The sequence below is a fragment of the Prunus mume genome, linkage group LG8, assembly GCF_029339155.1.
Source record: "Prunus mume cultivar Tortuosa linkage group LG8, ASM2933915v1, whole genome shotgun sequence".
Classification (NCBI taxonomy): Eukaryota; Viridiplantae; Streptophyta; class Magnoliopsida; order Rosales; family Rosaceae; genus Prunus; species Prunus mume.
In genome coordinates this window covers 23144087-23215378 of record NC_142705.1, presented here as the reverse complement: position 1 = coordinate 23215378, position 71292 = coordinate 23144087, and the positions used below count along the sequence as shown (strand labels likewise).

Below are 71292 nucleotides of genomic sequence, written 5' to 3'. Positions count from 1 at the left end.
CAGAAGATAAATGTATGTGGTTCACCCGAATAACGAGCTACGTCCACAGAGAAGTATGTTCTCATTATGATAAAAAGTGTATACATTGCACATAGGGTTAGACTCAAGGAGAGGAGGAAGAATGCCGGAGGCTGATGGTCGAAGGATGATGGTCGAAGGCGGAGGGTCGAAGGCGAAGGGCCGAAGGCTGAGGATCTAGCTGAAGGCAAATGATCCGTGAGCTTGTAAATGGGCTTAGGAGTAAGCCCATGAGGCCCTTATGAGCCATATGGTGCCCTAGTAGCCTGTCTAACTCTCCCTTTCTTGAAGGAGATGAGTCTCCTTTTATAAGTGAGGGAGAGTCCACTCTTTTTGTGTTTTGTCGATGTGAGACTCTCCTCCCTTTGTGTTGGATTAGCTTAGGAGTGTTTGGCCAGATATTGTAGTAACAAAACATATAAAGAATGACATTAGATGTCAAATTATTGGATTTTGAATTTTGAGAAGAAAAAAAAGTTAAGTGGGCCAGACTTGGGCCGTCCTTGAAGCAGTGCATGGGCTCATGTTGTGCTTGATGTGGGCTCGGGCCAAGCCACGCCCATGTCGCCATGGGCCCGGTCCATTGGACGGCCCGATCCATTGGACCTATTTTTCGATCCCGGCCAGGCCCAAGTTTTACGTGCCGTGTCGAGCACGGCCCATTAATGTTCTTTCTCGTGTCGTGCCGTGCCTCATTTAAACGGGATGGGCTCGTGCAAGATCTTGGTGGCCCGTCCCGTTTGACACCTCTACCTCCAAACCAATGTCTCACAATATGAGAAACTCAGTCCTATCCACCCTTATTCTTACAATCCGATCTATTTCAACCCTTCTCTATACCTTCTTCGGACTCAACTTTTTGAAAACCTCAAGCACGTTTAAGCTTGACAACAACGACTCAGGAAGAATCTTTAAGAATCATGCATTAAAAGCTTTTGCATTTTTAGTGAAAATTAAAAGTTCCATCTCGAACTTGACATCTCCAACTGTAGACCTCTATCGAGTCTCGCCACCACCATTTCGCCTCCATCTCCAACTTCAGACCTCTCTCGAGTGTCGCCACCACCATTTCGCCTCCATCTCCTACTTCGGACCTCTCTCGAGTCTCGCCACCACCATTTCACGGAAATGCAGGGCTTGAAGGCTCGGATCCTCGCCTCCGTCGCCGTGCTCACATCTCTTGTCGATGTGGCTTGATGACGCTATCCACCATTCTTTCTTTAGAACGGGTTTATCCACCGAGTCACCGAGTACAGATCGAGCAGCTCCAAGTAGTGGTGTCAAACGGGCAGTGCCGGGCCAGCCCGTCCCATTTAAACTTTTGCTTTTAACATTTACATGTCGTGTCGTGCTGCCCATTTAATTTATTGGACCGTGCGGTGCTAGCCCATTTAGTAAAATCATTGATCCCGGCCCGGCCCAAAGCCCATGTCCATATTGAAACGGCCCGGGCCAGACTTATGCCATTGCACGCCGAATGATGGAAGGGTGCCGATTCCGAGAGGCACTTGTTGTAGGGTGCTGAGGGCACTGGAGAAGGAGAACGACATAGACCTTTGTGTCGTTTCCCACAGATGGCGCCAATGTGTTGGAGGTAAAAACTAGACAATAGTAATTAGACCAAATTAAAGATGAGGAGGAGGATGATGAAGGTGAGGACCCTCGGTATGTGAGAGCATTCGGTAAGTACATAGGCATGCATACATAAGATAAATGTATGTGGTTCACCCGAATAATGGGCTACGTCCACAGAGAAGTATGTTCTCATTATGATAAAAAGTGTATACATTGCACATAGGGTTAGACTCAAGGAGAGGAGGAAGAATGCCGGAGGCTGATGGCCGAAGGCGGAGGGCCAAAGGCAGAGGGCCGAAGGCTAAGGATCTGGCTGAAGGCAAATGATCCGTGGGCTTGTAAATGGGCTTAGGAGTAAGCCCATGAGGCCCTTATGAGCCATATGGTGCCCTAGTAGCCTATCTAACTCTCTTTTCTTGAAGGAGATGGGTTTCCTTTTATAAGTGAGGGAGAGTCCCCTCTTTTTGTGTTTTGTCAATGTGGGACTCTCCTCCCTTTGTGTTGGATCAGCCTAGGAGTGTTTGGCTAGATATTGTACTAACAAAACATATAAAGAATGACATTAGATGTCAAATTATTGCATTTTGAAGTTTGAGAAGAAAAAAAAGTTAAGTGGGCCAGACTTGGGCCGTGCAAGCGAGCTTGGGCTCATGTCGTGCTTGATGCGGGCTCGGGCCAAGCCCGCCATGTCGGGCCATGGGCGGCCCGGTCCATTGGACCTATTTTTGATCCCGCGCGGCCCAAGTTTTCGTCCCGTGTCGAGCACGGCCCCTTAATGTTCTTTCTCGTGTTGTGCCGTGCCTCATTTAAACGGGATGGGTTCGTGCAGTGCTGAGTCGGCACATCTCGTTTGAAACCTCTACCTCCAAACCAATGTCTCACAGTATGAGAAACTCATTCCTATCCACCCTTATTCTTACGATCTCATCTATTTCAACCCTTCTCTATACCTTATTTGGACTCAACTTTTTTGAAAACCTCAAGCACGTTTAAGCTTGGCAACAACGACTCAGGAAGAATCTTTAAGACACATCATGCATTAATCTTTTGCATTTTTAGTGAAAATTAAAAGTTCCATCTCGAACTTGACATCTCCAACTGTAGACCTCTATCGAGTCTCGCCACCACCATTTCGCCTCCATCTCCAACTTCAGACCTCTCTCGAGTGTCGCCACCACCATCTCGCCTCTATCTCCTACTTCAAACCTCTCTCGAGTCTCGCCACCACTATTTCGCGGAAATGCAAGGCTTGAAGGCTCGGATCTTGGCCTCTGTCGCCATGTTGCTGTCTCTTGTCGACTGTGGCTTGACGATGCTGTCCACCTTTCTTTTTTTAGAACGAGTTTATCCGCCCAATCACCGAGTACAGATCGAGCAGCTCTAAGTAGTGGTGTCAAACGGGCCGTGTCGGGCCAACCCATCCCATTTAAACTTGTGCTTTTAACATTTCTGTGCCGTTTCGTGCCGGCCAATTTAATTTATTGGGCCGTGCCGTGCTAGCCCACTTAGTAAAATCATTTATCCCGGCCCGGCCCAAAGCCCATGTCCATATTGAAACGGACTGGGCCAGACTTGTGCCATGCCTATGCTCGTGCTCGTGCCATCTCCAACTTCAGACCTATTTTTTGATCCCGGCCCGACCCAAGTTTTCGTGCCGTGTCGAGCATGGCCCATTAATATTCATTCTCGTGCCGTGCCGTGCCTCATTTAAACGGGATGGGTTCGTGCAGTGTTGGGCCGGCCCGTCCCGTTGGACACCTCTACATCCAAACCAATGTCTCACAGTATAAGAAACTCATTCCTATCCACCCTTATTCTTAGGATCCTATCTATTTCAACCCTTCTCTATACCTTCTTCAGAGTCAACTTTTTTGAAAACCTCAAGCACGTGTAAACTTGGCAACAATGACTCAGGAAGAATCTCTAAAACACATCATGCATTAAAAGCTTTTGCATTTTTAGGTAAAATTAAAAGTTCCATCTCGAACTCCACATCTCCAACTTTAGACCTCTCTCAAGTCTCGCCACCACCGTTTCGCCTCCATCTCTAACTTCAAACCTCAACATCTCCAACTTTAGACCTCTCTCGAGTTTCGCCACCACCATTTCGCGAAATGCAGGGCTTGAAGGCTCGGATCCTGGCCTCCGTCGTCGTACTAATGTCTCTTGTCGACTGTGGCTTGACGATGCCGTCCACCTTTCTTTCTTTAGAACGGGTTTATCCGCCGAGTTACCAAGTACATATCGAGCAGCTCCAATTAGTGGTGTCAAACGGGCCGTGTCGGGCCAGCCCGTCCCATTTAAACTTATGCTTTTAACATTTCTTTGTTGTGTCGGGCCGGCCCATTTAATTTATTGGGCCGTGCCGTGCTAGCCCATTTAGTAAAATCATTGATCCCGGCCCGACCCAAAGCCCATGTCCATATTGAAACGAGCCGTGCCTATGCTCGTGCTCGTGTCATAATCGGGCCCAAGAACTAACCTATTCAATTTGAATTTTTTTTCACTTGACTTTTTTTGCCCACTGGATAATTCAAATTATAAACATTAAAAATATAATGAGAGGCAAGAAATGATGAACTACTTGAAAACATAAATCAATCAAACATCCAAACAATATAAAGGGGAGGAGGGCAAAAAGTGTCCAACTCCACAAAGTCCACTTCAACTTTTCATCTTTAAATAGCTTATTATTTTATATGTGAAGAAATGTCTTGCTTTGAATATAAGAGGAGTGTATGTGTCATATGTATTAATTAGATATCAAGTCCAATGTTGTTTAATTAATTTGTAGTTGATATGTTAAATTAATTAAGGACACAAGTGCTTTTCCTAAAATGAAAGACATCAAATATATGTTTATGATTAAAAATAAACATATAAAGAATGACACTAGATGTCAAATTATTGCATTTTGAATGTTGAGAAGAAAAAAAAGTTAAGTGGGCCAGGCTTGGGCCATGCTTGAAGCAGGCTTGGGCTCGTGTCGTGCTTGATGCGGGCTCAGGCCAAGCCCTGCCCATGTCGGGCCATGGGCCGGCCTGGTCCATTGGACCTCTTTTTTGACCTCGGCACGGCCCAAGTTTTCGTGCCGTGTCGAGCACGGCCCATTAATATTTGTTCTCGTGCCGTGCCGTGCCTCTTTTAAACGGGATGGGTTCGTGCAGTGCTTGGCTGGCCCGTCCCGTTTGACACCTCCACCTCCAAACCAATGTCTCACAGTATGAGAAACTCATTCCTATCCACCCTTATTCTTACGATCCCATCTATTTCAACCCTTCTCTATACCTTCTTCGGACTCAACTTTTTTGAAAACCTCAAGCACGTGTAAGCTTGGCAACAATGACTCAGGAAGAATGTTTAGGACACATCATGCATTAAAAGCTTTTGCATTTTTAGTGAAAACTAAAAGTTCCATCTCGAACTCAACATCTCCAACTTTAAGACCTCTCTCGAGTCTCGCCACCACCATTTCGCCTCCATCTCCAATTTCAGACCTCTCTCGAGTCTTGCCACCACCATTTCGCCTCCATCTCCAACTTCAGACATCTCTCGAGTGTCGCCACCACCATTTCGCCTTCGTCTCCTACTTCAGACCTCTCTCGAGTCTCGCCACCCTCATTTCGCGGAAATGCATGGCTTGAAGGCTCGGATCTTGGCCTCCGTTGCCGTGCTGCTGTCTCTTGTTGACTGTGGCTTGACGACGCTATCCTCCTTTCTTTCTTTAGAACGGGTTTATCCGCCGAGTCACCGAGTACAGATTGAGCAGCTCTAAGTAGGGGTGTCAAACAGGCCGTCGGGCCAGCCCATCCCATTTAAACTTGTGCTTTTAACATTTCCGTGTCGTGTCGTGCCGGCCCATTTAGTTTATTGGGCCGTGCCATGCTGGTCTATTTAGTAAAATCATTGATCTCGGCCCGGCCCAAAGCCCATGTCCATATTGAAACGGGCCGGGCTAGAGTCGTGCCATGCCTATGCTCGTGCTCGTGACATAATCAGACCCAAGAACTAACCTATTCAACTTGAATTTTTTTTCACTTGACTTTTTTTGCCTACTAGACAATTCAAATTATAAACATTAAAAATATAATTAGAGGCAAGAAATGATGAACTACTTGAAAACATTAATCAATTAAACATCCAAACAATATAAAGGGGCGGAGGGCAAAAAGTGTCCAACTCCACAAAGTCCACTTCAACTTTTCATCTTTAAATAGCTTATTATTTTATATGTGAAGAAATGTCTTGCTTTGATTATAAGAGAAGCGTATGTGTCATATGTATTAATTAGATATCAAGTCCAATGTTGTTTAATTAATTTGTAGTTGATATGTTTAATTAATTAAAGACCCAAGTAATTTTCCTAAAATGAAAGACATCAAATACATGTTTATGATTAAAAAAAAAACATATAAAGAATGACATTAGATGTCAAATTATTACATTTTGAATTTTGAGAAGAAAAAAAAGTTAAGTGGGCCGGACTTGGGCCGTGCCTGAAGCAGGCTTGGGCCCATGTCGTGCTTGATGCGGGCTCGGGCCAAGCCCTGCCCATGTCGGGCCATAGGCCGGCCCGGTCCATTGGACCTATTTTTGATCCCGTCCCGGCCCAAGTTTTCATGCCGTGTCAAGCACAGCCCATTAATGTGCTTTCTCGTGTTGTCTTTGTGCCTCATTTAAACGGGATGAGTTCGTGCAGTCTTGAGCTGGCCCGTCCCGTTTGACACCTCTACCTCCAAACCAATGTCTCACAGTATGAGAAACTCATTCCTATCCACCCTTATTCTTACGATCCCATCTATTTCAACCCCTCTCTATACCTTCTTCGGACTCAACTTTTTTAAAAACCTCAAGCACGTGCAAGTTTGGCAACAACAACTCAAGAAGAATCTTTAAGACACATCATGCATTAAAAGCTTTTGCATTTTTAGTGAAAATTAAAAGTTCCATCTCTAACTCAACATCTCCAACTTTAGACCTTTCTCGAGTCTCGCCACCATCATTTCGCCTCCATCTCCAACTTCAAACCTCAACATCTCCAACTTTAGACCTCTCTCGAGTTTCGCCACCACCATCTCGCGGAAATGCAGGGCTTGAAGGCTCGGATCCTGGCCTCCGTCGCCGTGCTGCTGTCTCTTGTTGACTGTGGCTTGACAACGCCGTCCATATTTCTTTCTTTAGAACGGGTTTATCTGCCGAGTCACCGAGTACAGATCGAGCAGCTCCAAGTAGTGGTGTCAAATGGGTGGTGCCAGGGTGGCCCGTCCCATTTAAAATTGTGCTTTTAACATTTCCGTGTCGTGTCGTGCCGGCCCGTTTAATTTATTGGGCCGTGCTGTGCTAGCCCATTTAGGAAAATCATTGATCCCCACCCAGCCCAAAGCCCATGTCCGTATTGAAACGAGTCGGGCCAGACTCATGCCGTGCCTATGCTCGTGCTCGTGCCATAATCAGGCCCAAGAACTAACCTATTCAATTTGAATTTTTTTTCACTTGACTTTTTTTGCCCACTAGATAATTCAAATTATAAACATTAAAAATATAATTAGAGGCAAGAAATGATGAACTACTTGAAAACATAAATCAATCAAACATCCAAACAATATAAAGGGGCGGATGGCAAAAAGTGTCCAACTCCACAAAGTCCACTTCAACTTTTCATCTTTAAATAGCTTATTATTTTGTATGTGAAGAAATGTCTTGCTTTGATTATAAGATAAGCGTATGTGTCATATGTATTAATTAGATATCAAGTCCAATGTTGTTTAATTAATTTGTAGTTGATATGTTAAATTAATTAAGGACACAAGTAATTTTCCTAAAATGAAAGACATCAAATATATGTTTATGATTAAAAAAAACATATAAAGAATGACATTAGATGTCAAATTATTGCATTTTAAAATTTGAGAAGAAAAAAAAGTTAAGTGGGCCGGGCTTAGGCCGTACTTGAAAAAGGCTTGGCCTTGTGTCGTGCTTGATGCGGGCTCGGGCCAAGCCCTGCCCATGTCGGGCCATGGGCCGGCCCGATCCATTGGACCTATTATTGGATCCCGGCCCGGCCCAAGTTTTCATCCCATGTCGAGCATGGCCCATTAGTATTCGTTCTCGTGCCGTGCCGTGCCTCATTTAAACGGGATGGGTTCGTCCAGTGCTAGGCCGGCCCGTCCCGTATGACACCTCTTCCTCCAAACCAATGTCTCACAGTATGAGAAACTCATTCCTATTCACCCTTATTCTTACGATCCTATCTATTTCAAACGTTCTCTATACCTTCTTCGGACTCAACTTTTTTGAAAACCTCAAGCATGTGTAAGCTTGGCAACAACGACTCAGGAAGAATCTTTAAGACACATCATCCATTAAAAGCTTTTGCATTTTTAGTGAAAATTATAAGTTCCATCTCGAACTCCACATCTCCAACTTTAGACCTCTCTCGAGTCTCGCCACCACCATTTCGCCTCCATCTCCAACTTCAAACCTCAACATCTCCAACTTTAGACCTCTCTCGGGTTTCGCCACCACCATTTCGCGGAAATGCAGGGCTTGAAGGCTCGGATTCTGGCCTCCGTCGCATCTGTCTCTTGTCAATCTGTGGCTTGACGACGCCGTCCACATTTCTTTCTTTAGAACGGGTTTATCCGCCGAGTCACCGAGTACAGATCAAGTAGCTCCAATACTGGTGTCAAACTGGCCGTGTTAGGCCAGCCCGTCCCATTTAAACTTGTGCTTTTAACATTTCTGTGCCATGTCGTGCCGGCCCATTTAATTTATTGGGCCATGCCGTGCTAGCCCATTTAGTAAAATCATTGATCCCGGCCTGACCCAAAGTCCATGTCCATATTGAAACCGGCCAGGCCAGACTCGTGTCGTGCCTATGCTCGTGCTCGTGCCATAATCGGGCCCAAGAACTAACCTATTCAATTTGAATTTTTTTTCACTTGACTTTTTTTGCCCACTAGATAATTCAAATTATAAACATTAAAAATATAATTAGAGGCAAGAAATGATGAACTACTTGAAAACATAAATCAATCAAACATCCAAACAATACAAAGGGGCGGAGGGCAAAAAGTGTCCAACTCCACAAAGTCCACTTCAACTTTTCATCTTTAAATAGCTTATTATTTTATATGTGAAGAAATGTCTTGCTTTGATTATAAGAGAAGCTTATGTGTCATATGTATTAATTAGATATCAAGTCCAATGTTGTTTAATTAATTTGTAGTTGATATGTTTAATTAATTAAGGACGCAAGTACTTTTCTTAAAATGAAAGACATCAAATATATGTTTATGATTATAAAAAAAACATATAAAGAATGACATTAGATGTCAAATTATTGCATTTTGAATTTTGAGAAGAAAAAAAAGTTAAGTGGGCCGGGCTTAGGCCGTGCTTGAAGTTGGCTTGGGCTCGTGTCGTGCTTGATGCGGGCTCGGGCCAAGCCCTGCCCATGTCGGGCCATGAGCCGGCCCGGTCCATTGGACCTATTTTTGATCCCGGCCCGGCCCAAGTTTTCGTCCCGTGTCAAGCACGGCCCATTAATATTCGCTCGTGCCGTGCCGTGCCTCATTTAAACGGGATGGGTTCGTGCAGTGCTGGGTCGGCCCGTCCCGTTTGACACCTCCACCTCCAAACCAATGTCTCACAGTATGAGAAACTCATTCCTATCCACCCTTATTCTTACGATCCCATCTATTTCAACCCTTCTCTATACCTTCTTCGGACTCAACTTTTTTGAAAACCTCAAGCATGTGTAAGCTTGGCGACAACAACTCATGAAGAATCTTTAAGACACATCATGCATTAAAAGCTTTTGCATTTTTAGTGAAAACTAAAAGTTCCATCTCGAACTCAACATCTCCAACTTTAGACTTCTCTCGAGTCTCGCCACCACCATTTCGCCTTCATCTCCAACTTCAAACCTCAACATCTCCAATTTTAGTCCTCTCTCGAGTTTCGCCACCACCATTTCACGAAAATGTAGGGCTTGAAGGCTCGGATATGCTGTCTCTTGTCGATGTGGCTTGACGACGCCGTCCACTTTTCTTTCTTTAGAACGGGTTTATCCGCGAGTCTCCGAGTACAGATCGAGCCCATGTAGTGGTATCAACGAAGGCCGTCCCATTTAAACTTGTGCTTTTAACATTTCTGTGTCGTGACGTGCCAGCCCATTTAATTTATTGGGCCATGCTTAGCTAGCCCATTTAGTAAAATCATTGATCCCGGCGAGGCCCAAAGCCCATGTCCATATTTAAACGGGCCGGGCCAGACTCGTGTCGTGCCTATGCTTGTGCTTGTGCCATAATCGGGCCCAAGAACTAACGTATTCAATTTGAATTTTTTTTCCCTGGACTTTTTTTGCCCACTACATAATTCAAATTATAAACATTAAAAATATAATTAGAGGCAAGAATGATGAACTACTTGAAAACATAAATCAATTCAAACATCCAAACAATACAAAGGGGCGGAGGGCAAAAAGTGTCCAACTCCACAAAGTCCACTTCAACTTTTCATCTTTAAATAGCTTATTATTTTATATGTGAAGAAATGTCTTGCTTTGATTATAAGAGAAGCTTATGTGTCATATGTATTAATTAGATATCAAGTCCAATGTTGTTTAATTAATTTGTAGTTGATATGTTTAATTAATTAAGGACGCAAGTACTTTTCTTAAAATGAAAGACATCAAATATATGTTTATGATTATAAAAAAAACATATAAAGAATGACATTAGATGTCAAATTATTGCATTTTGAATTTTGAGAAGAAAAAAAAGTTAAGTGGGCCGGGCTTAGGCCGTGCTTGAAGTTGGCTTGGGCTCGTGTCGTGCTTGATGCGGGCTCAGGCCAAGCCCTGCCCATGTCGGGCCATGAGCCGGCCCGGTCCATTGGACCTATTTTTTGATCCCGGCCCGGCCCAAGTTTTCGTCCCGTGTCAAGCATGGCCCATTAATATTCGTTCTCGTGCCGTGCCGTGCCTCATTTAAACGGGATGGGTTCGTGCAGTGCTGGGTCGGCCCGTCCCGTTTGACACCTCCACCTCCAAACCAATGTCTCACAGTATGAGAAACTCATTCCTATCCACCCTTATTCTTACGATCCCATCTATTTCAACCCTTCTCTATACCTTCTTCGGACTCAACTTTTTTGAAAACCTCAAGCATGTGTAAGCTTGGCGACAACAACTCATGAAGAATCTTTAAGACACATCATGCATTAAAAGCTTTTGCATTTTTAGTGAAAACTAAAAGTTCCATCTCGAACTCAACATCTCCAACTTTAGACTTCTCTCGAGTCTCGCCACCACCATTTCGCCTTCATCTCCAACTTCAAACCTCAACATCTCCAATTTTAGTCCTCTCTCGAGTTTCGCCACCACCATTTCACGAAAATGTAGGGCTTGAAGGCTCGGATCCTGGCCTTCATCACCGTACTGCTGTCTCTTGTCGATTGTGGCTTGACGACGCCGTCCACTTTTCTTTCTTTAGAACGGGTTTATCCGCTGAGTCTCCGAGTATAGATCGAGCAGTTCCATGTAGTGGTATCAAACGAGCCGTGTCGGGCTAGGCCGTCCCATTTAAACTTGTGCTTTTAACATTTCTGTGTCGTGACGTGCCAGCCCATTTAATTTATTGGGCCATGCTTAGCTAGCCCATTTAGTAAAATCATTGATCCCGGCGAGGCCCAAAGCCCATGTCCATATTTAAACGGGCCGGGCCAGACTCGTGTCGTGCCTATGCTTGTGCTTGTGCCATAATCGGGCCCAAGAACTAATGTATTCAATTTGAATTTTTTTTCCCTGGACTTTTTTTGCCCACTACATAATTCAAATTATAAACATTAAAAATATAATTAGAGGCAAGAAATGATGAACTACTTGAAAACATTAATCAATCAAACATCCAAACAATATAAAGGAGCGGATGGCAAAAAGTGTCTAACTCCACAAAGTCCACTTCAACTTTTCATCTTTAAATAGCTTATTATTTTATATGTGAAGAATTGTTTTGCTTTGATGGTATGTGTCATATGTATTAATTAGATATCAAGTCCAATGTTGTTTAATTAATTTGTAGTTCATATGTTTAATTAATTAAGGACCCAAGTAATTTTCCTAAAATGAAAGACATCAAATATATGTTTATGATTAAAAGAAACATATAAAGAATGACATTAGATGTCAAATTATTGCATTTTGAATTTGAGAAGAAAACAAAAGTTAAGTGGGCCAAGCTTGGGCCGTGCTTGGAGCGGGCTTGGGCTCGTGCCGTGCTTGAAGCGAGCTCGGACCATGGCTGTGCCGTGCCTCATTTAAGGGATCGTGCCATGCTGGGCCGCCAGTCCCGCTTGACACCTCTACTCATGATCAAAACCCTTTTTTTAGGTCAACATTCAAAGATCGCTCTGACAAAAAATTAGGCAAATTTGTCCTTAACCAATGAAAATATTCACAATAATAATCAAATGATGAACCGATTTCCAATTGCCTAATTTTTTGAGGGCAGTCCTTGCATGTTGACCTAATAACTAAACAGATGACGTTGTCAAGTGAGTCCAAACAAATGGTTAGCGCCGTATTAATTTAACTTAATTATTTTTTAAATAATGATGAGCAACTTTTGAAACACCGGAAAGATAAGGCTCTCAAATTTACCTTGTGTGAGATTGTTGCCGCTTAAACCCCGCCACTCCATAGTCCACCCTCCACTCCAGCTACAAGTATTTTTGAGGCCTTCTTGGGAAGGGGTAGCAATGGCTTGTCAGCTGATTCACCATTCTTGAGCAGCACCAGTGATTTACTCACAGCTTCCCTAGCCAATTCTCTATGTTCCTGTGAAATTATCAGTAACAGAAGGGATAAGATTAATCAGTTTCCAGCATGAATTAATATTGCTTGCAGAATTGTGTCAAGTTTATCAAGAGCTACCTGACTGCCAAGCTGGTTGACCAGGCTGAGATCAGCCAACGGTTCCTCAAATAGTCCCATGACAAACTTAACTCACAAAATTCTCTTTACAGCATCATCAATTCTGCTGATGGGAATGATTTTATTTTTTACCAGGAAGGTTAAACCGTCGATGAATTCTGTATAGTTGTATGGAAGCATGACCTGTAACATGCAGAGAATTAGGTGTTCTTCAATTCAAGAAAGAAAGAAGAAAGGAAAAAAAAAACAGGTCAACAAACAGAGATGTTGATTATTACCATGTCAATGTCAGCATTGATTCCTACCTGAATTGAATAAGAGTAGTTGGCATGAGGTGGAGAGGTGATTCTGTCAATACCCTCCCAGTCTGAGATGACAAACCCCTGAAACAATCCACCAAGTTTTAGTGAAATGGATAAAGGCTGAAATTGAAACTCAGAAACGCGTATTTACCCTAAAACGGAGAGTGTTCTTAAGGAAGCTGGTGACAAGATCACGGTTAGCATTCATCTTTACTCCATTCGAGCTTGAGTAAGATACCATAATGGTTGCCACACCTTTGATAATTGAGTCATAGTGGGGTGGCATGTGAATGCTGAGCAACCCATGTTTGTTTATCAGTGTGTTATTCTCATTGATGCCGTTGTTTGTTCCACCATCTGCCATATAATGCTTTGCCCAAGCTGCAACCTTTTTACTGCCATAACATACCACCAACAGAAAATCATGGAACATTAAGTATTAACTATGAAACAAGTTTGTTGTTTCGAATCTCAAACTGATTAACTTCTCAGTAAGATCAATGTGTTACGAGAACCGAAACCGTAAACATATGTTGATTCTTTTCTGTGATATGAATTCTAATTACTAAAATTAACAAAGTCCCTTTTAGGCACAAATCAGATTGCAACAACACTAAATTATCTAGTACCCCAAAGTTTGGTTGGGCTAGGACTTGTCTATTTTTTCATACAGTACCTACTGATGTTTCTCTGAAAGAGCTTAATGCATTTTCTTTTTTAATTTTAAAAATAATTGAAGATTCGAATTTGGAACTTCTTTCAATGTGAGGAATAGAAATACGACTAAATTATCTACCACCATTACTTTATGTCTTACACCAGCCATCATTATGTTCTAACCCATTATTATTAACATTAAATAATTATATTTGACTCCATTATGGGATGGAAATCCTATCCCAACATATAGTCGGTTTCTGTTTCTTCATTTTCAAATTTAGTGGAACACATGGCTCATTCCTATAAGTCTTCACAAGACCATTCCTATAAGGCAAAAGTATCAATCTCAAATCCCTGCAAATGGATAAAAGAAGAAGACCTTTCAAACTCCAATCAAGCATCATTGATAGCAATGTTGGACCATTCCAAATAACAAAAGGGATGCACAAACTTTGACAGAAATTACTGAATAATAAAAACTTTGCACAACCCTAACTTATATTTAGGCCAAAAGCTCTATGCACCAAGCCTTGAATGTTAAGGTATCTAATTATCTATTTAGAATTACCTTATCTGATGAAAGGTGAAAGCTTAGCACTATCTAATGTTTTTACTATGAAGCAAACCAATGAAATTCTTACTTTCCTGCTATGAAGGGAACGCCCTTTGTAGAGTTAGCCGGTATCTCCCCTTGCAAGCCAGGAATGATCTCGGTCATTGCTTGAACAATCTTGGGATCTTCACTGTAGCTTTCATAACATCGACCCCATCTTGGATCTCTGCAAACCTGCACACACAGACAGAAGAGAGGAATTAGAGCTCAGCTTAAATTAAAGTGACCTATGTGGATACTAATTATTTATTTACCGCTAGACATGGTGCAAAGACATGTGGAATGCCTGTAGCTCTAACTTCAAGTGCCGTTGCACCTCCGATCCTCTTAACAAGTTGAGGGTCTCTGCTTGATTTCAGTTTGAGGAAATTGACATTAGTACAAATTTACTTTTTCTTTAATTCTGTATAGTTTCAACTCCTAAGAAGACTAAAGAAACAAATTTCTCAATTGAATGGCATCAGATGTGTACTATGGTAGTTTGGATTTTGAGAAATATATTGATACTTGGCGCTGATTTTTGCCTCTCTCCAAACTAAATGCTAGGACAACACTTTTTTATTTTCTAAACTTAATCAATATTCAAGACTTTGAGACTAGGATTAGAAAAGAAAAGGGAAATGTTAGTATGGTTGAAGGCATATCTACTTGCCTGGTAGCTCCAAGGCCAACATTGTGGAGAAAGATTGTTGCCTTGTAGACATTGTTGTGGCCATGAACAGCATCAATACCATAAATCAATGGAATTCCAAGCCGAGTTGATAAAGAAGCCTTTTGAAAATCATTCACCAGTTTAACCCAAGTTTCTGCAGAAGCCTTTTGTACTCTAACATTCACAGCCCCACTTAATATACTCCCTGCCCAAAACAAATTTCTTCTTCCCCTAAACAAAACTTACCTACATAAAATTAGACTTTTGATTCCAGTGATAGAGAAAAGAAAAGAAAAATGGAAGTCATGTTTTACCAATGAAGTACTTCTTCATCACCTCAGCTGACGCAACACGGCGATCTATCTGCACCATTTGGCCAATCTTTTCCTCCAAAGTCATCCGGCTTATCAGATCCTTGATTCTAGTATTTAATGGTTGTTTGGGGTCCTTATATTTAATGTATTCTGCTTCTGCTATCGCTATGCTGCAGAAACATAAGAGAAGAAGCCCCGCCAAGAATACGGGAAGTCTAGCCATTTCCTGTCCCAAAATATTTACACATGAATGCAATACCCAAGTAGAAAAGCCACTTTAAGGTAGGAAGAGGAATGATCAACCAAAATTATGAAAAAGTAGAAACTCTACAGCCAGAAATGAAACAGTAAAAGGTAAACCTTTTTTAAAAAAGAAAAAGAAAAGAAAAGTATTAAGTAACCATCTTACTATGGTTAAAGAGAGAAATCAAAAGGACCCTTATATTGAAATAGAGAATTAAAGAGCACCCAGTTTTTAAGCAACTAAAAGACAATAAAAAAGTTACATTTCTTCAAGTCAGAAACAGAACACATGCATAGTAGCTGTTTGGTTTCTAAGAAAACAAAGGAAAATTTAAAGAGAATTGTGACTATGAATTTATATACGGTTTGTTGCCATTTCCTGATTAAACCCAACTGAGAGCTCTGTAATTGAATCACCACTAGGCTCAGTTGAATGGAGGACTTCATTCTGGAAACTAAAAGTTTCTTGTTTCTCAGCAAACAAACATGGCATTAAAGAACTTGCATGTGGAACAAGAAACACTAGAAAGTGAGAAAGAACTCAGAACTTACAGAGAAGTAAAAGAGACCCAAGAGGCAATGACCTCTGCTCGGTTGAAGGAAGAGAGTGAGAGGCAGAGAGAGTTGCATGAAAAATGTAAAATTGGAACTTGAAAAAAAGCAGCTTTTTCTTGATTTACCAAAGACCGTTTCATTCAGAATTTTTAAAATAAGCTGCTTATTTTAAAAGCACAGCAAGCCTTCAAAGGAAGTTGGGTGTCAAGTCAATTGATTGAAAGCTTTGATATGATACTTTTATCTTAGCGGGTGCAGAAAACTGACTTCTAGGAACGTAAATTTGTTTGCTTCTTCATTCATGTACTCATAAATGATCTGCTACTCTCTATTGTTCCAATTACCATAAGCAGTAATACTAAAGAGAGCAAGAAACGCCTTTAATTCAGAAAATGCTAAACAGAGCAACATCTAATATAACCTTGACTCGTATAGGAACCCCATGACACGTTGGAAGTGTGTGTAAGAAACACCCTCCCTTTCTAGTTTAGACTAACGATTGTATTAAAAAATATAATAATCATAAATTACTGAATTAAATAGTTAAACAACAACCAATCACTCCAAGTTGAAGGCTATATGAGCGTCTGTCAGAAGGGGCTAGTAATAATATGACATGACAACAACTTATTTTATACTGTACTAGAAAAATATAAGACCAAATGCACGGATGATCATGTACATGGCCAAGACCTGTGAAATTATCTGCAACCATATTTTCTTCTCTGAAGATATGTCGAACGCAAAAAGTGAAGATTTGGTTCATCATCTGCCAAATATTCTGGATGACAGAACGAATATTCCACTGTAGTCGGATATCTTTATTGACAATTTGCAAAACCTTTTAATCTCTCTCAATCTCTATATTGGAGAGTCGTAATCTAAGCGCACACTGACGAGCATGACGAAGAGCCAACGCTTTTAATGTAAGTGTATCCATGACTTGTATCTCACAACATATGAACTAGTCATGTTAAACATTGCTAAAGCATTACCATAATTTCTCGTGCAATACGAATACTTATGAATGAATGTTAGTTCACTAGAATGCATGTCTGAAAAAAATACCAATTGGATTCATTGAGAAACTTTACTTACGAATTTAAATTAAAGGCTCATAAATGAATAAGCCTCTAATTAATAATTTTATTATTCAGATAAATAACCATCCATTTTGAAGAGTACTACATGAATACCTAGTTGAAATGGGTGGGGGTTGTAGTGAGGCCAAATCCAAATGGGAAGAGAGGGTCATAATGTGCATCTCCAACATTCATAGGTAGCTGATCGACTGTTTTGAACCAAGTGCGAGAAAGCTTTCCAGTGAAACCATAGTCACCAAATAAAACATCAGCTACTCCTTGGCCTTCGGTTCCTGGAAGCCAAGCTGCGACAAGGGCATCAATCGAAACAACATAAGGTTGGATCACAACAGGACGGCCGGAGATGACAATAACAACACATTTCACAGCTCCGCAAACATTAGTGATGGACGTCGGGCCAGGGTCGGGGATAGTCAAATTTAAGCTGTCACCAAATGTCTCGGCATATGGATGTTCTCCAACTATAACAATGGCATACGAGAAATTATTTGACTTCACAAAGTCAGCGTCAGGATTCTCTTTGTAGACTACTTGTGCTTTTGGATCCACTGTGTCCTTTATGGCAGTAAGAATTGTGGTACCTGTTGAAAAAAAAAAAAATCAGTTTCATGTAAGATTTTATTAGTCCCTGTCAGGCCTCAGACAAACATGTCTCCAGTCCTTTATTTTTCAAAATAGGTTTTGATCATAGTATAAAAGCTCTTCTCTGCAGTACCATTAGGTTAACATTATCTTTTACTATAATGAGGAGCAATTTTTCGAGCAACAGAAAGATAAGGCACTCAAAAACACCTTCTATGAGATTGTTTCTTGTTGAAGAAAAGTTTCATATAAGATTTTAGTAATCCCGCCAGGCCTCATAGGCAAACATTCAGTCCTCTTCTATTGAGCTAGAAATTTTATTTTGACAATCCGAACCGTCTAGTTTTCAAATCTTCATTCATAGATCATCCTTGCAAAAAAAAAAATTAGACAAATTGAAAACATGTAATTTTTTCCAATGACCATTATCCTTTTATCTTTTAAAATAGGTTTTGATCATGGTATAAAAGCTCTTCTCTGCAGTACCATTAGGTCAACTCCAAATAATGATGACTTTCACACACCCGAAAGATGAGGCTCTCAATTTACCTTCTGTGAGATTGTTGCCACTTAATCCCTGCCACTCAATAGTCCACCCACCACACTGATAGCCAAGATTATCTGCATGACTGCCAGCTACAAGTATTTTTGATGTCTTCTTGGGAAGGGGTAGCAATGGCTTTTCAGCAGATTCACCATTCTTTAGCAGCACCAGCGATCTCCTCACAGCTTCCCTAGCCAGTTCTCTATGTTCCTGTGAAATTAGTAATACAAAACACTAGATTAAGTTTTCCACATTAGGATTGCTTGTAGAATGGTGTCAAGTTTATCAATAACTACCTGACTGCCAAGCTGGTGGACCAGGCTCATATCAGCGAATGGTTCCTCAAATAGGCCCATGACAAACTTAACTCGCAAAATTCTCTTTACTGCATCATCAATTCTGCTTATGGGAATGATATTATTCTTCACCAGGAAGGTTAAACCGTCAATGAATTCCGTATAGTTGTATGGAACCATGACCTTTAAGATGCAGAGAAATAGGTGTGTTAGAAGTCAACTAACTAACATCATCAAGTTATTCAATTTAATTTAAGAAAGAAAGAAAGAATGAAAAAAAAAATGCCAACAAAAAGAGATGCAGATTATTACCATGTCAATGCCAGCATTGATTCCTGCCTGAATTGAATAAGAGTAGTTGGCATGAGGTGGAGAGGTGATCCTATCAATACCCTCCCAATCTGAAATGACAAAACCCTGAAACAATCCACAAGGTTGTACAATAATGCTTTAGTTTTTAAATTGATATTAGTGAAACGGACCAAGAACGGAAATAAAAACAGAAATATGATTTTACCCTGAAACGTAGCGTATTCTTAAGGAAGGCAGTGACAAGATCATGATTAGCATGCATCTTTACTCCATTCCAGCTTGAGTAGGATACCATAATGGTTGCCACACCCTTGATAATTGAGTTATAGTAGCCTGGCATGTGAATGCTGAGCAAGCCGTGTCTGTTAATCACAGTGTTATTCTCATTGATGCCTTTGGTTGTTCCACCGTCACCCACAAAATGCTTTGCACAAGCTGCAACCTTTTTACTTCCAAAAGAAATAACAGAATATTATAAACAAAATAGCTTGTAAAATTAATAACAAACTTATTGTTTGGAATCAAAAAATTATTAATGATTTTTTAGATAATGTGTAACGAGAACTGGAATTGTAAATACGCTTGGTGATTGATAATTCTAATTACTAATATTAACAGTCCTTTTATGCACAAATCAGAGTGCAACAATATGGGGAGAACAGTGGCCTTTGCAACCACAGTAAATTAGCTTTGCAGTTCCTAGAGTACCTACTGATATTTCTCTGAAGGAGCTTAAATGCACTCTTCATCTCTTACTTTATTCAATAACCAACACCACCCTCCTCCAAAGATAAGGATAAAAAGAAAGATAAAGAAAAAGGAAAGGGAAGGGAAGGAATTCCTATAGGAACCAAGGATGCCGTACTGGATTTATGTGGGCCAAAAAAGCAAACTAGGACCAAATCAAACTTCATACTACAGGATAAATCTCTCTCTCTCTCTCTCTCTCTCTCTCTCTCTCTCTTCAATTTTTGTTTGCTATTTTAGTGCTCGACTTTTACTTTTGATTTACACAGTTAGTGGAACATGGTCCATTCATATAAGTCCACAAACAGATACATGAATACAAAAATGTTACTTTCATAGGACCATTATGACCAATGTACCAAGCACACTGAAATGGATGGAACTGAGGTTACAAATAAGAGATGACAAAAACGATGCAAACTATAAAAAAAATTAAGCACTAACCTATAACATCAGATGATCAATTTTGAGATGGACAAAACTCAGGGTTACAAATATTTTTCACAAACCTACGACATAATTAGGCCAAAACAGCCTTGCATGTTAAGGCTCCAGAGTCCTTCTGGTTTCGAGAAATAATCTCTTTCTACATTTTTCATAGAATGAAATTGCAATACAGATACCATGAAAGTTTAAGTCTAATTATGTACAATTAATTACCTTAACCAAAATAGTTTATTAAACAAACATAGACAACTTAAGTCAAAAACCAAGGAATTAAAATTCTTACTTTCCTGCTACGAAGGGAACACCCTTTCTAGAGTTAGCTGGTATCTCCCCTTGTAAGCCAGGAATGATCTCAGTCATTGCTTGAACAATCTTAGGATCTTCACTGTAGCTTTCATAACAGCGACCCCATCTTGGATCTCTGCAAACCTGCACAGATAGAATTAAGAGGAATCACAGCTCAGCTTAAAGTGACTTATGTTGATACTTGTCAGATTAATGATATAATTCTAGTTACCGCTATACAAGGGGCAAAGACATATGGAATGCCTGTAGCTCTAGCTTCAAGTGCAGTTGCAGCTCCGATCCTCTTAACAAGTTCCGGATCCCTGGTTGATTTAAAGTTTGAGGAAGTTTATATTAGTACAAATTTTCTCTTTGTTGAATTTTCTATAGTTTGAACTCTTAAGAAGACTAAAGGCTAGCAGTTGAAGAAACAAATTTCTCAAATTTCTCATATATGGAATTGGCTCATCTCCATCTTTACACAACTTTACTTCTATCAGGCTTTGAATATTACAGCACCAGAGACAGGAAAAGAAAACATTAACATGGCATCTTGAGACTAGGATTACAAAACAACTAACCAAAATTTGAATATTGAGGGCATACTACTTGCCTGGTGGCTCCGAGCCCAATATTGTGAGGAAAGATTGTTGCCTTGTAGACGTTGTTGTGGCCATGAACAGCATCAATACCATAAATCAATGGAATTCCCAGCCGAGTTGATAAAGAACCCTTTTGAAAATCATTGACCATGTTAATCCAAGTTTCTGCAGAAGCCTTTTGTGCTGGAACGCTCCCACCCCCGCTTAATATGCTCCCTGCCCAAAACAGATTTCTGCTTCCATTAAATCCAACTTACATACAAATGAAGAAGTGACACTTTTCTTTTTTAATCTACATAGGTTTTGTTCACAGAGAAAAGAAAAATGATGGTGATATTTACCAATGAAGTACTTCTTCATCACCTCAGCTGAAGCAACACTGCGATCTATCTGCACCATTTGGCCAATCTTTTCCTCCAAAGTCATCCGGCTTACTAAATCCTTGATTCTAGAATTTAATGGCTGTTTGGGGTCTCTATAATTAATGTATTGTGCTTCAGCCATGGCTATGTAGAAACATAAGAAAAGAAGTCCCATCAAGAAGATGGGAATTCTAGCCATTTCCTGTTCAAATATTGTTACAGATGAATGTAATCCTCAATTAGAAAGGCACTCAGGTAGGAGGTACAGACACATGAAGAAGAATTCTCAACCAAAATTCTGAAAAAGAAAAGAGTTCTAAAACTAGAACATGAAACAGTGTAAAGATGAAGAAAATTTCAAGAAAAGTATAAAGCGCATCTTATGTATCTCATGAATTCAAGCACCAATGGAAAAGTTGCAATATATTTATAAATAAAATTTAAAAAATAATCCTGCAGCTAAAATTAGGCCCAGAGAAAGGAATCAAAAAGACCCTTGTAGCAAAATAGAGAGCTAAACACAACCCAAGTTTCAAGCAACTACAAAACAAACAACAAAAGTTACATTTCTTCAAGTGGAAAACAGAGAAACAGAGCACAACCAAAAGTCCAAAATAAAAAAAAAAACAAAAAATTTGACCCTTTTTTTGACCTTTGGAACCAAATTCTTGAAACCAAACTGAGAGCTGAGTAATTGAATCACCAATAGGCTCAGTTCAATGAAGCATTTCATCATTCTGGAAACTAAAAATTTCTCTTTTCTCAGCAAACAAACAAGACATTAAAGAACATGCATGTGGAACAAAATTCACTAAAAAGTAAGACAGAACTTACAGAAACTAATGGAGACCCAAAAGGCAACGACGTCTTCTCAGATGAATGAGAGAGAGAGAGAGAGAGAGAGAGAGTTGCAAGAAAAACGTGAAGTTGGGATTTGAAAAATGTGTATGGAAGAAGTGGATTTTATAGAAAGTTTGCAGCCATTTGACTGAAAAATTATGGTATGATAATTTTATATCTTAGCGGGTTAAGAAAGGTGCTGACTTTTCCAGGAATGTAAACTTGTTTGTTTCACATATAAATCATCCGTATCTTAAATTGGTCAAATTAGCACATATTCCTAATTATTGTTCCAACTTTTAAATTACTCAGTTGATGTTATACGAAATAATCTAACATCAATAATTTCTGGTATGATATTTTCATATTTACTATTTAGAAAATCATACACAAACATATTGCCTTCTTAGGACAACACAAATCCTCCCAAAAAAATAAAACACCTGGCAAAATCATGAGATGCCAACTAATCAGACTTGCCCAATTATATGTGAGTGCTGCTGCACAAAACAGCTTGAAAAGCCTTCAACTCTCTCTCTCTCTCTCTCTCTCTCTCCCTTGCCCCCAGACAAGCAAGAAATCAAGCCACCAAGGAAGTTTACTTATATTAAAATAATTTCAAAAAATCTACTTGTATTAAAATGCATTCCATAACAACCATTACAATATGCTTATTACTAATTACTTCTCTTCCTTGCCTAATTCCAATTTCTTACACCAAAAATTACAAACAAAAACTAGAAAGAAAAAAACTTCATAAATTTAAAACCTTATCAACCTTAGCTAGCCCAACATCCATGCGCGCCTACAAAAGTCGATCAGACAGCGAAGGCAGCCTTCGGATGAAGTTCAAAGCCGGCGCCGGCATCCGATCACGAAAGATCGGATGGCGCAGATAATAGAACCCAAACGCCATAGCCACCATCTTCGATGGCACCATGTACAGTATCACTGCCACAACGAAGCACAACAACACAAAAATCCCCGTCGCACGTGGGTCCCGCCACGTCACCAAAGCCTGCACCCGCTCCCCTTGAGTCGCGAAATCTCCCAACACCGTCTGCACACGTGCACCGAGCATCCGCAGCTTATCGTACCTCGCCCGCACCACCTCGAATGATCTGGTGCTCGGCACCGAATCAAACTCCTCGTCCAGCTCGTCACGGTCAACGTTCTCCGCCAATGAGAGCTTCGGGTCAAAGTGCTGAAGTGGAGCCCGGGAGCGGAACCTATAGTTCCAAGCACCAATAACGAACACATAAAACGCTAAAGTGGGGACTATCAGATCCGGGTACCACACAAGCAGCGCCAGCAAAGCGTGTACGAGAATCGTGGCCATTGGATTCTTCCACGAACGCGTGTCGTTTATCCACCCAACGACATCCATCACCCCCGCAACGACATTGATGATGCGGAAATAATTGGCGCGCACTTTCCTCATACTAAAACCTTGTGAATCCGCGTCCAGCATGTAAAGCACGACATCCCGCCCCAGCGGCGGTTCAGATCGCGACAAGTGGGCGGCTACGATCTTCACCGCCGCTCTCCTCAACACATCTTGTTGGACCGGCCCCAGCGGCTTTATGTGATGCATCAACGGCAGCGATGGCTGCGAGTACACATGGACCAAATCCAAGGTTGGGCTCACCCGAACGAAGCGTACCGCGATCTCCACCTCACCCATTTTCTTCAAGCCAGTGGGTGATAAAACCAGCAGCGGATACGTATTCTTATACACTTTACCTGTAGCCAACGTAGATATACGCACCCGTAGCTTCCCGATACGGAAGTCAGGACGCGTGGCGTCTTTCGAGCCCTCGATTCGAAACCTGATCCGGAATTGTCAAAAACGCCAATGCTCAGCACCGTACACGGATCGTAGACTTTAAACGTGTACTGCTCGTTCCACCTGGGCTCCAAACTATCGCATACGGTACGCGTGCGTACCCATTTTGGTCCATACTTGGCCACGCAGTAGGCGTCAGTGCATCCTTTACCGTTGACCGTCTTGACCGGTATCAAGTTCTTGCATCCGATAACTCCGAGCTCCACCGTGCCGAGCGGTGGCTTCCAGAGTTGCCTCGCAGTTGGGCGGTAGTCGCTGCACACGTGCGCCGCCTCGTCCATCACGTGATATCCGCCGTCGAAGCAAAGGCGCAAGTGCATTCTGCCTCTGTACATCCTCTTCTCGTCGCCGTCTGGATTTTCGAAGCTGAACCATCGCGACGCCACTTTGCGATCGTCCACTCGTCGTTCGACGGCGCTGAGTGGAATTCGCAGCACGCCCAAGGTGACCGGTCCCTTCGGTAGCCGGTGCTCTATGGTGAAAATTAAGTGGTCGCTGAACGGCTCGGCGGCTACGAACATCAAGTCTTGGTTCCAAGACGGCACGCCGTTTCGGGTGACGGTAGGCTCGGTCTTGAGGAATTGGAATCCGAGCTGGGCTTTGACCTGTAACGTGGCTTCCTTCAAATTCAACGACGCCGTTACGGGCAGAACGTCTTGCGCTTCTAGGACGGTGGCTCGGAGATACCAGAGCTTCGGAGACTGGTACACTTTGGCTCGTGCGTTTGGATTTTTCGCCGTGTCTGTCTTCCACGCGTCGGGGAATGAATCGTCTGCCTGGGTGCCCATCCACGTGGCAAGCATAAGATCGCCGTTGATGCGGGCCCCACCGCCCTCCAGCCGGTACCACTGCGGGGCCAAGGGGCTGTCTGGCGGGTCCCTCAGGGGTATTTCCATCACGTCGAAACAGATCCCGCCGAGGAACTGATGGCCGGAGGCCACCTCGGAGGCCGCTGAGGGGTCGAATACGGGTGGGTCCCAGACGGAGACTTCGAGGATGGAGGCGTCGGACTGGTCGGGGGATTGGCGGGCGAAGGCAAAGGTCTGGTCCCACTCGAAGCAGTGGGTTTTTCTGGCGGGCTTGGATGTGATGTGGTAGTTGGCGGTGGAGATTTTTACAATTGGGCTGCCATTTGCTGGGAGGAAGCGCGCTTTCACAACTCGGACAAAGAGGTAGTGCATCTTCTCCACCAGATCAAATGACGGCCGGTCCATTGACATGCTTTCCGTCGGCTCCAGCTGCGACGTATACTTGAGTGATCCACCGGGCACAACCGGAGGTCTCGGCATTGGTGGTGGACCGTCGGTTCGGTGGAATTTGACATCTGCCATTGATTTGGATACGGAGTGTGCCATTACCTCAATTTCATGATCACGTTGCATGGGCATGGGAGCAGCTTCAGGTGCTACTGGTGGGGGTGGTGGGTTTGCCTGATCCTGATTTGCATCATCAGTGGCTGGTGGTGGTGGAGGTGGCGGTGAGGGACCCGATTCTGCTACTTCAGGAGCCTCGGTCTTTGGTGGCGGAGCAGCCTCAGTTGGCGGCTCTTCAGCAGGCTTCTCGGTTTCAGGTGGCTGTGTTTGTTCGGCTTCCTTTGGTGGCGCCGCTTCAGCTGGTGGCTGGTCTGTAGGTTGGGGCGAGGCAGATTCTGGCGGAGGTACCGCCTCTGACTGCGGAGGTTGTGCTGTTTCAGGCTTTGGTTCCTCTGCTTTGGGCGGCGGTGGCGGCGGAGACGGAGGTGGCACGACCTCATCCACATAATAAATCTTCAACCCAATGTCGCCACGAATCCACGTGAACCAGCTCTTCTTCTGCAAAGGGAAATAAATCAAGGCCTCCTCACCTTTCTTCACAAACTGGGAGGAACTCAACCGGATCCTGCCGAGAAAGTTGTTTCTGGTGGTGGGGCCGTAATTCTTGTCATGGTATACATCCAGCTCAAGCACATCCCCAAACACGTCAGAAGGCCTACTAAGATCGAAGTCAAGCAACTCGTTCCACACAGGATTCAAGTCGCTCAGCTTCGTTTGGGTGCGTCTTCGCTGCCCGCGGTAGTCCACCACCACATAGGGGCTCGATGCGCCGCGGCCGTCTTTCGGAGACAGATTCCGAGCGTCGACAACTTCAACTATCAGTTTGTGTAGAGTTGCCATGACTATTGGATGGGAACTTGGTAACTATCAGCGTATAATTGGAAATGAATGAAGTTGTATCTTCACATCATACCTTACTTTCAAGTAATGACTATCATACTTTACTTTCAAGTAATGAGAAAAAGAAGAGGAGAGGAGTCATGATGATCAAATGGGAAACAGAAGGAAGAGAGTGTAGTGTAGTGGGATTCCACTTGGGGGTGGGTGTGCAAGGGAAAGAGGAAAAGGTGCTTAAAACTTCATCCCCAAGGGCCAAGGGGCTTTATTGTTTCTTGATTTTCAAGAAGCTTTAGACTCTTGAGGCCAAAGACAAACATCCATGTCTCTTTTTCTTGGTAAGATAATAATACTTTTCTTTTATAGGCTGAAGATTCTGTCTCTCAGTTCTCCTTTTCCCTTTGCCCATTCCATCTCAAATCAATATTTTAAATTTAAAGTCTTATTTGAAGCAATAATAATATGCTTTATGGCTTCAGGAGAGTGGGTGCTGCCAAGTGATGGCATGCTTTTTTCAAAGACGAGTTGCTTTTGTGTCACCGACCGCGGGTTTTTGTCACCCAAGCATGTTGCTTTTTATCATAGCTGCAAATTTGACAAAGAGGACACCCAGCTACACTCTACCTAGCAAGAAGCTAGTCATCCAATCCTTTCCCACAATACAGTACAACACAATATGGTTTGGGACAAAACACAATATGCACCCACTATTCCTTAGTCACGGGTCTAAATTGGAGTTTCTATTGACTAAACGACCAACTCATACCCCACAACGATTATGAAGAACAACTGATACCCCACAACTCAGAACCACAAAGCATGCTAAGTCGTGTGTCGATGGTTGAAAACTAGAGCGATATCTTTGTGTCGAATCCTACAAACCAGAGTATGATCATTGGTCGAGCACAAGATGAGGCTAAACCCTAATCTTATACACGACCACCATGGTTTCAAATTGGAGTAGAGAATTTTAGGAAGAAGCTTTGATCCGAAGAAAACTAAGTTTTTATTTCTCTATCGACTTAAAAAAGAGACTAAATTCGAGGGGTAAAACAGTAATCAAGCCTATAATATATACTACACGAGTTGGACTTGCTTAATCACTTTCTTTAGCATTTTTATATTTTTATTAGAACTTTTTTGGTGCTGGAAAAATGAAAAAGGACCAATAGAAATGGTAGGAAACAGAACGAAGAGATCGAGTAGTGGGAGGTAAGAGAAGGATTTAAGGTGCTTAACTTTATCTCCAAGGAGGTATACTATACACCATTAGATTGATGATCTCCCAAGAGCTATATAATTATCATAACTTTTTTTTTTCTTTTTTTTTTTTTGGTAGAGTATGTTATTTATATTATCGTTAGCTTTTAATCCTTTGCTTGATACCATAATGGATACCTTTGTTTTGTGAAATTCTACTCAAACCCTCTAATTTTCTCGCTGACTACAGCCCAATTCATTTTCGTTCATTTAAATTTCAATTATACTCCATTTAAAAAGCAAAAGAACTCAACTGCATGCTACCGGGGACTTCCTCAATGAAAAAGAGTTTTGACTTATACGTTAGATGTCTTTAGGTTTAAACTCCCATAATATCTTAGTTGAGTGCGTGTATAAGAAATTCTCATCTTCTTTAGTTTAGACCATCACTTGTAATAAAAATAAAAATAAAATAACTCAACGGCATATGTGGCTTAACACCAGCAACACGCAACGCGAGAGGGAAAGCAGGTTAATTCATCTCCTGTTGCTGGCAACCAATGTCTTACATATTGACGGAAATGTTAGTGGAAAAAATAAAGGGATAGTTTCCTGCGCACATTAGTGTGGGAAAATCCGTCTTTGCATACCATTCTTTTAATGTGAGTTCATTGAAAATTTTAAGGAAAGAATTCAAATTTCAGCAATAAACTTACATAAGTCGGGAGAACCGCGAAAATACAGAAAACAATTTATTTAAAATGGGTACAATGAATGAATCATTTATTCAAATTTTTTCCAGTTGGAAAACAGAAACTTTCATTGATTTATTGACATTATACAACATAACTTACAATCCCTAAATTTAAAATATCACATTTCAAATGGCCATGCCCTATAATCTAGAAACTAGTCACCAAAGATCTAAAAAAAATTAAAGGAAACAAAGTCCCAAAAAGGAGTATGAGATATAACTTCTGCTACTTCATGGATTTGAAGGATATAAAAAGTATACGCTGAGCTAATTCTATACAGTTCAATGTACAGCAGTGTATTTAACCCAAAATGTAAACAGAAATAAACGAACAGGAGGTGCCTCTATTTCTACCTAATTTAAGATGGGTTCTTTACAATCCTAACGCTGCTGTAGAAGCGCCTAAGGTCCTTCATAGCCTTTTCCTCAATCTGAATTGATCGAATCGATGAGGGTGCATCCACCTCTGGTTTGAACCAGCGGTTCACTCCAGAAGCATCCATTGGTGAACCCTGACCATTAGTGACTGAGAATCCAGCCGTTTTAGTCTTTGGACTGTGGGAAAGACTATGATGTTGTTTTACCTGATTTGAGACATAAATAAAAACAGGCATGAGAACGGTAAATTAAACGCCTCAAATCTCCATGACTCTGGCATGTGGCAGCAAGAAAACAACTCAAAAAGAATGCATGGAATTCAGTACACATAACAAAGAATATTAATGGTCCAAACACATAAGAGAGAGAGAGGGTGCAATTCACATACCTGCTGCATTTGGATGTCCCTAAGAGAAGGGCGAGAAAGAAGGGGAGGAGTTCCCGAAGCAGTCCAAGGAGGTGTACCTCTTTCTCCATCAGATGCCACTGAAGTATGGGTTGCAACCACTGGTATCGAGACCACTGGTATTGGCTTGGAAGGCAAAAACGAACTCAGTAGAATCTTCCCATCACTTCTAGCATTGAAAGGATCTTCTGCATGACCTCTGTTCCTAGTTGACTCACTGTCCTTGGTTTTGCTTTGCTCATCCTGAATCGCACGAAGAGATGCAAATCCTTTCGGGATTTTAGCCCCACCCCATGCAGGGCCTTCACTTTTTGGGGATGGTGGGGGTGGTGCAATGTATTTGGGGGCATCATCAAGAGCGCCACTCAAGAACATAGAAAGCCCACCCCTTTTATTCTTCTTCTTGGAAGTTATTGATGATGAACACTTATTCTTTGCTAGGTTTAAATTGTCCTTCTGAACACACAAAGCTGACTCCTTAATAGTTTGGTTTGTCATAATCCCTTCACTCACAGCATCTTCCTCCTATCAAAGGTACAATTCAAAGAATTTAGCAAATGGGATGAATTATTGCACATATCGTTAAAATATGCGTTCCCACTAAGTTGTAGATAATATTTTAACCAGGGAAAGGGATACCAAAAATCAAGCCTTGTTTAGGAAGAAGGCAATAATCCAATAGTCATTACAAAATGCAAGTTCAGAGTAAATCGGACACCAAGATCAAGTAAATGAAAGTGCAGTTAAAACTATTAAAAAATGGGTGCAAGCCTTGATGTTCAATCAAAATACATTTTGACATCTAGGTGGCATAACAAGCTATGGAAAGTAATAAGGGTGAGACCAAAATCATCATCCTGTATTTTGGATAAAGATTTTTATCGCAAATGATCCCTGAACATATAAAAGCCCTCACTTTAGTCCTCAAACTTTTGAATCAATCAATGTGGATCCAGTCGTTTGGTCCACATTCTGACCCCAAAAAAAAAATATATATATATATATATACTTTAGGTCCACACATTAATTTGATCCTTGTCGTCGCATTCCATCAAAATTTTCGCTAAAACTGGTCTTGTGTCATCATCTGACAAACTTTAAAGGGCTATTTTTCATTAAAATATAGCTCATCCACCCAATACACAAAATAAAGCTCACACCTCTTAACAATTTCAGGGACCATTCATGATAAGAACCCCAACGATAATGCAAAACAGCAAGTATGAAGTTGTTAACCATCATTAATCATGCACGTCAAAAAATTGAAAAGATTTCAAACCCCATTCAAAGATTCAAACATCTCAATTAGCTGGAAAAAGAGGATTTAGTGAATAACCATCTTTTACTGAAATCAATTCAAACCTGATAAAACGAATTTTGGAATGTAACAAGCTCACCTTATGTTTTGTGGTTTGAGAGATTTCAATACTCAAGAAATCCTTTGTGTGTTTTGGTTCTACTTCATCTCCCGGAAAAGAAGACCCTATATCCACTGGTGTGGCCATCTGTTTGTTCTTTCTCCTCTGTTTTTTTGATAGCTCAACCCTTTTGTTCCCTTTTCCATCAGGCTGAACTGAAGATGATGCCTTCAATTGTGGTGTCTCAACTGGAACACCAAGCTCAGCAAGCTCCCTTTCAAGAGCTGGCCTCGTCTGAAGCTTTGTAATTTGCTGGTCATCAAGAAGTTGCCCACTAGACCGTTTTGCTTCAAGCATCTCAATCTGCTGCAACTTTTTCCGCAAGGCTCGAACTTGCTTGCCGATACCATGATTTGGATCATCCTTGGGCTGTAGAAAGGAATCTGGTCTTTGGTGTATTTCATTTTTCGATGTGGATTGCTTTGTATGGCCGTCACGTGTCCTTTGAACCTCATTCTCACTATCGTCCTCTTCACTATAAATAGTAGCAGGAAAAGTAGCTGTAGGAGTTGGGAGACGACGGTAACTCCATGGTTCAGATGACCTTAGGTCCAATATATTTTCAAGTTTAGCTAGAACATCTGGTGAAGCACTAGCTATAGCTTGTGATGATACCGTAAATATATAGTCAAGGTTGCGTATGGCAATGTCCTGCAATAACAAACACAGCTTCAATAATTAAATAATTAAGTAGCATGTAAACTACAAATCTGCAAAAACTTGGATCACAAGTCCCATAAACAGAAGCATGATGAGACAATACTACATTGTCTTGTAGTTCCTAAAGTGTTCAAGACAATAACCTGCCCTCCACTATACTTTTATCTTCCAAAAGAAGATAAAGCAGACTGTATTGGAGACATTGATAACTAAACCACAAAAACTTACTTGGAAAAAAAAAACACTCAAGGGCCACCCAGAAATGGCACATACAACCTTATATATTAGGCCCAAGAGCGGTGATATCCAGGTGACCCAACAACAGGAATTTTATATATATATATTCAAATCACAGATTATTATGACATGAGGTCCAAAATTCCTGTTGTATAATAATTACAGAACGTAGGCAGATGATCACAACACAACCAAAGAAAGCCGGACATAGATTCAAATCAGATACAATTTGAAACAGGTTAAGAGTTTCATAATTTTCCTTCAAATATAGAGCAGTCCATGAGGAAGAATACCTCACAATACTTCTGTAAATCATCTGCCACGAGTGAATCAGCAATTTCAAGCAGTTGAATAGCATTTCGTGGCTCCACTAGATTCTCTCCTGCCACTTTTTCACAGAGACTTTTTAAGGTTGGTATGGGCCCCTTATCTGTATCATCGTTTTGGATAGTAGGTAAACAAGTATCGGACTCCATATCATTGAACATAAGATCTTCATCAAGCTCTTCTAGCTCATCTTTGACATTTGACTTCTGCTTCTGAGGGATCTTCACCACATTGGAAGGATAGACAGGATGATAAAGGGAACCAATAATCAATATGTGTGTTTCACCTACAGAAACTGAAGTAGCCCGTTTTGTACCATGTAACCGAGCTGCAACTGGTGGCTTATCCTTACCTTTCTTCCCATCCCACATGTAAACATCACCTGTAGCTGTAACGGCAGCAGTCCAGTATTTCCCTGCAGATATGTTCACCACATTTCTTCCACCCAGCGAATACAACTAGACAAACAAAAAAACATAGAGAAGATTAGAGATTGACATGTGTTGCTCGAAAGGATTAGACATTCAACAAAAACACTATTATGCTAAAGCAAAACCTGTTGGCATCTTAGATCAGGATCTGATGAAATCCAATAAAATAATGCACCATCATCTGTCAGAGCCATGCTGTGTACCATCCCTGCAGCTATAGAAACCACATGAAGCCGTTCTTTGCGATGAAACTTCAAAGTGGTATTTCCGCTCTTTTTCAAGTTTCTAGCAACTACAACACGTTTGGCCGTAACAATTCGATGACCCCAAGTGTATACCTGGTACATATATACATACAGGATTTAGCTCAACTACAGCCAATAGGTGGAGAAGTATTCACAAGAGAGCCCAGGTAATAAAATAGGTTGAAAATACAGAAGAAAAAATCTAATATTTGAGCCTAAGTGAAGAATATGTACTGTTAATTCGGGTTAAAATTACCTCCCCGTCAACTCCCAAGACAATTGTGTGAAATTTTGCTGCTGCAACACCCGTAAAAACCTTGCCTTTCAAGTATTCAACTCCTCTTGGAGTGTAGTTTGACGCAGAGTTAGATGTACCATAGCCAAGCTGACCCTCCCTATTGCAGCCCCATGTGAAAACTTCACCATTATCAGAAACAACAGCCGTGTGCTTGTTTGCTGCAGCAACTGCAACAACTTTTGATCTAAGGGAACTCACTCTTCGAGGTGTAGGTTGGGTGTCCACAGAAGTGTACCCAAGCTGACCCTCTGCACAACATCATGTGAAAATAATCAATTTTCCATAGTCCTCAGATGCTAGCAACACATAGATCATAGATAAATCTTTTACTAATGCCAGAATACATTAAAGGAAAACAATCAATTTTCTCATAGATCGAATCGTGCAAGGACCCAGTGATTAAAGACAACTAAATTTGCACTTCTTTTGTTATGACAGGTAAGTGGTTTGCAAATTGCAAACACTTTTGGTTGGAAGTCCTCATATGATTTACCTCTGTTGGATCCCCAAGTAAAAACTTCTCCACCCTCTGTAGCAATAACAGTGTGATGTTTAGCTGCAGCAATTGCCTTTACCCGACGGGACCCTAGACCAGAAGTCACCAAACGAGGTGTGATAACTGCAGCTTGACCACTGAAATGCATATAATAAAATGGAACTGATTCATGCTTCGCAAAAGGTACAACTAGCTAAAGCAAGAAAATTTCAATTGATTAGCCACTTTTATATGTAAAAGGCGACAGAATTCAACTTTTAGTCATACAGAGAATAAAACCAGGGATGAATATGGCTTCTATGTTTCTTGCATCTCAATGTTTTCACAAGTTCAAGATAAAAAGTTCTGCCGACTTAGAAATTACATTCCTACTTGCATCATTTCTATTTCCACAACGACTGGCGCATTCGTGTCCTTCTGTACATGAAAAGGTTGAAATACTACACACTCAAATTTGATAATATGTTAAAGAATATCATTTATTAAAAAAATTACCAAGTCAAAAACTTTTCAGTAAATTATTTTTAGATAGTACAGGGAAATGCTAAATCAACCAAGGTTAAAGCCTCTACTATGTTGGACAGGGGCTACGTAGTATCATAAATGTTTATACCTGTGTATATCAAAATCTGGGTGACCAAGTCGTCCTCCTCTTCCAAACCCCCAAGTGTAGACTTCTCCTCGAGAAGTGACTGCTACACTATGGAACTTAGCAGCAGAAACTAACTTGATTAAAGAACCATGAAGAGCATCCACCTTGCATGGTAACTTTTGTATGTGTGCATTTCCAGTTCCAAGTTGATAGTTTGTGCCACTTCCCCAACTATAAACCTCTGTAGTAACTAAAGACAACAACAGCAATTCAGCAAACCTCTAACCACAGGTATACACAAGTACATGCAGTATGAAACAGTATATGATCCTCATAAATCTTGGCAAAACACAGCACTAGATACCAGAATTATGTCCATCTTGAAGAACTTGCAAGACAGGCCCCGATAGGAGATCGAAAGGTGTTCGAGATTTAGAGTCCTCCAGTGAGATACAAGCACCAAACTGGAGAAGTATACTTGCCACAGCAAGATGACCAAAATGCAGAGCCCTGTGAAGGCTACTCCATCCGGATTCCCCATCCTGCAATAAATGATATGAAGGGCCATGCAAAGATAAATCATAAAAATCGGTTTCCACATTTAAGAAAAATAAAAACCTGAATAGAATACAACATCTATTTATAGATCAAATATTTCAACTTTCCAAGTATTTACCTAAAAGGGCAAGTTAATTATTCAACTTTAAATGCATTATTTATATACCACATATTTCAACTTTCCAAGTATTTACCTAAAAGGGCAAGTTAATTATTCAACTATAAATGCATTATTTATATACCACATATTTCAACTTTCCAAGTATCATTGATTATCTTAATTTTTCGAATTTCAATGTATGATTGGTTATACATAGTTACGAACTTCATAAAGTTCAAATTTCATTTAATTATATGTTCCTTCAAGAAGACATGCTTGGTAAATATTTGGTTCAGAAATTTTCCCTTAACTTGTTTTAGAATATTAAATAATTATGTAAGACAAGATTTAGGAAAGATTATAACATATACGACACCAAAAGAAATACTACTTATCAAATTTCTTTTCCCAACCTAAATGGCGAATGATATGGCCACACCTCATCACCACATTCAGGAAAATAAATAAATACATCATCACATGTCAGCTTGCCATGTTGATTGCAAAAGAATGTTGGTAAAACTGTTGGGTTGGATAACACTGTCCTTAGAAAAATTATATACTAGGTGACAGGAAGAGAAGACAGAATATCATCTCAAATTTAAAGGTGCAGGTGAATCAAAGCAAGAAAAGCATTAATCATTTAAGTATAAAAGCATATAAAAGAAACAACTTGACAGCCACTAGCAAAAACATAAAAGCATTCATGTAAATTTAAAAGATTAGTAAAGCAACAAACCCTAGCATCTGGGTCGGCACCAGCTGTAAGAAGCCTCCTAACGATGGGAATGTGATTTCTCCATGTTGCAATATGAAGAGGAGTGAGACCAAAAATATTTCTTGAATTAATATCACCACCACTCTTCTTCAGTACTGATAGTGCTGAATCCACATCTGCCAATGATCCTTCTCGCACAACAAACCAGAGATTTTTCTGCGTTCCAGTCGACAAAAATTTGCGAGCAGGGGACTGCAACTTCTGCTTTTGCCCTTGAGGTGAGACTTCCATTGGTCTAAATCACAAGGCTGAATGCCACCAAACAATTAGTTTTTTTCCACCAGAAAAGTAGGATGTCAGTTCATGCCAAGTTGCCAACCAACCAAGTAGGCACCCTTGTTGAAATTGGTTTCATCTAATCCATGTTAGAGTTGATTTTCCAATTCCAATATATAGAAAATTAAGTAGCTATATCACATGGATGCAACAATAAATTGAACAACTGGTACCCACAGTCATCATTGGCATCCTTATACTGAACACAAATCCCTTGAAGAAGCCACCGGAAGACCCAAATTACTGCTCATGCGACACCGAAATATTTGATAGACAAGTGAAGCGAAAGACGGTATTCTCAATTACTCTGACAGTATAAAAATTCCTTCAAGCTTGCCAACTGAAACAAATATAAAGTAACAGGAATAAATAAACAAAAACTTACATGGATTGCTGGAAAAAAAGAGGCATGTTATCTTATGTTATACAACTCATCCTCTGAATGACTGACAAATGTACTGCTAAATGCATTCTCAAAAAGGCTAAATTGCACAGGTGAATTATTTAAATGATTTTCATATACTGGAAATTAGTGGTAAGAGCAGCGCTTGCTTACAACAACCACATTACTCTTCTACTTTCAGTATGAAATATAATATATCTATACAACATTTGCACATAATATAAAAACCCAGACATAAAATGATGAGCCTATCAATTCAGTATAAGTTAATCAGACACAATAGAAACAGAAACACAGAAACACTAGAGTAAGCAAAGAACTAAAATTGATCAAACACCGAGTCTTAAATCTAATCAATGCAGAAAATAAGCAGGTGTTGGGTTATAGTTATGCATCTCCGAGACCTACTTTGTTCTAGGCAAAAAATCAAAACTGATCTCAGAATGAGTCAGAAATCTAAGCAATGCAGCAAACAGGCAGAGAAGAGGTTGGCTTATACTTATGAATCTCTGGGATCTACTTATCCTTAACAGTTGGCTTACAGTCGAATGACAAATCAAAAACACGTTCAACCTAATCCCCATATCACCCGACGGCCTCAAAATGCAAACTTTAACAAAAAAAAATGGGCATCGCCAAGAAACCGACGGACGGATAAACTCACAATTTCGAAATCCAGATAAGAAACGATCATAGAAAAAGCAATTGAATTTGAAGAGCACCAATTAAAGCAAATTAAATCCACCACCAGAAAAACAAAATGAAAACTGAAGTCTAAAGAAGAAAATGAAATATGAAACTGACACCAGAATGGCAATAAACCAGCCAGAAAACAATCAATACCCATTTGCCAAAAACTCCAAAAATCAGCAAAAACAGAGATAAGTAGCTTAGAGATATACTCAACAACTGAATTGAATCGCATCGAAATCTCAATAAAGCATTAAAAGAATTGCTCAGGAAAAGAACAATATATAAATCACCTGATTTTTCTTCAGCGAGAGAATTTTCACTTGTTTAAATTAAAGCAATAGATTAGAATCCTGGAACATATAGGCGGGTGATGTGCCTGTTTCGCTGTATTGTATCGAAACGGAGAATATACCTCACCACAAACGAAGGCTGAAAGGCATAAACGCATAAACGCTCTCTGAGAGAGTGAAGCCGAGAAGCCGAGTCTTGAACTAGAAGGGCATTTTGGGGATTAAGAATATTGGGTGAACAATGGATGAATGAAGCCTCTCTCCTGATTTGGTGGCACGTTTTGCTACTTGGCTTTTGGTTAAGATTTGTTGGGTTTGGTGTCTCTCCGCGCTTAACACGGGCTGCTCATAAAGGCAGACCTTCTTTTTCTTCTCTTTTTGGTCCTTTTCTTTGTAATTTTTTTTGTTTTTTCGGTAATCTTTTATTATTATTATCATTATTATATTTGTTAGTTTATTTTTTCTACATTAATCCACCCACAAAAAAACCTTTAAGCGTCAAACATTCAAAATCTCATAAATTATTGTTAATGAAAATGTTGAAACATAAGACATTTCATTAGATAGGAGGCCATATTTATAACCCAACGGTGGCCAAATTCTTATGCAAATTAGAATTTAAAGTAATATATTGAGAAGGAGAATTCATTCATAAAACCACAGACGTACAAAGGGCGATATGATACAGTGGCCTCGTTAAAACCTTCCTAAGACAACCTCATGGGACAAATCTTATGAGAGGAAAGAGTACCACACATGTCATAAATTAACAAGAGAGTTCAATTCAGGTCACTTTGGACCATTACAATAAAAGAACAAGTCAAATAAGAATTCTTGATATTTGGCTACAAGTCATGCCAACAACATATACATCACCACAAATCCTGTTGTTAGCACGCTCCATAGCATGTCTCCTGATGAAGATCTGCTTCTACTCCACTGTCGAGTATTGCTAGAAGGTATGGAGACATTTACTGGTGATGAGCCTGAAAAATAGAAAATTTCAAAATATGACATAGATGCTAAGGAGAACTTGAAAAAAAATATATAAGAGTTCATATAGACTCATAATTGAACTTACAATCATAGTTCGCCCATCCAATTCGTTGAAGAGCTAAATTGTACACGATTATCTTATCTTTTAGAACAAGATCTGCAATTGAAGAAACAAAAAAGGGTCATAATTGAGACAACACATTTATGATTGTCATAAACGGTTTCAAAAGCAAATTGTGATAATCAATATTTATCAGTACAAAAAATAATTGTAGTGCTCATAAAGCCATTGCATTGTGCACCACTAGGTAGACTAGAAAATACATTACTTTGCATAAGCTTTGAATAAATATACACTAAGAAAAATTGAAGAGGATTCATCCAACCAAATATCAACAAAAAAATTTTCCACAAATATTCAATAACCAACCGAAATTTAGGGCCTAACCTCCTAAGATTGTCACCCCTCCCTGAACCTTTTGAAAACCAATGCACCACACACCAATGCCTACCTGTAACAATACAGTGATCCATTACACTTATGCCATACAATTTACAATAATTATATGTCTAATGCAATGAATTTAAATAAGAACTTGTACAGAGGGAGATGGAGGAACAACTTACTTGACCTGTAAGGTACTCTTCTGGTTTCAACACCATTGATGCACCAGCAAAGTTTAGACTAACAGCAGGAAAAACCTCAGCCAAACTGAAACATAAAATGTCATTTAGGTCTTCATAGCTTTTCTTCAAAGGGAAACTTAAAAAATATTTAGAGATAAAACCAACTTGGTGGTTATATGATAACACTGTTTTTCGTCTGAAATGAAGGGAGTCAGGGATGGTGAAACAGCTGAAGTTATCTACACATCCCAACACAAAATAAGCTTTTAGTAAGGAGAAGATATCTTATTTTTCAGACCAAACACCACAAATCAACCCATAAATAACACCAAGTGAATAAACTTATCGCACGAACGAAAGGAATGTAAGCTTCTTCAACAAGGTATCCCAATGTTGTTCCTGAGTCGATAGTAGTTCCTTTGTCGTGTGATGTGAAGGCTGCTGGATCAATTGGCAAGATTTTCCCATTGACAGCAATGCTTTGCATATTTAAATAATAATGGTGCCTGAAAATAATGGCGAAGGACGTTATATGAAAAACTCAAAGACAAATAAGTAATAGAAGATAGCTAACAAGTAAAAGTTTAAAAAGCCAAAAGTGACAACATCAATAAATTGATTTCATATAATAAATTGTAGCGACACACACTAGAAGAATTTTGGGCAACAATCACTATTTTTTTAACCAATTATCATATAAGTTACTATTGTCCTTTAACTTAGGCAAATTTTACTCTTTATTGGTAAGTTGAGAGTTGAGACAATTAATGAGTTCGTTTTCCAGTAACTATTAGACAAAAATAGACTAGGTTAGAAATGTGGCTTTCTTGGTTATGCAAACCAACGGAAATCAGTGGCTATAAACCCTTGTCCTTATTTCCTTCTCCCATTCCCTAGTCTAAACCCTAGTCTTTATTTCCTTCTCCCATTTCCTTTCCCACCAAAATTCACAGTTTGATAGTAAAGCTTACAAGCAGAAAGAAATAAGAGAAAGGTTTCCAAGAGATGTACCGTGGTGGAACAAGAGGACTGTAAACAATACTTGGCTCCAAAATCTCACCAAGATCAAGTGTACCCCCTCCTTTTTCATCTCCCTTCAAACAATGAGAGAACACTTTGGAAGTCAACCCTCAAGATGACAGCTACGATATAATGGATAGAGGCCCTTGGCTAAACCCAAATATCCCATCCAGTGTTGAAAGTGAAATAGTAAAACCCCCAGACTCATAAGTAGTGCACCTGTATGTTTCCAACACCATCAGCCAAGGAAATTTCAAAATTAATTCAATCAACATAATCAGAGAAATTATTCTACATAATATTAATTATTTTTGTTCTAAACGATGGGACTGAGAAATTGTATATGGGAATTAGATTTCATTGATGTGATAAAAGAAGATACAAAGATGTCCTTATATAGGCATGATACAACAATACAAATCCTACGGATTAGCTATTTACCATACATGGTTCCTATGTTAGACAATTTATGTCTTAAACCACTTTAATGTGGTCTTCTAATCATCATAGGAGATCTAGGTCTTTATATTAATTAAGAACTTAATTAGAATTGGTGTTTTGGTTCTCAGGGAAGTTGAGATTACCTTCTGTCCACAAATGTTGGTGATCTTGTTTATAGAAGTTTATTGTGGCGTGGTGCAAGACATGAGGTACATGAGTTAGTAGAGTTTTCTTTCTATCCACAGATGTAAGAAAACTATCTATGAAAGAAATTCATGTATCGTGTGTTTTGGTGATCACTAAAACATGTTCAATTTTCTGCCTACAGGTGATAATTGATAATGTACAGAAATTGGAGAAAGTTTGTTTATATACTTGTCTGCTCTTTTAAATCTCAGTTATGAACACCACAAATTTAAACACCATCGAAACACTGACTGGTTCTAACTACAAGAGATGGAAAAGGGATCTTGAAATAGCTCTAGGTCTTTTGGACATGGATATGGCAATTAAAGAACAAGCTCCTGAAAAACCAGAGGGATATGCAACCACTGAGGAAAAGACTCATTATGCCAAATGGGAAAGGGCAAACAGGATGTCTATTCTGATCATGCAAAAATAAATGTCACCTACAATAAGAGATGGAATTCCACCCTTGAACAATGCTGAAGATTTTCTTGGGACCATCAGCCTAAAATTTAAGGAATCTGAGAAGGCAGAGATGGGATTTCGGATCAAGAAACTAACAGATATGAGATATGAAGGAGATGGCTGTGTAAGAACATATATTCTGGACATGATGGGTATTGGCATGAAACTAAGAAACCTTGGTGCCTATATCGATGACAGCATGCTGATATATTTAGCACTTAATTCACTACCAAATGACTTCAAACAGGTTAAGAGCAACTATGTGACACAAAAGGAATCATGGACACTGAATGAGTTGATTCAAGTTTCTGTGCAGGAAGAAATTTCAGTTTGCTTTGAATCGAACCTATTTGATATATATAGTGACTCTTGGTGGCTTGACAGTGGGGCAACTTGCAAGGATTCACAACCAAGAGGGTGCCAACTAAGGATGAAATAAAAGTGTATGTCGGCAATGGAATTCAAAGGTGGAGTTCATTGGAGACATCAAGATTAGATTAGAGTCTAGTTTTATTTTGGATTTGATAGATGTGGTTTATGTTCCTGTTGTGACAAGGAACTTAATTTCTGTTTCTAGGCTTGCGAAAGCTAAGTTTGAGCTAGTGATCAATGATTTTGGATTCTCTATTTTAAGAAATAAAACTTCAACTGGGAATGGAACCCTTGTAAATGGAATGTCTCAATTAAATGTCCAAGCATCTGATCAAATTATGAACATTGCAAGCACCAGCAAAATTCAAAATAAAACTCAATCATCTCAATTGTGGCATACGAGACTTTGCCACATTTCCAAAGAAAGAATAAAATCCCTCTTCAAAGAACATGTGTTGCCACCACTTGACTTAACTGAATTGGATGAGGTTTGCATAAATTGTGTAAAGAGGAAGCTCACAAATACAAGAAAGAAAGGAGCAATTAAAAGTACAAGGGATTTGCAAGAAACTGATCATTGTGAACACAGCCTAGATGACCCAATAACATTCAAGCAGGCCATTACAAGTTTAGAAAATGAAAAATGGTTGGTAGCCATGAAATCAGAGCTAAGTTCAATGGAAAAGAATAAAGTATGGCAATTGGTCTCACTGCCTCAAGGCTGCAAACCTATAGGATGCAAGTGGGTTTATAAAACTAAAAGAGATTCAAGAGGCTTCATTGATAGATGTAAGGCTAGGCTTGTGGCAAAAGGATTCACACAACGAGAAGGAATTGATTACAATGAAACTTTTTCACCAATCTTTACCAAAGATTCGTTTAGAGTCATAATGGCCTTAGTTGCTCATTTCAATATGCATCTTCATCAAATGAATGTGAAAATCGCATTCTTGAATGGAAATCTCTCTGAAGAAATATATATGAAACAACCTGAGGGTTTCATTCAAGAATATGGAGAAGGATTGGTCTGCAAATTAGAGAAATTCATTTATGGATTAAAACAAGCATCCAGACAGTGGTATTTGAAGTTTGATGAAGTGGTTAAGTCTCATGGTTTCATTGGAAGTCCAATTGATGAATGTATATACATCAAGATCAGTAGGAGCAATTTTATTTTTCTCATTCTTTATGTTGATGATATACTCTTAATAAGTAAAAATTTGACACTGCTACATGACACAAAGGCTTTTCTGTCACAAGCTTTTGACATGACAAATCTTGGAGAAGCATCATATGTGTTAGGAATTGAAATCAGTCGAGACAGAGAAAAGGGTTTTCTAGGCTTATCTCAGAAGGGATACATTGAGAAGGTATTAAAAAGGTTTAACATGCTAAAGTTGGAGGAGAAGTGCCAGCTTCCAAAGGAGATAAACTAAGCACGGAACAGTCACCAAAAACTGAGCAAGAGAGGTTGGAAATGGTGACAGACCTTATGCCTCTCTATGGGAAGTTTGATGTATGCTCAAGTCTGTACCAGACAAGATTTAGCCTTTGCAGTGAGTGTTTTGGGAAGATTTCAGTCTAATCTGGGACAAGCACATTGGGTTGCGGCAAAGAAGGTACTAAGGTACCTGCAGAGAACTAAAATTACAAACTGGTTTACAGACAGAGTGAGGATTTAGAGTTGGTAGGTTATGCGGATGCAGACTTGGGTGGTTGTGTTGATTCAATGAAATCTACTTCAGGTTTTGTATTCTTGTTTGAAAGTGGTGTTGTGTCTTGGAAAAATGTGAAGCAAACTCTCACTGTAACTTCAACAATGCAGGCAGAGTATATTGCTTGTTATGAGGCAACAAGTCAAGCTATTTGGCTCAAGAACTTTATCATAAGTTTACAAGTTGTGGAATCAATCGGAAGGTCGATTCAGATTTGGAATGACAACAGTTCTGCTGTTTTCTTCGCCAAGAGCAATAAAAGGACATCAGGTAGCAGACACATAAAATTCAAGTATCTGTCAGTAAGGGAAGATGTTAAAGAAGGCCTTGTAAAGATTGACGACATTGATACTCACTCTATGGTAGCAGATCCATTGACTAAAGGATTACCAAATGGAGTTTTTCAAAGGCATGTTAGGAACATGGGATTGTTTTCAAGTTTCGATTAGTGCAATTAGTGGGAGTTATTTGAGTAGTCTATCTAGAGTTCACAAAGCAGACAATGTTTTTCTAGCTATTTTCAGTTGCTTTTATTTAGCTAGTTTTGCTTTTTATTCAATTTTGCAAATTACTTGTTCTTGATCGATTAGAACATCTAATTCCAATGGAATTAGAAGAGCTCTAGTTTTCCTTGATGGGCAAGGAGACTTGAGCTTTGCTTTAAATACCAAGTCCCTTCTCAGCCGATAAAACAAGCTCAAAAGTATTCAAACCCCATCTAGAATTCAGGCATAAGGAATCGGTTTTGAGAAGAAGATCTTGGCGACATATTGGTTCATATAACTTGGCAGGATCAATGGCTTATCAACAAGGTTAGTGTTTTAATATGTGCAACATATATGGTTTAACATCCTAAACTATTGCAATCACATCTTCCAGACTAAGTAAATATCAATTACAAGAATCAATTACGACACAAAAATTTGTTTTAGAGCTGAAATCTTACAACATGTTGTTTCCATCAAATTTCATGAAGAATACCATCTAATCTCATTGAAGCATGCATAGTCCATGCTGCCAACATTCATTGTGAACGTTATGAAATTGTTGAATGGCCCACAAATTGGAGCCCACCAATTGGAGGCTTTGCCGAAATTAGTGAAGAAGAGCAATTATTTTGAAGCTTTCGAGGCAGCACCCACCAAAGTTTTGTCATCCATTGAGGCCGCACCGAAACTAGAGTTGAAGCAACTACAACAACATCTAAATATAATGAGGTGTATGTTAAATATACACCATTTGTGATCGGAATCACTTGCAATGGGGAGGTGTAAATGATTGTAAATTTGCATCACAACCATGAGATGCAAATTTAGATGCACATGTGCATCCTTTTTTACATCCATTGCAAATGGGTCCTACATGAGAAAAGGTGGACAAAAGCGAGCAAAATCAATTATACATCTTTAGATTTACATATTTCTCATTGGAGCAAAAATCACATTTACAACCTCCGGAGGTGAAAAGGGATGTAAAAGTGGCTTTACACCCCCGAAAATACCCCCCAAACTGTGGATGCTCTCATAACTATGATTTTGACACGCTATTATATATAAACCCCCTGGATACTGATGCTGGAATTGATGGATAATGGATACATTGGATCTCGAGCGCCTTTGCCGAGCAGTCTGCACGCGTAGAACTTAGTTTAGTTGCACGAGTATTGAGGATTCTGCTGTCTTTGTCCTGGGAGTCCAATCCCCTGGTTAGACGGCTCGTACCTAGCCACATGGCTATTGAGGATTCTTCCATGCGTTCTAGTCAAACAATCCCTGATATATATATATATATATATGGGTATTTTTGTAGATATATGTGTGAATTTATTTCCAGGTTGAGGTTTTCTTGAGAATGTGCATTGAGAGTACTATGCACATGTACAAACATTTGAAATGAAGTTTGGATTTGTGATTGGATATTTGGAAATTACTTGGAATTTTATGTTTTGCAAGCATACGCCTAAGAAAGGGTATGGTTACGGGAAAAAAGGATTTTTGGGATTTGATGATTATATATTATATTATCAGGTGTTTGTTTTGGAGATTTGAACAATATGGTTTTACAATAAGGATTAAATGAATAAGTTTACGTTTTCCAATAATTTGAGGAGTATTAATTAAATAGTTTCACTTATCGTATATATTGATATAAGTATACTGAATTGAATTAATTTCAAGTATCGGATGGTATATATGTACGTATACAAAAGGATTTTGCTGCATAGTATTTTTGGCATTATTTTCTAAAACGAAGGGGGTTATCATTTTGAATATGCATTATGCAATCGGCGACTCTCCCTAGGTTATAGGAACAAAAAACGCACCTCCTTCAAGTCCAACCTTATTCTCAAAAGCTTCTCGAGCGGTACTTCGACCCTACTCTAAGGAAACTAAAAAACGCACATTCTCCATCTCCAACCCTTTTCGCCTACTCGCCATTGACCCAACTTCAGACCTCTCTTGCCACCACCATTTAGCCAAAATGCAGAGCTTGAAGGCTCGGATGTCGGCCTCTGTTGCCATGTGGCTGTCTCTTTTCTATTGTGGCTTGACGATGCCGTCCACCTTTCTTTCTTTACAAAGGGTCTATCCGTTGAGTCACCTAATACAGCTCGAGCATGTCCGAGCTCATGACCGAGTCAGGCACGCACGGCTCTTGCGAAACATGGTGGGTGGCGTAGTCGACTTCCCACTCAAAGGCAACCCCGATCCTTCCTCCTGCGACTACTTCTAATTCACGTTGGAGGTGTCAATAATGCACACAACCAAGCATGGAGTCAATGTGAAGCTTTAATGAGGCAAAAATAGTGTATCCAATCTTTTTCCAACAAACCTCTTGATCAAGCTCGATGTCAATATCAAGCTCACTTGAATGCATCAATCAATTGTGTTTGATTTTCTTTAAGACAAGGGCTTGCATTTCATGGTAACGACAAATCTGAGCATTTAAAGAACTAAGGAAACTTTCTTGAGCTTTTAAAGTTTCTTGCTGATCACAATGAAGACGTCAAAGCTGTAACTTTGAAAAATGCTACTGAAAATAACAAATTTACGTCACCCGCTATTCAAATAAGATCATTCTTGCTATTATAAAAGATATTGGTAATGCCTTGTTTTCTATTTAAATTGATGAATCTCGTAATATATCAACAAAAGAGCAAATGGATGTTGTACTACGTTATGTGGATAATAATGGACATGTAGTTAAGCGTTTCATTGGAATTGAACATGTTACTAGTACCACAGCTCTTTCACTTAAAAAAGTCTTTGATGATGTATTTTGTAAACATAAATTGAGCATGCCTAGGTTGTGCGGGCAAGGTTATGTTGGTGCAAGTAATATGCAAGGTGAGTTCAATGGCCTTAAAAGTCTTATTACGAAGGAAAGTGAGTGTGCTTATTATATTCATTGTTTTGCTCATCAACTTTAATTAGCTCTTGTAGCCTTGGCAAAGAATAACATACAACTTGAGTCTCTCTTCAATATTTCTATTATGGTAAATGTTGTTGGAGCTTCATCTAAACGTGCTAATATTTTTTGAGAGAAACAAATGCTGCAGCTATTGAAGCTCTTAGTAGTGGTGAGAGTTTAAGTGGGAAATGCCAAAATCAAGAAACTACCCTAAAATGTGATGGGGATACACGTTGGGGTTCACACTTGAGTACTTTAATAAGCATTATGACCATGTTCTCATCCATAATTGATGTACTTGAACAAATTGCAAGTGATGGATCAAGTTCCCAACAAAGATGTGAAGCAAATAATTTATTGGATTGGATGCAATAATTTAATTTTGTATTTTGTCTACATTTGATGAAAGATATATTGGGAGTTTCAAATGAATTGTCACAGGCATTGCAGAGAAAAGATCAAGATATTAAGAATGCCATGAAATTGGTTGGAGTTTGTAAGCATTGATTGGATGTGATAAGGAAGAATGGATGGGAATCTTTACTTAGGGAAGTTTCTGATTTTTGTGTTAAACATGATATTGATGTGCCTAACATGGATGATATGTTTCACTCTAGTAGGCGAGGGCAACTTAGAGCTCAACCAATCACAAACTTGCATAATTATCATGTTGAATTATTTCGTATTATTTTAGATAGGCAAGTTCAAGAACTAAACAACCGTTTCAATGGGGCAAACATTGAGTTACTTCTTTATTTGTCATGTCACAGTTTAATTAGGCAAAATTAAAGGAAGCGTGCTTGAACTAAGGCAGGCGATGGGCTCTTTCATTAGGGAAGGGAAGAAGGGGCCTAAGCACGGCAGATGCCGTACACTTGAGTGGCAAAGGAAAGTGAGATCGTACAGACGAGCCCATTATCCTTCTGTTTTGAACTTGATTCTTGGTACAAGGGGAGGGGTGAAGAATTCGAATTCTAGTTCTTCTTTTGCCTAATTCATTTACGATCCCAAGTTTCCAGACACATCGCACTTCCGCTCGGGTCGAGTCCATCACTCGGGCCCTAAGACGGATCAAAGAATCAAAGAGGGCAGGTTCGGGATCCACTTCCAATATAAGAAAAGGTCCTCTTAATTGCATGGTCCTAAAGATTCAATCTCAGAACAAGTCCCCGAGACATTGGCTCTGCCAACAGTGGACTATTAAGGATCGCATCCCTCGCATATTCTACATTATAACCTGCAACTGATTCCCACTAGAGAAAATTCAAACATAGCAAAAAAAGAAAACCCCAACACTTCTTCCTCAGCCACAATCCCTTTTGGGTCTCTCGAGTAACAAAGTTTTAGGAACCGTGCCCAGCCCTATTATGAGGAAACTAAAAAACCCACCTCCTCCATCTCCAACCCTTTTCGCATACTCTCCACCGCTCCAACTTCGGACCTCTCTTGCCACCACCATTTCACGAAAATGCAGGGCTTGGAGTAGGCCTCATCATTTGGCCTGCAGGCTCATGGGTCGATGGGGGCCCGCCCGCCCATATGCCCGGCCCGATTAAGCCCAAGAAAGCCCGGCCCGTTAGGCCCGCATACATATATAATTATGTATAAAGAAGAGTTTAGGTTTAGGATTATATCACTTAAATCACATATATAATTTGTTTCATTTCATTTACTTTTCTTTACTCATTCCTAGTTTATAATTGGATGATTAACACGTTAATTTGTGTCAATTATTAATTCAACAATTATATATATATATATATATGTATATAAGATGAACAACATATCACATCACCAAATATAATCATATCACGAAACATAATCGTACCACCAAATATAATCATGTTTTTCTTGAACACATCACCAAATATTTGCATATTTATTCATACCATCCTTTAAAAATAAAAATAAAAATTTGATACTTATTATTTTTTAAAATTATTTCTTAAAACGTATTACGGTCTAATTATGTAATAACCTCAAAAATAATACGTGGTTTTATTATTTTGGTGGAAAATCTTATTAAGTTGTGTGACTTTATTGGGTGTTTTATGAATTTGGTTTGATGTGAAAATATTAGAATTAAGTGAGTTTAATCTCAAATTTGGACTAAAATGCCCTTATGATTAAGTTTATGATATTTTTTTAAATGAAGTAGGCCCATCTAGGCCCAGCCCGGCCCAATGGGCTTTTTCAGCCCAGCCCATGGGTCGGGCTTGGGCTTTGAATTTTCTAAAAAACCCTACCCAGCCCAAGCCCATTAAATGCCCGGCCCGGCCAATTGATGAGCCCTAGCTTGGAGGCTCATATCCTGGCCTTCGTAACCGTGTTGTTGTCTCTTGTCTAATGTGGTTTGATGACGCCGTCGACCTTTCTTTCTTTAGAATAGGTTTATCCGCCAAGTCATTGAGTACAGATCGAGTAGCTCCGAGCTCGTAACCGAGTTAGGCACGCCCGACTCTTGCAAAACTTGGAGGGCGGCATTGTGGACTTCCTAGTCAATGGCACCTTCGATTCGTAACTGGCCGGGTAATTTTTATCGTCAATACTGATAATTCTTGCATAATTTTATCATCAAACATAGCGAGTTTGAGTCTCTTGTTAATGTTGTTTTTCTTTTTTGTCGGAATGTTAATGCGTTTCGGTTGTTGATGATTGATGAATTTTTAGAGTAGGCAATATATAATTTTATTTTTAAAAATGTTGAATAAGTTTGGCTTTTTGCTGCTTGCTTATGGGCGTTCTTTTCAATTAAGGACGATGGATCTTGTGTGTTTTGTATCCCCCTGTTTGAATTACACCATAATTTTTAATATAAAATAGGACAATATTGGGCCCAAAAATCTATTTGGAAAAAGGGATGGAATCATCATGCTTGCTTACAACGTAGTTGAAGATTTCGAAAAAGCTGGAAGAGCTTGGTTTCCCATTTTACCCTTGTGCAGACCAAAACACGCAGCTTTAAATTGTCATATGTTTTTTCTTTTTCTATTCTTTTAATTCAACCTAATCAGTTTCTATGATTCTGCCAACGCATCAACAACACGGTTGATCCCCTGTTCAATGTGCACCTTCGGATTTCAAGCCAAATGTTCTTCTTAGACTAACCAGTGCAGTTACACTATTCAATATGCATATGGAAGTAGGACTCTTGGTCATTACATATCGGATACACTACATTTTGACCGGATTCAAGGGCAATTCTATATTGCTGACTCTTTAGCATCCATTATTTTCGGGTGAGTTGTTTTAAAGGCACTTAACCACCCTTAATAATAAGAGCATAACCATGAAGTTTTATAAGGGTGGACTAAATTTTTCTTTTCTTTTTTCCAATGAAGTTTTATCTTTTTACAATGCAATATTTGTTTTGATGTTTTTTTCTTTTCCTTTCTATAAGTAGTTTGTATCTAACATTTATTCATAATTTGGTGTTTATTTATAAATTATTATTTTTGCTTTACTTTGTAGTTCCTTTTTTACAAGCATGAACTCAGATTTGATGCTGTATCAGACAATAAAGTTGAATGGAGGTCGAAATCCAAGAAACAAATACCATGAAAACTTCTGGGTTTCTGTCTAAATTTGGTAACTGGGTTTACAAGAAAACAGATTTATTTTTCTTTCTAATGTTGTGTATATTAAAATAGGTGTCTAAAGTTTAGCCCCGCCCATAGGCCAAATCCGTTTGAGCCCATGAAGGCCCGGCCTGCAAGGCCCATTAATTGTTATGTTTTTATGAATAAATAAATTATAATTGTTTCAATGGGCTGCCCGCCCCGCAAGGCCCATTAAGGCCCAGCCCATAGGCCAAATCCGTTTGAGCCCATGAAGGCCCGGCCCTTGCAAGGCCCAATTATAAATTAAATTTTTATGTTTTTCTGAATAAATAAAATAATTTTTTTTAATAATATAGCTTATAAGTAATATTATGCAAAATAATTTCTCTGATTATGACTTATAAGTAAGTATGTTGTGTTCTGTTGATTGAATTAATTCTGAAATTGCCTTGGCTGATGGTGTTGGAAACATACAGGTGCAGTACCTATGAGTCTAAGGTTTTGACTAGTACACTTACAGTACTGGATAGGATATTTGGGTTTAGCCAAGGGCCTCTGTCTGTTATATCACAGTTGTCATCTCAAGGCTTAACTCCTAAATTGTTCTCTCATTGTTTGAAGGGAGATGACAATGGAGGGGGTATACTTGTTCTTGGTGAGATTTTGGAGCCAAGTATTGTTTACAGTCCCCTTGTTCCGCCATGGTATGTCTCTTGAAAGTCTTTCTCTTATTTCTTTTTGCTTGTAATCTTTATTATCAAATTGTGAATTTTGGTGGGAAATGGAATGGGAGAAGGAAATAAAGACTAGGGTTTAGAGCCACTGATTTTCGTTGGTTTGCATAACCAAGACAGCCACATTTCTAACCTAGTCTCTTTTTGTCTAATAGTTACCGGAAAATAAACTTACTAATAGTCTCGACTCTCAACTTACCAATAAAGAGTAAAATTTGCCTATGTTAAAGGACACTAGTAACTTATATGATAATTGGTTAAAAAAATAGTGATTATTGCCCAAACTTCTTTTAGTGTGTTACAGGTACCTACTATTGTGTGGTGCATTAGTTTTCAAAAGGCTTAGGGAGGGGTGACAATTTTAGGAGGTTAGGCCTTGAATTAATTAGGTTGGTTATTGAATCTTTGTGGAAATTTTTTTTATTGATATTTGGTTGGATGAATTCTTTTCAATTTTTCTCAGTGTGTTTACTTGTTCAAAAACTTATTTATGCTGGGATTTATGCTAACTAATGTATTTTCTAGTCTACCTAGTGGTGCACAATGCAATGGCTTTCTGAGCACTTTGCAATTATTTTTTGTAATGATAAATATTGATGTTCACAATTTGCTTTTGAAAACTGTGTATCTCAATCATAAATGTGTCGTCTTAATTATGACATTTTTTTGTTTCTTCAATTGCAGATCTTGTTCTAAAAGATAAGATAATCGTGTACGATTTAGCTCATCAACGGATTGGATGGGCCAACTATGATTGTAAGTTCAACTATGAGTCTATATGAACTCTTAAATTATTTTTTTCAAGTTCTCTTTAGTATCTATGTCATATTTTGAAATTTTCTCTTTTTCACGCTCATCACCTGTAAATAGGCCTCGTCAATGGGTCGGCCCTGGGCGGACTAGGCTTTAAAGAGGAGAAAGAAATGTCGGGCCGGGCCAAGTTGGGTTTGTGAAAAAAATTCAAAGTCCAAGGCCGCCCCATGAGTTAGGCTTGAAAAAGCCCATCGGGCTAGGTTAAGCCCAACGGGCCGGGCCGAAATGGGCCTACTTTATTTTGTTGTCAATTCTTTATTTTATTTTATTTTTTGTTTTGGTGTATTTCTATGTCTTCATTTTCATTTTTATTTTGTTCATTTCATAAATTCACAATACATAAATTAAAATTTAGAAAACTACAACAAAAATTCATATGAACTCTTGTGACATTCTCTTCACTATAAAGCTCTAAAAGAGGACATGGAAAAAGTGCCTACTAAGTTGACATAGTTTGATGTAGCTCCACACATTATTGATATGACTTAAATTTAGTTGTGGCAAGGGGTGTTTGATGAAGCATATATAAATATCAAATGGTGTAGAATATAATCATTAAGTTGTCAGTGGCATGGTGGATAAGTTGTTGATTGAGATGAAAGTGGTAAGGGTTTGAAACCCCTTGTGAGTGTCTCCATTTCCTTTACTTTCAAACTAAATTTATATTTATATAAAATACATGGGCATGCGGGTCGGGCCTTAATGGGCTTTGTGAGCTGGGCCTTCATGGGGTAGTGATGTACATATTGTTGGCATGACTTGTGGACCAATATCAAGAATTCTTATATTAATTGTATTACTTTAAATTCTGATTTACATAAGAATTTGATCACCGTTGAATTATAAATATGACCTCTTATTTAATGAAACATCTTATGTTTCAACATTTTCTCTAAGAACAACTTGTGAGATTTTGAATGTCGACGCTTAAAGCTTTTTGTGTAGGTGGATTAAAGTAGAAAAATAAACTAACAAATATAATAATGATCTGCCTTATGAACAGTCCGTGTCAAGCACGGAGAGACACACCAAACCCAACAAGTCTTAACTAATAGCCAAGTAGCAAAACGTGCCTTAATGGGCTTTGCGGGCAGGGCCTTCATGGGCTAAAACGGGCTAGGCCTATGGGCCGGACTTGGCTTTAGACACCTAAGCCCAAGCCCAACCCACTATATATCGGCCCGGCGAGCTTTTTCTTGATGGGCCAAGGGGTCCCACATCGACCCACGACCGCATGGGTCAAATGATGACCCCTACCTATAAATGTCTCCATTCCTTCTAACTATGCTCAATAACGGAGTGAAAGCAGATCATCATCAGGAGACATGCTATTGAGCATGCAAACAATAACATGATTTGTAGTGATGCACATATTGTTGGCATGACTTGTGGACCAATATCAAGAATTCTTATATTAATTGTATTACTTTAAATCCTGATTTACATAAGAATTTGGCTACCGTTGAATTATAAATATGACCTCTTATTTAATGAAACGTCTTATGTTTCAACATTTTCTTTAACAACAACTTGTGAGATTTTGAATGTCGACGCTTAAAGCTTTTTGTTCAGGTGGATTAAAGTATGAAAAATAAACTAACAAATATAATAATGATCTGCATGTGTCAAGCGCGGAGAGACACCAAACCCAACAAGTCTTAACCAATAGCCAAGTAGCAAAATGTGCCTTAATGGGCTTTGCAGGTGGGGCCTTCATGGGCTGAAACGGGTTAGGCCTATGGGCATGGCTTGGCTTTAGACACCTAAGTTCAAGCCCAGCCCTCTAAATATCGGGATGGGCGGGCTTTTTCTTGATGGGCTGGCGGGCCCCCATTGGCCCATGTGCTCGTGGGCCAAATGATGACCCCTACCTGTAAATGTCTCCATACCTTCTAACTATGCTCGACAGCGGAGTGAAAGCAAATCATCATCAGGAGACATGCTAATGAGCGTGCTAACAACATGATTTGTGGTGATGTACATATTGTTGACATGATTTGTGGACCAATATCAAGAATTCTTATATTAATTGTATTACTTTAAATCCCGATTTACATGAGAACTTGGTCACCGTTAAATTATAAATATGACCTCATATTTAATGAAACGTCTTATGTTTCAACAATTTCTTTAACAATAACTTGTGAAATTTTGAATGTCGACGCTTCGAGCTTTTTGTGTAAGTGGATTAAAGTAGGAAAAATAAACTAACAAATATAATAATGATTTGCCTTATGAGTAGCCTATGCTAAGCGTGAGAGACACAACAAGCCCAACAAGTCTTAACCAAAAGCCAAGTAGCAAAATGTGCCTTAATGGACTTTACGGGCCGGGTATATGGGCTTGGCTTGGCTTTAGACACCTAAGTGCAAGCCCAGCCCACTAAATATCGAGTTGGGCGGCTTTTTCTCGATGGGCAGCAGCCCCAAGAGTCTCTGTGCTCGTGGGACAAATGATGACCCCTACCAGTAAATACCTTCTAACTATGCTTGACAGCAGAGTGAAAGCAAATCATCATCAGGAGAGATTCTATTGAGCGTGCTAACAATAGGATTTGTAGTGATGTACATATTGTTGGCATGACTTGTGGACCAATATCAAGAATTCTTATATTAATTGTATTACTTTAAATCCCGATTTACATAAGAATTTGGCCAGCGTTGAATTATAAATATGACCTCTTATTTAATGAAACATCTTATGTTTCAACATTTTCTTTAAGAACAACTTGTGAGATTTTGAATGTCGACGCTTAAAGCTTTTTATGTAGGTGGATTAATGTAGGAAAAATAAACTAACACATATAATAATGATATGCCTTATGAGCAGCTCGTGTCAAGTGTGGAGAGACACACAAAACCCAACAAGTCTTAACCAAAAACCAAGTAGCAAAACGAGCCTTAATGGGCTTTGCATGTCGAGCCTTCAGGGGCTTTGCATGTCGAGCCTTCAGGGGATCAAACGGCCTTTGCCCATACCTAAGCCCAAGCCCAAGTCCACTAAATATTGAGTCGGGCATGCCGGGCTTTTGCTCGATGGGCCAGGCGGCCATAGGCCCACGGGCTCTTTGACCAAATGATTATCCCTACCTATAAATATCTCCATACCTTCTAACTATGCTCGACAGTGGAGTGAAAGTAGATTATCATCAGGAGATATGCTATTGAGCGTGCTAACCACATGATTTGTAATGATGTACATATTGTGGCATGACTTGTGTACCAATATCAAGAATTCTTATGTTAATTGTATTACTTTAAATCCCGATTTACATGAGAATTTGGCAACTGTTGAATTATAAATATGACCTCTTATTTAATGAAACGTCTTATGTTTCAACATTTTCTTTAACAACAACTTGTGAGATTTTTGAATGTCGACGCTTAAAGCTTTTTGTGTAGGTGGATTAAAGTAGGAAAAATAAACTAACAAATTTAATAATGATGATAATAATAAAAAAAATACCGAAAAAAAATAAAATTACAAAGAAAAGTGCAAAAAGAAAAGGAAAACAAGGTAAGACTTTTGCCTTATGAGCAGCCCATGTCAAGCGGAGAGAGACACACCAAACCCAACCCATCAAGTCTTAACCAAAAGCCAAGTAGCAAAACGTGCCACCAAATCAGGAGAAAGGCTTCTTTCATCCATCGCGCCCCCACGCACGCAATGCTCGTCAAACCAAGTACAAGCTCATTTTTGTTCACCCAATATTCTTAATCCCCAAAATGCCCTTCTAGTTCAAGACTTGGCTTCTCGGCTTCTCTCTCTCAGAGAGCGTTTATGCGTTTATGCCTTTCAGCCTTTGTTTGTGGTGAGGTATATTATCCGTTTCGATACTCTTCAATACAGCGAAACAGGCACATCACCCGCCTATATGTTTTAGGATTCTACTCTATTGCTTTAATTTAAACAAGTGAAAATTCTCTCGCAGAAGAAAAATCAGGTGATTTATATATTGTTCTTATCCTGGGTAATTCTTTTAACGCTTTATTTTGAGATTTCGATGCGATTCAATTCTGTTGTTGAGTATATCTCTAAGCTAATTATCTCTGTTTTTGCTGATTTTTGGAGTTTTTGGAAAATGGGGATTGATTGTTTTCTGGTTTATGGGTGTGATTAGCTGGTTTATTGCCATTCTGGTTCATATTTCATTTTCTTCTTTAGACTTCAGTTTTCATTTTGTTTTTCTGGTGGTGGATTTAATTCGCTTTAATTGGTGCTCTTCAAATTCAATTGCTTTTTCTATGATCTTTTCTTATCTGGATTTCGAAATTGTGAGTTTATCCGTCCGTCGGTTTCTTGGCAATGCCAATTTTTTGTTAAATTTGCATTTTGAGGCCGTCGGGTGATATGGGGATTAGGTTGAACGTGTTTTTGATTTGTCATTCAATTGTAAGCCAACTGTTAAGTAGGGGTGGGCATAAAAACCGATAAACCGATCAAATCGACCGAACCAACCCAAATCAAACCGAAAAATAGTGTTTTTTGACCAAACCGAAAAGTCAACCATGAACCTGAACCGAACCAAAAGTCAACGGTTCGGCTCTCAGGTCAAATTTTTTCAGAACCGGTGAACCTGAACCGAACCGGTAAATATTTAATTATATATATTTATTACACGTGGCGTCGTTTGATTGGCCAAAATAAAAGGTTCAGTGAACCTGCTTGCAGCGTATCCTCAGCCCTTTTTTTTTTTTTTTTTCCCTAACCCTCTCACTTCACACGCGATTCTCTCTCTCACTCAGTCAGTCTTCTCTTCTCTTTTCGTGTCTTCTTCTTTCTTCTTCACAATCAAAACCCTAAGCGGCGCCTCTCTCTCCCGAGTTCGTCTCTCCAGACCTTGGATCTTTCGGCGACAGCACCGGCGTCGCTCCTTCGTCGATCTCTCTCTCTCTCTCTCTCTCTCTTGTCTGGCGGGTATAATTTTTTCTTTCTTCTGTTTTTGACCTAAGCGGCGCCTCTCTTACAGCTGGTGCTGACCCAGATGCTAGGGTTTGTTGCTTTACTAATCTTTTAAATTTACATGAATGCTTTTATGTTTTTGCTAGTGGCTGTCAAGTTGTTTCTTTTATATGCTTTTATACTTAAATGATTAATGCTTTTCTTGCTTTGATTCACCTGCACCTTTAAATTTGAGATGATATTCTGTCTTCTCTTCCTGTCACCTAGTATATAATTTTTCTAAGGACAGTGTTATCTAACCCAACAGTTTTACCAACATTCTTTTGCAATCAACATGGCAAGCTGACATGTGATGATGTATTTATTTATTTTCCTGAATATGGTGATGAGGTGTGGCCATATCATTCGCCATTTAGGTTGGGAAAAGAAATTTTATAAGTAGTATTTCTTTTGGTGTCGTATTTGTTATAATCTTTCCTAAATCTTGTCTTACATAATTATTTAATATTCTAAAACAAGTTAAGGGAAAACTTCTGAACCAAATATTTACCAAGCATGTCTTCTTGAAGGAACATATAATTAAATGAAATTTGAACTTTATGAAGTTCGTAACTATGTATAACCAATCATACATTGAAATTCGAAAAATTAAGATAATCAATGATACTTGGAAAGTTGAAATATGTGGTATATAAATAATGCATTTATAGTTGAATAATTAACTTGCCCTTTTAGGTAAATACTTGGAAAGTTGAAATATGTGGTATATAAATAATGCATTTAAAGTTGAATAATTAACTTGCCCTTTTAGGTAAATACTTGGAAAGTTGAAATATTTGATCTATAAATAGATGTTGTATTCTATTCAGGTTTTTATTTTTCTTAAATGTGGAAACCGATTTTTATGATTTATCTTTGCATGGCCCTTCATATCATTTATTGCAGGATGGGGAATCCGGATGGAGTAGCCTTCACAGGGCTCTGCATTTTGGTCATCTTGCTGTGGCAAGTATACTTCTCCAGTTTGGTGCTTGTATCTCACTGGAGGACTCTAAATCTCGGACACCTATCGATCTCCTATCGGGGCCTGTCTTGCAAGTTCTTCAAGATGGACATAATTCTGGTATCTAGTGCTGTGTTTTGCCAAGATTTATGAGGATCATATACTGTTTCATACTGCATGTACTTGTGTATACTTGTGGTTAGAGGTTTGCTGAATTGCTGTTGTTGTCTTTAGTTACTACAGAGGTTTATAGTTGGGGAAGTGGCACAAACTATCAACTTGGAACTGGAAACGCACACATACAAAAGTTACCATGCAAGGTGGATGCTCTTCATGGTTCTTTAATCAAGTTAGTTTCTGCTGCTAAGTTCCATAGTGTAGCAGTCACTTCTCAAGGAGAAGTCTACACTTGGTGGTTTGGAAGATGAGGACGACTTGGTCACCCAGATTTTGATATACACAGGTATAAACATTTATGATACTACGTAGCCCCTGTCCAACATAGTAGAGGCTTTAACCTTGGTTGATTTAGCATTTCCCTGTACTATCTAAAAATAATTTACTGAAAAGTTTTTGACTTGGTAATTTTTTTAATAAATGATATTCTTTAACATATTATCAAATTTGAGTGTGTAGTATTTCAACCTTTTCATGTACAGAAGGACACGAATGCGCCAGTCGTTGTGGAAATAGAAATGATGCAAGTAGGAATGTAATTTCTAAGTCGGCAGAACTTTTTATCTTGAACTTGTGAAAACATTGAGATGCAAGAAACATAGAAGCCATATTAATCCCTGGTTTTATTCTCTGTATGACTAAAAGTTGAATTCTGTCGCCTTTTACATATAAAAGTGGCTAATCAATTGAAATTTTCTTGCTTTAGCTAGTTGTACCTTTTGCAAAGCATGAATCAGTTCCATTTTATTATATGCATTTCAGTGGTCAAGCTGCAGTTATCACACCTCGTTTGGTGACTTCTGGTCTAGGGTCCCATCGGGTAAAGGCAATTGCTGCAGCTAAACATCACACTGTTATTGCTACAGAGGGTGGAGAAGTTTTTTCTTGGGGATCCAACGGAGGTAAATCATATGAGGACTTCCAACCAAAAGTGTTTGCAATTTGCAAACCACTTACCTGTCATAACAAAAGAAGTGCAAATTTAGTTGTCTTTAATCACTGGGTCCTTGCACGATTCGATATATGAGAAAATTGATTGTTTTCCTTTAATGTATTCTGGCATTAGTAAAAGATTTATCTATGATCTATGTGTTGCTAGCATCTGAGGACTATGGAAAATTGATTATTTTCACATGATGTTGTGCAGAGGGTCAGCTTGGGTACACTTCTGTGGACACCCAACCTACACCTCGAAGAGTGAGTTCCCTTAGATCAAAAGTTGTTGCAGTTGCTGCAGCAAACAAGCACACGGCTGTTGTTTCTGATAATGGTGAAGTTTTCACATGGGGCTGCAATAGGGAGGGTCAGCTTGGCTATGGTACATCTAGCTCTGCGTCAAACTACACTCCAAGAGGAGTTGAATACTTGAAAGGCAAGGTTTTTACGGGTGTTGCAGCAGCAAAATTTCACACAATTGTCTTGGGAGTTGACGGGGAGGTAATTTTAACCCGAATTAACAGTACATATTCTTCACTAAGGCTCAAATATTAGATTTTTTCTTCTGTTCAGTTCAAGATACATTTTCAACCTATTTTATTACCTGGGCTCTCTTGTTAATACTTCTCCACCTATTGGCTGTAGTTGAGCTAAATCCTGTATGTATATATGTACCAGGTATACACTTGGGGTCATCGAATTGTTACGGCCAAACGTGTTGTAGTTGCTAGAAACTTGAAAAAGAGCGGAAATACCACTTTGAAGTTTCATCGCAAAGAACGGCTTCATGTGGTTTCTATAGCTGCAGGGATGGTACACAGCATGGCTCTGACAGATGATGGTGCATTATTTTATTGGATTTCATCAGATCCTGATCTAAGATGCCAACAGGTTTTGCTTTAGCATAATAGTGTTTTTGTTGAATGTCTAATCCTTTCGAGCAACACATGTCAATCTCTAATCTTCTCTATGTTTTTTTGTTTGTCTAGTTGTACTGGGTGGAAGAAATATGGTGAACATATCCGCAGGGAAATACTGGACTGCTGCCGTTACAGCTACAGGTGATGTTTACATGTGGGATGGGAAGAAAGGTAAGGATAAGCCACCAGTTGCAGCTCGGTTACATGGTACGAAACGGGCTACTTCAGTTTCTGTAGGTGAAACACACATATTGATTATTGGTTCCCTTTATCATCCTGTCTATCCTTCCAATGTGGTGAAGAACCCTCAGAAGCAGAAGTCAAATGTCAAAGATGAGCTAGAAGAGCTTGACGAAGATCTTATGTTCAATGATATGGAGTCCGATACTCGTTTACCTACTATCCAAAACGATGATACAGATAAGGGGCCCATACCAACCTTAAAAAGTCTCTGTGAAAAAGTGGCAGGAGAGAATCTAGTGGAGCCACGAAATGCTATTCAACTGCTTGAAATTGCTGATTCACTCGTGGCAGATGATTTACAGAAGTATTGTGAGGTATTCTTCCTCATGGACTGCTCTATATTTGAAGGAAAATTATGAGACTCTTAACCTGTTTCAAATTGTATCTGATTTGAATCTATGTCCGGCTTTCTTTGGTTGTGTTGTGATCATCTGCCTACGTTCTGTAATTATTATACAACAGGAATTTTGGACCTCATGTCATAATAATCTGTGATTTGAATATATATATATATATATATATAATTCCTGTTGTTGGGTCACCTGGATATCACCGCTCTTGGGCCTAATATATAAGGTTGTATGTGCCATTTCTGGGTGGCCCTTGAGTGTTTTTTTTTTCCAAGTAAGTTTTTGTGGTTTAGTTATCGATGTCTCCAATACAGTCTGCTTTATCTTCTTTTGGAAGATAAAAGTATAGTGGAGGGCAGGTTATTGTCTTGAACACTTGAGGAACTACAAGACGATGTAGTATTGTCTCATCATGCTTCTGTTTATGGGACTTGTGATCCAAGTTTTTGCAGATTTGTAGTTTACAGGCTACTTAATTATTTAATTATTGAAGCTGTGTTTGTTATTGCAGGACATTGCCATATGCAACCTTGACTATATATTTACGTATCATCACAAGCTATAGCTAGTGCTTCACCAGATGTTCTAGCTAAACTTGAAAATATATTGGACCTAAGGTCATCTGAACCATGGAGTTACCGTCTTCTCCCGACTCCTACAGCTATTTTTCCTGCTACTATTTATAGTGAAGAGGACGATAGTGAGAATGAGGTTCAAAGGACACGTGACGGCCATACAAAGCATTCCACATCGAAAAATGAAATACACCAAAGACCAGATTCCTTTCTACAGCCCAAGGATGATCCAAATCATGGTATCGGCAAGCAAGTTCGAGCCTTGCGGAAAAAGTTGCAGCAGATTGAGATGCTTGAAGCAAAATGGTCTAGTGGGCAACTTCTTGATGACCAGCAAATTACAAAGCTTCAGACGAGGCCAGCTCTTGAAAGCGAGCTTGCTGAGCTTGGTGTTCCAGTTGAGACACCACAATTGAAGGCTTCATCTTCAGTTCAGCCTGATGGAAAAGGGAACAAAAGGGTTGAGCTATCAAAAAAACAGAGGAGAAAGAACAAACAGATGGCCACACCAGTGGATATAGGGTCTTCTTTTCCGGGAGATGAAGTAGAACCAAAACACACAAAGGATTTCTTGAGTATTGAAATCTCTCAAACCACAAAACATAAGGTGAGCTTGTTACATTCCAAAATTCGTTTTATCAGGTTTGAATTGATTTTAGTAAAAGATGGTTATTCACTAAATCGTCTTTTTCCAGCTAATTGAGATGTTTGAATCTTTGAATGGGGTTTGAAATCTTTTCAATTTTTTGACGTGCATGATTTATGATGGTTAACAACTTCATACTTGCTGTTTTGCATTATCGTTGGGGTTCTTATCATGAATGGTCCCTGAAATTGTTAAGAGGTGTGAGCTTTATTTTGTGTATTGGGTGGATGAGCTATATTTTAATGAAAAATAGCCCTTTAAAGTTTGTCAGATGACACAAGACCAGTTTTAGCGAAAATTTTGATGGAATGCGACGACAAGGATCAAATTAATGTGTGGACCTAAAGTTTTTTTTTTTTTTTTTTTTGGGGTCAGAATGTGGACCAAAAGACTGGATCCACATTGATTGATTCAAAAGTTTGAGGACTAAAGTGAGGGCTTTTATATGTTCAGGGATCATTTGCGATAAAAATCTTTATGCAAAATACAAGATGATGATTTTGGTCTCACCCTTATTACTTTCCATAGCTTGTTATGCCACCTAGATGGTAAAATATTTTGATTGAACATCAAGGCTTGCACCCATTTTTTAATAGTTTTAACTGCACTTTCATTTACTTGATGTTGGTGTCCGATTTACTCTGAACTTGCATTTTGTAATGACTATTGGATTATTGCCTTCTTCCTAAACAAGGCTTGATTTTTGGTATCCCTTTCCCTGGTTAAAATATTATCTACAACTTAGTGGGAACGCATATTTTAACGATATGTGCAATAATTCATCCCATTTGCTAAATTCTTTGAATTGTACCTTTGATAGGAGGAAGATGCCGTGAGTGAAGGGATTATGACAAACCAAACTACTAAGGAGTCAGCTTTGTGTGTTCAGAAGGACAATTTAAACCTAACAAAGAATAAGTGTTCATCACCAATAACTTCCAAGAAGAAGAATAAAAAGGGTGGGCTTTCTATGTTCTTGAGTGGCGCTCTTGATGATGCCCCCAAATACATTGCACCACCCCCACCATCCCCAAAAAGTGAAGGCCCTGCATGGGGTGGGGCTAAAATCCCAAAAGGATTTGCATCTCTTCGTGCGATTCAGGATGAGCAAAGCAAAACCAAGGACAGTCAGTCAACTAGGAACAGAGGTCATGCAGAAGATCCTTTCAATGCTAGAAGTGATGGGAAGATTCTACTGAGTTCGTTTTTGCCTTCCAAGCCAATACCAGTGAGGGAGAAACATGAAACTATGTCGTAAGATTTGCCTTTCAATCATGTTAACTACAAAATTAATTTGAATAAATTTTCTATTATTTTTTCTCAAGAGACTTTTGACATGTCCAGAATGCTTTAACTGATCCTCAACGTGTTCGAACACCTGCCATCACTGATTACTGGAATCCCCTGGCTGACAATGTAAGCACTCTTTGCTTCTCAATGTCTAACTAATATGCTGTTTGTGTGTGTATGTGTGCTCTCCCTCACTCGTCCCTTCTGATATTATGAGATTTTCATTTTCAATGTAACTTTTTATTAAAGATGAAGTTCATTTCTTTAAATTACAGATGGATCCAGCAGCTGGAATAGAAGCTGAATATCATCACAAAAATAACCAAGTGAGTTTTGGTTCTTAGACTTAAGTTATCATATTCAATTTTGTGGATATATTGTCAAGAGCGATTTACACTGCTTCTACATGAGCTTATTACTATCAAGCAACTTGTATTTCTTCTCATGACATGCTTTTGCAAGATGATTTTTTTGAATCCTCGGACTATAGTTTCTGATGATAATGGAAAAAATGTGAAAACGGGGGGCTTGTTTGTCCTATAACCCACCGAATACAACAAAGAAAAAATCTTCTTATATCATAACTGTATGGAAAAGTTACAAAATATTAAAGGTTTGGCTTGCCATTGAGCTAGGCATCCTTCTGATGGATAACATGAGACAATCTTTTTATTGTCTTTTGCTGAATTAGAGTATGGAGTTAGTGATCAATGTATCATTTGGGTGATAGAGTTAACTATTGAACTATCTCTTGGAATTGTGCTGTTTCAGCCTCTTTTTGGTAGTGTGGTGGAAAGAAACAAAAGAATCTTTTATCAGAGAGAGAATTAGGTGACTTCACTTTGATATAGAATCGGATTTTTCTTGTCTTTGGGCTTACATCTCTAAACATTTCAAGGATTACCCCCTTGATCCTTCTGGATTGGTCTGTTTTCTTCTCATAAGCTCGTGGATTAGGTTTTCCTTGTTTGGCTTTTGATGCCTGTTTTATTTCTTTTTTCTCATTGGCTGTCCTTGGTTTTCGCTGTTTCTGATGGATCTCCATCTTGTTTTATACTCTTTTTTTTTTCTTTGTTTTATGATGTAATTAGAGCCAAACATATGAACCCAAGCAAATAGGTGTGCATCAAACTGTTACAGCTAGGTGAGAACTACTCCAAACATCGTTGGAGCTTAAATTTCTAAAGTGAAATCAAGGAGAACGTTTAGGAATTTTCACAAACTGATAATACTTCCATACAAATTCTTCTAGGTTGAGTCCTCTGACCACAAGGCTTATTCCTCTAATAATACAACATTAATTACCCTAGACCTTTCCAGGAGGATCCTTCAGAGTTGCCATACAACGTTAATAACCAGTTCCCAGGCAACATTAATAACATCTAGAGAAACTCTTAACTCCCAGTAGAACATTAATAGCAATAAACAGATTCCCCATTCATAATTAATAACAATGAGACAGGCCCTTTAAACATATAGTAAACTTGTCTAGGCATCTCTCAAAGATCTTGTAAGATCTATTTACTACATCATTTTATAACATTCCAGTTTCTTATATAAAATGAAAAATCGTTTGTCCTTCAAACTTTTGGACTGAAATATCAAAAAAAATTTATATACATATTTGATTTACTAAGCCTGTCAATTTGAAGTAATCTTGAATTTATTATATATATTTAAAAAAGAAAGAAAAATAGTAGATATTTATCAAACATTGGTAAGAGTATTTTTAAAATTCAACAACTGTCTTCTGTAAAGGTTCGTTGCTATTCTAAGACTGACATAAGTGCGAAGGAACCAATTACTCTGAGGAAAGGTTCTGGGTTAGAGTCCTAGCATCTTTGTAGTGTGTGCGAGTTTAGTATACTATTGCCCCTCTCAAGAGGAAAGGTCCTAAAAATAAGGAAGACTGACATGAGCAAAAAGGTATCTTGAAAACCTAACAGGCCTCCGGAATCAGAATATAAATATGTAAATTGTTTGAAAAGGATTTGGATAAAAGTTGTGGACTTTTGACTACTGTTCATTGTTAATATGGAGTGCTATTTTATTTAGTAGTTTGGATTCTTCAACAGCTTCACCATGTGATTAAATGTGTGTTACTTTGTTTTTCTTAATTATTTTAAGTTATTAGAATTGTTGAAACTAGAATTCAACTTACAAGTAGATTTTATTTTATCCTATACTAAATGTTCATTATGCTGGAAAGGTCTTTGATTTTCAGCTAGACAATACTTGGAAGGGTTTTCTGGAGTATGATAAATATGACAACCAACTATGCAAATATTTTAAAATGTATGATTAATTTTTTTCACCAAGCTTACATGAATTGTATTGATGTAATTGCAGTTTACTGAATTTGGTATTGGAGTAGTGCCTCTGGAACTTTTGACACCAAGAGCGGTCTGAATTTGTAATTGCAGTTTCTGAATTTGGTATTATGCAAGAATTATTAGCATTGACGATAAAAATTACTCGGCCACGTTTGGATTGGAGGTGCCATGGAGTGGGAAGTCTACAACGCTGCCCGCCAAGTTTTGCAAGAGTTGGGCGTGTTCGACTTGGTCACGAGCTCGGAGTCGCTCGATCTGTACTCGGTGACTCGGCGGATAAACCCGTTCTAAAGAAAGAAAGGTGGACGGCGTTGTCAAGCCACCGACAAGAGACAAAGAACACTACGATGAGGCCAGGATCCGAGTCTTCAAGCCTTGCATTTCTGCGAAATGGTGGTGGTGAGACTTGAAAGAGGTCCGAAGTTGGAGATGAAGGCAAAATGGTGGTGGCGAGACTCGAGAGAGGTCCTGAAGTTGGATATGTCGAGTTCTGAAGACGGAGGCGAAATGGTGGTGGCGAGACTCGAGAGAGGTTTGAAGTTGGAGACGGAGGATGGAGGATAAATGGTGGTGGCGAGACTCGAGAGAGGTCTGAAGTTGGAGATGTCGAGTTCGAGATGGAGCTTTTAATTTTCACTAAAAATGCAAAAGCTTTTAATGACATGATGTGTTTTAAAAATTCTTCCTGAAGTCGCTGTTACCAAGCTTACACGTGCTTGTGGTTTTAAAAAAAGTTGAGTCCGAAGAGGTAGGTATAGAGAATGGTTGAAATAGATGGGATCGTAAGAAGATGGGTGGATAGGAATGAGTTTCAGAGCCGTTCCAACCATGGGATGGCATTATTGGAAACCCAAAACCAATGTCTCACTGTATGAGAAACCCATTCATATTCACCCTTATTCTTACGATCCTATCTATTTCAACCCTTCTTTATACCTGCCTCTTCGGACTCAACTTTTTTTGAAAACCTCAAGCACGTGTAAGCTTGGCAACAACGACTCAGGAAGAATCTTTAAAACACATCATGCATTAGCTTTTGCATTTTTAGTGAAAATTAGGAGCTCGAACTCGACATCTCCAACTTCGACCTTTCTCGAGTCTCGCCACCACCATTTCGCCTCCAACTTCAGACCTCTCGCCACCACCATTTTGCCTCCATCTCCAACTTCAGAACTCGAAATGTCCAACTTTAGACCTCTCTCGAGTCTCTCCACCACCATTTCGTCGACCTCTCCAACTTCAGACCTCTCTCGAGTCTCACCATCACCATTTCTTGGAAATGCAGGCCTTGAAGGCTCGGATCCTGGCCTCCTTCGTCGTGCTGCTGTCTCTTGTCAATTGTGGTTTGACAACGACGTCAACATTTCTTTTTTTAGAACGGGTTTATCTACCGAGTCACCGAGTACATATCGAGCAGCTCCGAACTCGTGGACCAAGTCAGCACACTCGACTCTTGCAAAACTTGGCAAGCAAATGTAGATTTCCCACCCATGGCACATTCAATCCAAACGTGGCCGGGTAATTTTTATCGTCAATGCTGATAATTCTTGCATAATTTTTATCATCAAATATAGAGGGCTTGAGTCCCTTGTTAATGCTATGTTTTTTTTGTTTTTGTTTTGTGAAAATGTTAATGATGTTTCAGTTGTTGATGATTGATGGATTTTTAGAGTAGAGAATATATAATTTTGTTTTTAATAATTTATGTTGACTAAGTTTGGCTTTTTGCTTCTGGGCGTTATTTTCAATTAGGGACGATGGATCTTGTGTGTTTTGTATTTTTAATATAAAATAGGACAATATTGGGCTCAAAAATATATTTGGGAAAAGGGATGGAATCATCATGCTTGCTTACAACGTAGTTGAGGATTTACAAAAAGCTGGAAGAGCTTGGTTTCCCATTTTACCCTTGTGGATTGACGTCGTTTGTGTTTTTGTTTGCCCAAGGGTAAAACAGGAAATCAAATTTGTATCATATAACTCTTTTGGCTTTTTGGAAAACCTCAAGCACGTGTAAAAGAAACAGCAACTAAGGAAGAATCTTTAGGACACATCATGCATTAAAAGCTTTTGCATGGCCAAGAAGGAAAAAGAAAAATGAATGAAGAATGCCATTCTCGGTGCTTTCTAAACCCAAGTGCAGATGTCGCACAATAGTAAATCTCGCAAGTCGAGTATCATATCCACCGAGAGCGGTGTTAAAGTGCACAAAATATATAAGATTACTGCAATAAGAAGAATGTGATTAAAAGATTAGAAGAAAGTTCAATAATAATAAAACACTAAGACGTCAGGGTTCCATCTTCAAAATACATATGTAATCTCATTAGTTTGATTTTCACTATGATTGTTCACAATTAAAATCCAATTTAATTTCGTTTAGAGAGAATTTCGAGTATAACTTGTACCTACAACAAAAAGCTATCAATAAATCTATTAATTTTTATTAATTAAAATCCAATTTAATTTCGTTTAGAGAGAATTTCGAGTATAACTTGTACCTACAACAAAAAGCTATCAAAGCAATCTACTAATTTTTATCAAATCTCAAAAGCATGGATATTTTTATTAAATTATGGGAAAAGCTTGACTGAACCTATGAATAAGATTATCAAGTACCCATCAATCGATCAAAGAGAAAAACTAAAATTAAATTAAACAAATCCATAGAGTATTGCTAAACGAACTCTAAAGTTAACTGAGTGCACCCTATGATATAAGTGCATCCTAATATTTAAATCAAAATATAAAATTAACTAAGCACACCTTATTTAACTACCAAAAATACCCATGACACCCTAATATCACACAACACTAAATCGATTCATTAATTTAAATATTATGTTGTTGATGACACTAGCGAATACCAATGAACACTCGGCAATGGTTGTTGAATAGTCTATAATTTTTCAGAATTTTATGTTGGGAACTTATGAATAAACTATAAAGGGACTATATATAACTAATAGCTAATAGGAAAGTGAAAAATACAAGTTGCCCAATAGCTTAAAAGGTTCTCTGAGTAGTAGGGGCGAATAGGATTGTGCGATTTTCTCCTTCTGATTGTAAGATTTGAAATTTTTGAGAGCTTATCTGCTTGCATGATTTTCTTTTACTACTCTATGGGAATTGCCTACATTTGTTGATGAACTATGTATATGCTAGCTATATATGATGATAGAAGAATCAAGATGCCTATTGTATTGTGTTTTTGCTTTTTTATTTTATTTTATTTATTTATTATGAAATTGCCTGAAATAACTTTCATTTGAGATAGATTTCTGAATTAGGGTTGAATATGGTGAGTAGGGTAGGGTGTACTTATTAATATTATATTTCATTCACAATTCAATATATCCTTTTTGGTCATTTTATAATAGGATAAATTAGTAATTCAATAAATAGTTTGATAGTAGGGTGTACTCAGTTAATTTTAGGGTTCGTTTAATAGCACTCAATCCATAAATAAGAATTTAACATTAAAGCTCCATTAGAATCAAACTAACAAAATCAGATAGTATCTCGAAGGCTTTCCCGCTAGCCTTAGCTAGGGAGTTAGTTCTCCATAACAAAGAAATATAACTCTAGAAAAACAAAGTGTTTTGGGCCCAAAAAGCAGAATCCCCGAGACATAGCAAGCAACTCCCTTTTATATCAGTGAAACCCTAACCGCTTAGGATTTATTTTCCTCCTTGAATTTAACTTCTCCACAGTCATATGCATGCACGTCAGCTTCCTCTTTTGATAAGTCATGGTCTCTTACTTAGCACGTGATGAGTCTCCAATCAATTAACTTAGTTTTCTCTTTTACTTCATATCTTTTGCACTCCAGTAAGCTACCCACATAATTCCAATATTATTTGCCTACATAAAATTGGCCAAAGTCAATGCAAAATAATATTAAATTTTATTTGACAAATTAAAATTATAGTTTACTAAAATAAACAATTAGTAAATAAATAAGCTTTAAGGGTATATTTTAGGGACATAAATGATGCACTTCACAGCTATTATCACTCGGCTAAAAAGGATAAGAGGCCACATGTTTAGAAGCGGAGCCACAATGGGGTTAGTGGGGTTGCACAACTTCTTGGAAGCCATGGAAATAAGCTTAGAGGTACCTTGGAGCTGCTAGTGCGACCTCTTGGAGCTGCACACCAAGTGGTCGACGAAATGTCCAAAGAAGGAAGGGTTCGAGGTTGAAGAAGAAGGTCGCACGTGAGTTTTTTTATTTATAAAACAACTTGGGCAAAACGACGCCGCTTTGGCCTGTGGAATTTTTTTAAATGACCTGGCCAAAATGACGCTGCTTTGAAGTCCAAGAAAAAAATAAAATTTGACGAGCGATCCTCCACCATCGCTTCTCCACTCTGATTCCTCCATTCCAAAACCCCAATTTTTTTGTTTCTCCTCCAACTCTAAGTTCCAAACTCAATTCCACACCCCACCCCCCAACAAAACCTCAACTCCATCTCCTCTCTTACTGTCGCCATTGAGGTGCCTTTGTGCTGTCGTCGTTGTCGCTGTGGTGGTGCCACCAGCTACTCTCTTTGTATTTGCTCATTGTTATTGTGAAATTTCACAATTCAAGTAAGTTCTAAACCCTATGTTACTATGTATGATATATTTAATTTAATTGAAACCTAATTCATATTTATTTTGATTATATTGTTGGTTTGATTATAGTGTGAGTTTTTATTTTCATTATTTTGTATATGTAGAATATATTTAATTGAATTAAAATTCAATTCTTATTTATTTTGATTATATTGATGGTTTGTTTATATTGTGAGTTTTTATTTTCAGTATTTTGTATATGTAGAATATATTTAATTTAATTGAAATCCAATTCATATTTATTTTGATTATGTTGATGGTTTGTTTATGTTTACACCATGATCAACCGAGCATATCCAGTCTCAAAACAACTAGCACCAAGGCAGACACGCCTTCTCTCCTGCCGAAGGAAGACACTTTTCCTAGGTGCCAAGCACCTGCCGAAACTCCCGACTGCCAAAGCTCACAAACTGTTAAACCTAATTCTCATGACACGTGTCACCACCGCGGCGACTTGCACAAAGTCCCACATCGGAAATCTACACCAACCTCCCACTTTCACTTCCCTATAAAAAGGGAACAGTACCCTAGTAAGAAAGGGACTACTTTTCGCCTTTTACTATTACTCTGCAAAGTTACCCTTCTTAGCGACTTAAGCATCGGAGAGCCTTCGGCGGCACCACACGGTGCCCGGAGCTTAACGATCGCTTCCCTATTTTTGTCTTCTGCAGCTAGCCTTTATTGAAGGCCCGCACTTTCCCTCAAGGCAAATCCCTTTTCTCTAAGTTGACCTCTCCAAAAGAGCATCAACAGCTTACGCCGTCTGTGGGAAACGATACTTGAATCCCATTTTTCTACTACCTGCTCCTTTTCCTATCCGCCCGTCGCCTCTTCTTCACTCCACACTCACCTATGCCTACCGAGGATAGCCAAGGGACTCGCACCATATCCCCATGGGGTACCTCCCAGAGGAGACCTTCAGCAGATGTCAATCTCCAGCAGAATCGAGAGCCTCGCTAGTGTCACTGTGGATGTCCGAGAAATATGACCATCTTCATTCTAAGAACGCCGAGCTCGAGCATGACTACCGCACACCAAGCGAATCGAGATGAATCGCACCCAAGGCTCCTAACGCAGCCCTACCAGAACTCGAGCGTACAGCCAAACCATGAGCACTCCTACCACAATGTCCCAACCCGGCCTAGGCCCGGTGAGCACTTTATCCGAATGACTAAGTCGCGGCTTCTCCGCATCTCCCGCCAAGGAACCGCCCCATGAACCAACAAAGGTCTGGGATTGCAGGACCGATCTCGAACCATCAAACGGAACCCCTCTTATCTCTGTTAATCTCCAAGACCCAAAGATGAAACATCTGGGCCCCGCCAAGGCCTACCCAACTACCCCTTGGAGAAGGTATAGGGGACTTGGAGAATTGGGGACAGGATTACTTAGAAGACTACGAGTCTTATCACACCGAGGCATCCGAAGAATTCTACCCAGCCCATGGCCACCCACACACCGGCACCTCCAAGACCTGAGATTCTCCCTCATACCGACCCGCAATGAGGCTTCTTCGAGAAAGTCCGCGCTGGAGAGCGAACAAAGCAACCACCAACCCTCTCGGGCAAAGCCACGACCTGGGCCCTTTACCGAATGCATCCTTAATTACCACCAAGAGAAGGACATCTAGCCACTCCGATCGCCTTCTACACGGGCACAGAGGATCCTCTCACCCACATACATTCTTTCCACCGCCATGGGGTGCAAGGGCCTCACCGACGAAGGCATGTGCCTCCTCTTCCCTTTCACTCTCGGGCGTGGCCCGAATCGGTTTTACAGTGAACCCCGCACCATCAACACATTTGATGCAAACAAGCCTTCCCGACCATTTCATGATCCGCACCGATCGCTCTACTCGCGGACGACCTATACATGCTTAGACAGGTGAGGACGAGCCTTCGAGTACGCAAACAGTTCACCACGAATACTCCTCTCGCCTGTGATATCGATGATCGTGTCGCCAGTACTTTCAAGAGTGGCCTCCGAGAGTCCAACTTTCGCACTGGTCCACAAGAACCCTTGGAACACATATGCCGAAATGATGAAGCAGCAGCTCATGCCAAGGTCGAGTACTTCAACTCAAGCGCCCACCACCCCAAGATAATCCTTTGTCGATCCTCCACCGTACCCATCCCGGCTCCACCTCAACATTCTCGCTTCTACACTAAACACTGTGGTGCCCAGACTTCAAGAGGAAGGATAGCTACCAAAGATACCTTCAACAATAACAAGCGGGAAGACATGGGAACCACCACCGTCTAGTGGAAGCAACCCCCCCAGGACAAATGACCGGGCCCCACTCCCATTCTCACCCAAACCTAGGTTCAAGGTCTTCACCACCCTCAACACTACCTATGAGAATGTCCTAGTGCACGAGGCACCTATCATAACTCAGCCTCCACCCCGGAAACCAGGCAGCAAGCCTATGCCTAACAC

The 71292-nt window shown here is 39.3% G+C and overlaps 6 protein-coding genes, 1 long non-coding RNA gene and 1 pseudogene across 8 annotated transcripts in view; 2 read left to right on the top strand and 6 right to left on the bottom strand.

The window, feature by feature from the left end:
* LOC148915095 (uncharacterized) overlaps positions 1–1377 on the bottom strand; it is a 5337-nt gene extending 3960 nt beyond the window's left edge. Inside the window, exon 1 of the mRNA XM_089043409.1 lies at positions 1113–1377. Within this exon, the coding sequence (XP_088899535.1) occupies positions 1113–1377 (265 nt within the window). The remainder of the gene's footprint in view (positions 1–1112) is intronic.
* Positions 1378–11722: 10345 nt separating this feature from the next.
* On the bottom strand, positions 11723–15293 carry LOC103339022 (uncharacterized). The gene is made up of 8 exons (XM_089043408.1): positions 15082–15293; positions 14757–14987; positions 14359–14449; positions 14133–14278; positions 12983–13226; positions 12808–12912; positions 12530–12712; positions 11723–12433 (listed from the first exon to the last, which is right to left on the bottom strand). The coding sequence occupies exons 1-7, from the start codon at positions 15291–15293 to the stop codon at positions 12602–12604; spliced, it is 1140 nt and encodes a 379-aa protein (XP_088899534.1). The 3' UTR covers positions 11723–12433; positions 12530–12601.
* Positions 15294–16924: 1631 nt separating this feature from the next.
* Positions 16925–22907, bottom strand: LOC103339007 (uncharacterized). Its single transcript, XM_008242278.3, has 10 exons — positions 22767–22907; positions 21128–21350; positions 20798–21002; positions 20417–20507; positions 20183–20328; positions 18911–19154; positions 18706–18810; positions 18394–18576; positions 18103–18307; positions 16925–17552 (listed from the first exon to the last, which is right to left on the bottom strand). The coding sequence occupies exons 1-10, from the start codon at positions 22785–22787 to the stop codon at positions 17065–17067; spliced, it is 1911 nt and encodes a 636-aa protein (XP_008240500.2). The 5' UTR covers positions 22788–22907; the 3' UTR covers positions 16925–17064.
* On the bottom strand, positions 22794–26344 carry LOC103339006 (C2 calcium/lipid-binding plant phosphoribosyltransferase family protein). The gene is given in 2 exon segments (XM_008242277.2): positions 22794–23812; positions 23815–26344. Coding segments are annotated over 2 exon segments (3192 nt in total). The 5' UTR covers positions 25988–26344.
* A 1622-nt stretch (positions 26345–27966) lies between these two features.
* LOC103339005 (ankyrin repeat family protein / regulator of chromosome condensation (RCC1) family protein) lies at positions 27967–36766 on the bottom strand. The gene is made up of 11 exons (XM_089042218.1): positions 36525–36766; positions 34824–35478; positions 33791–33968; positions 33448–33676; positions 32832–32971; positions 32297–32586; positions 31921–32133; positions 31331–31822; positions 30120–30791; positions 28705–29247; positions 27967–28522 (listed from the first exon to the last, which is right to left on the bottom strand). Exons 2-11 carry the CDS (start codon positions 35091–35093, stop codon positions 28298–28300), a joined length of 3252 nt encoding a protein of 1083 aa, XP_088898344.1. The 5' UTR covers positions 35094–35478; positions 36525–36766; the 3' UTR covers positions 27967–28297.
* Positions 36767–37376: 610 nt separating this feature from the next.
* LOC103339023 (aspartic proteinase 36-like) lies at positions 37377–39406 on the bottom strand. Its single transcript, XM_089043407.1, is given in 7 exon segments — positions 37377–37510; positions 37606–37677; positions 37969–38028; positions 38141–38232; positions 38313–38387; positions 38495–38653; positions 39159–39406. Coding segments are annotated over 7 exon segments (840 nt in total).
* Positions 39407–40230: 824 nt separating this feature from the next.
* On the top strand, positions 40231–62232 carry LOC103339025 (uncharacterized; annotated as a pseudogene). Its single transcript, XR_016122925.1, has 15 exons — positions 40231–40587; positions 40727–42001; positions 42457–42755; positions 49794–50021; positions 55790–55856; positions 56712–56889; positions 57004–57232; positions 57709–57848; positions 58094–58383; positions 58561–58792; positions 58872–59359; positions 59907–60577; positions 61437–61870; positions 61961–62032; positions 62182–62232. The product of XR_016122925.1 is annotated as an uncharacterized LOC103339025 (transcript).
* Positions 62233–64578: 2346 nt separating this feature from the next.
* LOC148915094 (uncharacterized) lies at positions 64579–65478 on the top strand. Its single transcript, XR_016122969.1, has 2 exons — positions 64579–64704; positions 64829–65478. It is a non-coding gene; the product is annotated as an uncharacterized LOC148915094 (long non-coding RNA).
* Positions 65479–71292: the final 5814 nt, after the last annotated feature.

What these genes read in the sequence shown, in the direction of transcription:
- LOC103339007 (XM_008242278.3), bottom strand. Translation starts at nt 22,787, where the DNA reads ATGGATGTTGGGCTAGCTAAG. An exon ending in GTTCCCTTCGTAGCAGGAAA is followed by an intron (nt 19,155 to 20,182) that starts GTAAGAATTTTA and finishes TTCTTTTGGAAG; the next exon opens with TAAAAAGGTTGCAGCTTGTG. An exon ending in AGAATACGCTACGTTTCAGG is followed by an intron (nt 18,811 to 18,910) that starts GTAAAATCATAT and finishes GGATTGTTTCAG; the next exon opens with GGTTTTGTCATTTCAGATTG.
- LOC103339022 (XM_089043408.1), bottom strand. Translation starts at nt 15,293, where the DNA reads ATGGCTAGACTTCCCGTATTCTTGGCGGGGCTTCTTCTCTTATGTTTC. An exon ending in GTTGGCCTTGGAGCTACCAG is followed by an intron (nt 14,450 to 14,756) that starts GCAAGTAGATAT and finishes GAAATCAAGCAG; the next exon opens with AGACCCTCAACTTGTTAAGA. An exon ending in TCAATGCTGACATTGACATG is followed by an intron (nt 12,713 to 12,807) that starts GTAATAATCAAC and finishes TGCATGTTACAG; the next exon opens with GTCATGCTTCCATACAACTA.
- LOC103339005 (XM_089042218.1), bottom strand. Translation starts at nt 35,093, where the DNA reads ATGGAAGTCTCACCTCAAGGGCAAAAGCAGAAGTTGCAGTCCCCTGCT. An exon ending in TCTTGGGAGTTGACGGGGAG is followed by an intron (nt 32,134 to 32,296) that starts GTAATTTTAACC and finishes TATATGTACCAG; the next exon opens with GTATACACTTGGGGTCATCG. An exon ending in CTGATCTAAGATGCCAACAG is followed by an intron (nt 31,823 to 31,920) that starts GTTTTGCTTTAG and finishes TTGTTTGTCTAG; the next exon opens with TTGTATTCGCTGGGTGGAAG.